The sequence below is a fragment of the Saccopteryx leptura genome, chromosome 8, assembly GCF_036850995.1.
Source record: "Saccopteryx leptura isolate mSacLep1 chromosome 8, mSacLep1_pri_phased_curated, whole genome shotgun sequence".
In the NCBI taxonomy this organism is placed as follows: Eukaryota; Metazoa; Chordata; class Mammalia; order Chiroptera; family Emballonuridae; genus Saccopteryx; species Saccopteryx leptura.
This window is the reverse complement of record NC_089510.1, coordinates 83,123,741-83,195,829: the sequence shown is the minus strand read 5'-3', so window position 1 is coordinate 83,195,829 and position 72,089 is coordinate 83,123,741. Positions and strand designations below refer to the sequence as shown.

Here is a 72,089-nt window from a genome sequence, read left to right as displayed (position 1 = left end):
AAAACGGTTCTTATACCTCCAGAGAGGCTACAGCATAACTACTGAAGTTACCCCTGCCTTCTACACTCTGGCATTTGTGGTGGCGTGCCTAGTACTCACTGAGGACACATATTTGGTACAAGACCCTTATTATTCTCTGTCTGAAACCCTGGTTACGTATGGTCCAGATGTAAACCATTCCCCTTCACTTTTGCTTTTTCCAAATAGAGTATGGGAAGTCATTTAGTTTCTCCCACTTTTAAAGCACTTGGGGCTTAGAGGAAAATAAGTGAACCTCGCCACCTGGTGGCAGCTAAGGTTTGTGATAATAAGGTGGCCACCTGGTCTCAAAGAGAGAAGAGAGTAAGTATTGCCTTCCACTTTGCTACTCAAGACTGTGAAGGCATTTCTCAAACAGCTGAGCTGGCCTCTTCTCAAGGGTCATTGTCTAAAAATCCCCTGACTCTGTCCAAATCCATTCTAGTGAAACTGAATTAGCAGGGGTTTTTTTTCTCTATTCTTCAAGTGAGGAGGTTTCACGGGACAGTGGAACAATGATGAGCCTGAACTCCCCAGATCTTATTTAATTTTTGAAAAGATCCAATATTCAGTACTCATGCCCTTTAGCAAGAAATTAACAATTGGCGACAAAATTGTCTTTCTAAAATGGTCACTTCATGGTTGCCTCTTGTATCTTGAGCTTCTCCTCTAAGTATAGAAAGGAAACCATAGGCATCCCTTGTTTTAAACAAATCATGCAATTAAAATGTGCATGTGAATTGTAATTTTAAATTTCTGACCATAATGATGACCTGGTACATTGTTTTCTCAAGGAATTAATTTATAAATCACAGTTTTTGAAATGTAGTTTACTCAACTCTAGAAAGGGTCTATTCATGATTTTCAGTTGCCTGTTGGTGGTTACGTGACCAGCTGGCTGAATCGCAATCACTTGGGGAAATTACAGCACAAACACAGAAAGATTCCTGGGACCCTCTCCAAAGAGTCTGATTCCATAGTGAAGCAAGGCACCAGCATTTCTAAATGTTCCCTAGGAAATACCAGTAAGCAGTGAGCTTAGGGATTGCTGTACCTGCACCGCCTTTGCTGACCATAATAAAGAATGGTGGTGGATCACATACAAATTAAATACTGTTTTCACTCATCCCATTGGCAAACAAGAAGAAAAGTAGTAAAAATCTGTGTCTAGTGATGATACGGGATACTGAACTGCTGAAAAAAGTTATTTTTAGCATCTCAAATGTTAAATTGGCCAAGCAATCCCAATTTAGTACCTGAAATTTTAATCAGAGAAGTTTATTGTAGTATTATGTGTAGGTACAAATGAGTGGGAACAAACTGATGGCAGAATAAATTAGGATCTAGTAAATAAGGTGTTTTGCAGTATTTAAAAAGAATCAATTAGATTTGAATGTTTTCACCTGGAAAGGGGTCTATACACTATGCTATTAATGAGTTGCTCAGTTTTATGCACGTATACACACACGTGTGTGTTATATACATGTACACATGTATATATAGACATGTATATATGTAATATATAATATGTATAAGTATGATTATAATATATATTCCAACTTATAAAATATAGAAAGAAAAGTTAGTAAAGCATTGGTTCTGTATGGTTATATATGCTGTTGTGAGATGGGACAGCACCAGCATTTTCATCCTAGGGCACCAGAGGAGAAGAGAGAGGGCAAGGGATTGAACACCTCTCTGAAATAGTAATGATGGAAAACTTTCCTAACCTGGCAAAGGAATCAACATAAAAGCCCAGAAAGCACAGAGAGTCCCAAACAGAATAAATCGAAACAGGCTCACACCAAGACACATAATTAAAATGCCAAAGATTAAAGGCAAAGAGAATCTTAAAAGCAGCAAGAGACAGTTATCTACAAGGCAGCTCCACAGACTGTCAGGTGATTTCTCAACAGAAGTTTTGCAGGCCAGAAGGGATTGGCATGAAATCCACAATATTCAAAGTGCTAAAAGCAAGGACATATAACCAAAATTATTCTACAAGCAAAACTATCATTTAGAACTGAAGGACAGATAATAAGTTTCCCAGACAAGATAAAACTTAAGAAGTTTATCTCTCCCAAACCAGTATTACAAGAAATGTTAAAGGGACTTCTTTAAGAAGATGAAGAAAAAAAGATAAAAAATATGAATAATAAAACAGGAATAACTACATATCTATCCACAATTACTTTAAATGCAAAAGATTAAATATCAGTCAAAAGACATATGGTGGTGCCCTGACTGGTTAGCTCAGTTGGTTAGAGCAGGGGTAGTCAACCTTTTTATACCTACCGCCCACTTTTGTATCTCTGTTAGTAGTAAAATTTTCTTTTTTTTTTTACTTTAAAAAAAATTTTTTTTAATTTTTTTTATAATTTTATTTTTTTTAATGGTGTGACATCAATAAATCAGGATACATATATTCAAAGATAACCTGTCCAGGTTATCTTGTCGTTCAATTATGTTCCATACCCATCACCCAAAGTCAGATTGTCCTCTGTCACCTTCTATCTAGTTTTCTTTGTGCCCTTCCCCCTCCCCCTTTCCCTCTCCCTCTCCCCCCTTCCCCCGTAACCACGACACTCTTATCAATGTCTCTTAGTCTCACTTTTATGTCCCACCTACGTATGGAATAATGCAGTTCCTGGTTTTTTCTGATTTACTTATTTCACTCCGTATCATGTTATCAAGATCCCACCATTTTGCTGTAAATGATCCGATGTCATCATTTCTTATGGCTGAGTAGTATTCCATAGTGTATATGTGCCACATCTTCTTTATCCAGTCATCTATTGACGGGCTTTTTGGTTGTTTCCATGTCCTGGCCACTGTGAACAATGCTGCAATGAACGTGGGGCTGCATGTGTCCTTGCGTATCAATGTTTCTGAGTTTTTGGGGTATATACCCAGTAGAGGGATTGCTGGGTCATAAGGTAGTTCTATTTTCAGTTTTTTGAGGAACCACCATACTTTCTTCCATAATGGTTGTACTATTGATACTTTACATTCCCACCAACAGTGAATGAGGGTTCCTTTTTCTCCACAGCCTCTCCAACATTTGCTATTACCTGTCTTGTTAATAATAGCTAATCTAACAGGTGTGAGGTGGTATCTCATTGCAGTTTTTTTTTTAAAGTCATTTTTTTATAAATAAATTTTTGTTTTAATGGGGTGACATCAATAAATCAGGGTACATACATTCAAAGAAAACATTTCCAGGTTATCTTGTCATTTAGTTCTGTTGCATACCCATCACCCGAAGAGAGATCGTCCTCCGCCACTCTCCATCCAGTTCTCTCTGTACCCCTCCCCCTCCCCCTCTCCCTCCTTCCCTCCCCCCACTCCCCCGTAACCACCACACTCCTGTCCTTGCCTCTTAGTCTCGCTTTTATGTCCCACCAATGTATGGAATCCTGCAGTTCCTGTTTTTTTCTGATTCGCTTATTTCACCCCGCACAATGCTACCAAGATTCCACCATTCTGCTGTAAGTGATTCGATGTCATCATTTCTCCTAGCTGAATAGTATACCATGGTGTATATGTGCCCCATCTTCTTCATCCAGTCCTCTATCTTTTTTTTACAGTGATTAAAAGCCTTTAAGCAAACTCTTGGCCAATACAGCAAGAATCCATAAAAGAGTAGTGTCCTTAACATGTTCACCAAGTCCAAGTTGGCCCCATCACCATGCCAAATCCCTGAAAAGTGCAACCCAACCACAGTTCAGTCTGTTAGGAGCTGTCATAGGGAGCAGGAGTCCAGGAAAAGTCCACATCCAGGAAAAGTCCTCATGGCACTGGAATTGTTGTCACCATTCTATACTTGCAGCTCATGTCCAAGTCCCAATGACCGCTGCTTCTAGCTGGTAATGATTCAGGTAGACTGGAAAAAGCCATTTGCAGCATGTGTGGATATGGAGCTTCTGTTCTCCTCTGCTTGGAGAGTTGAGACCAAGTTGCTTTTCCCTGGAGCTCTGTGACTATGGCATGGTAAAGAGAACCTTGGGATACACTAAACTGGGTGGCAAAGGTAAATTCATAATACAAGTTGGCAAAAGGAGAAAAGAGAGCTCTAAATTAGGAGTAGGTCCCAGCCTGAAATATGAGTGGGGCATTGAGGTAGGAGGGATAAAGGAAACACTATATATTAAGCAAAGCAGCAGAAAATAGGACTATCAACACCCACAACAGAGATCTTTGAGGGAAGAATAAAAACCCTGACTATTCAGGCAAATGAGATCAGTTTACCTGCTTCTTGGAAGAAATACCCTAGGCTTGTCCACAGTGTCGTAGATGGGGCTGACGGCCCTGGGCACCTTCAGCCTTCAGTGGCAAACCCCAGCTTTCTGGGCAAGGTTAGGTCATAGGTGGCTGGAGCAGGCCTGGAAGAGACTGAACCCTCCCTTAGAGGAGCGAGGGGGAAGCCTACCTTCCAGTGTCCCTGTTTCCTCACAGCAGAGGCGTGTAAGCCTGGCAGGCTTTAGCTCAACTCATTGCAGTTTTGATTTGCATTTCTCTAATAACTAAAGAAGATGAGCATCTTTTCATATATCTGTTGGCCATTTGTATTTCTTCCTGGGAGAAGTGTCTGTTCATGTCCTCTTCCCATTTTTTTATTGGATTGTTTGTTTGTTGTTGAGCTTTATGAGTTCTTTGTATATTTTGGATATTAGGCCCTTATCTGAGCTGTTGTTTGAAAATATCATTTCCCATTTAGTTGGCTGTCTGTTTATTTTGTTATCAGTTTCTCTTGCTGAGCAAAAACTTCTTAGTCTGATGTAGTCCCATTCATTAATTTTTGCCTTCACTTCTCTTGCCTTTGGAGTCAAATTCATAAAATGCTCTTTAAATCCCAGGTCCATGAGTTTAGTACCTATGTCTTCTTCTATGTACTTAATTGTTTCAGGTCTTATGTTTAGATCTTTGATCCATTTTGAGTTAATTTTAGTACAGGGGGACAAACTGTAGTCCAGTTTCATTCTTCTGCATGTGGCTTTCCAGTTTTCCCAGCACCATTTATTGAAGAGGCTTTCTTTTCTCCACTGTATGTTCTTGGCCCCTTTATCAGAAATTATTTGACTATATATATGTGGTTTTATTTCTGGGTTTTCTATTCTGTTCCATTGGTCTGAGTGTCTATTTTTCTGCCAATACCATGTTGTTTTGATTGTCATGGCCCTATAATATAGTTTGAAGTCAGGTATTGTAATGCCCCCAGCTTCATTCTTTTTCTTTAGGATTGCTTTGGCTATTTGGGGTTTTTTATAGTTCCATATAAATCTGATGATTTTTTGCTCCATTTCTTTAAAAAATGTCATTGGAATTTTGATGGGAATTGCATTAAATTTGTATATTGCTTTAGGTAATATGGCCATCTTGATTATATTTATTCTTCCTAACCAAGAACAAGGAATATTCTTCCATCTCATTATATCTTTTTCGATTTCCCTTAACAATGGTTTATAGTTTCCATTATATAAGTCCTTTACATTCTTTGTTATCTTTATTCCTAGGTATTTTATTTTTTTTTGTTGCAATCGTGAAGGGGATTATTCTTTTGAGTTCATTCTCAAATGTTTCATTGTTGGCATATAGAAAGGCTATGGACTTTTGTATGTTAATTTTGTATCCTGCGACCTTACTGTATTGGCTTATTGCTTCCAGTAGTCTTTTTGTGGATTCTTTGGGGTTTTCAGTGTACAGGATCATATCATCAGCAAAAAGTGATACCTTTACTTCTTCTTTTCCGATATGGATGCCTTTTATTTCTTTGTCTTGTTTGATTGCTCTGGCTAGAACTTCTAGTACCACATTAAATAAGAGTGGAGAGAGTGGACAACCCTGTCTTGTTCCTGATTTAAGGGGGAAAGCCTTCAGTTTTGTGCCATTTAATATGATGTTAGCTGGTGGTTTATCATATATGGCCTTTATCATGTTGAGATATTTTCCTTATATACCCATTTTGTTGAGACTCTTAAACATAAAATTGTGTTGTATTTTATCGAAAGACTTTTCTGCATCTATTGATAAGATCATGTGGTTTTTATTCTTTGTTTTGTTGATATGGTGTATTACGTTAACCGTTTTACGTATGTTGAACCATCCTTGAGTTTCTGGGATGAATCCCACTTGATCATGATGTATTATTTTTTAATATGTTGATGTATTCGATTTGCTAGTATTTTGTTTAGTATTTTAGCATCTGTATTCATTAGAGATATTGGTCTGTAGTTTTCTTTCTTTGTGCCATCCTTGCCTGGTTTTGGTATGAGGGTTATGTTGGCCTCATAAAATGTGTTTGGAAGTATTGCTTCTTCTTCAATTTTTTCGAAGACATTCAGTAGAATAGGAACCAAGTCTTCTTTGAATGTTTGATAGAATTCGCTGGTATAGCCATCTGGGCCTGGACTTTTATTTTTGGGGAGGTTTTTAATGGTTTTTTCTATTTCTTCTCTACTAATAGGTCTGTTTAGGCTTTCTGCTTCTTCTTGACTCAGTCTAGGAAGGTTGTATTGTTCTAGGAATTTATCCATTTCTTCTAGGTTGTTGAATTTAGTGGCATAAAGTTTTTCATAGTATTCTACAATAATTCTTTGTATATCTACGGTGTCCGTGGTGATTTCTCCTCTTTCATTTTGGATTTTGTTTATATGAGTTCTTTCTCTTTTTTCCTTGGTTAGTCTTGTCAAGGGTTTGTCAATTTTGTTGATTTTTTTCAAAGAACCAGCTCCTTGTTCTATTAATTTTTTCTATAGTTTTTCTGTTCTCTATTTCATTTATTTCTGCTCTGATTTTTATTATCTTCTTTCTTCGGCTGGTTTTGGGTTGTCTTTGTTCTTCTTTTTCTAGTTCCTTAAGGTGTGAAGTTAAGTGGTTCACTTGGGCTCTCTCTTGTTTGTTCATATATGCCTGAAGTGTTATGAACTTCCCTCTTATCACTGCTTTTGCTGCATCCCATAGATTCTGATATATCGTATTGTCATTTTTATTTGTCTGTATATATCTTTTGATCTCTGCACTTATTTCCTTTTTGACCCATTCATTTTTTAAAAGTATGTTGTTTAGTTTCCACATTTTTGTGGGATTTTTTCCCTCTTTTTTTCAGTTGAATTCTACTTTCAAGGCTTTATGATTAGAAAATATGCTTGGTACAATTTCAATTTTTCTGAATTTGCTGATGTTGTTTTTGTGGCCCAACATATGGTCAATTCTTGAGAATGATCCATGTACACTGGAGAAAAATGTATACTCAGTCACGTTGGGATGAAATGTCCTATAGATGTCTATCATATCTAGGTGCTCTAGTGTTTTGTTTAAGGCCACTATATCTTTGTTGATTCTCTGTTTGGATGACCAATTTAGAGCTGTCAGTGGTGTATTGAGGTCTCCAAGTATGATTGTATTTTTGTCAGTTTTTGTTTTAAGGTCAATAAGTATCTGTCTTATATATTTTGGTGCTTCTTGGTTTGGTGCATATATATTAAGAATTGTTATGTCTTCTTGATTCAGTGTCCCCTTAGCCATTATGAAATGGCCATTTTTGTCTCTGAGTACTTTTCCTGTCTTGTAATCAGCATTATCAGATATGAGTATTGCTACGCCTGCTTTTTTTTGGAAGTTATTTGCTTGGAGTATTGTTTTCCAGACTTTCACTTTGAATTTGTTTTTACCCTTGTTACTTAGATGAGTTTCTTGTAGGCAGCAGACAGTTGGATTTTCTTTTTTAATCCATTCTGCTACTCTGTGCCTTTTTATTGGTGAGTTTAATCTGTTTACATTTAGTGTAATTTTTTTTATTTTTATAAATAAATTTTTATTTTAATGGGGTGACATCAATAAATCAGGGTACATATATTCAAAGAAAACATTTCCAGGTTATCTTGTCATTTAGTTCTGTTGCATACCCATCACCCAAAGAGAGATCGTCCTCCGTCACCCTCTATCCAGTTTTCTTTGTACCCCTCCCCCTCCCCCTCTCCCTCCTCCCCTCCCCCCACCCCCTGTACCCACCCCACACCTGTCCATGTCTCTTATTCTCATTTTTATGTCCCACCAATGTATGGAATACTGCAGTTCTTGTTTTTTTCTGATTCACTTATTTCACTCTGCATAATGTTATCAAGATTCCACTGTTCTGCTGTAAGTGATCTGATGTCATCATTTCTTCTAGCTGAATAGTATACCATGGTGTATATGTGCCCCATCTTCTTTATCCAGTCTTCTATTTTTTTTACACTGATTAAAAGCCTTTAAGCAAACTCTTGGCCAATACAGCAAGAATCCATAAAAGAGTAGTGTCCTTAACATGTTCACCAAGTCCAAGTTGGCCCCATCACCATGCCAAATCCCTGAAAAGTGCAACCCAACCACAGTTCAGTCTGTTAGGAGCTGTCACAGGGAGCAGGAGTCCAGGAAAAGTCCACATCCAGGAAAAGTTCTCATGGCACTGGAATTGTTGTCACCATTCTATACTTTGCAGCTCATGTCCAAGTCCCAATGACCACTGCTTCTAGCTGGTAATGATTCAGGTAGACTGGAGAAGCCATTTGCAGCATGCGTGGATATGGAGCTTCTGTTCTCCTCTGCCTGGAGAGATGAGACCAGGTTGCTTTTCCCTGGAGCTCTGTGACTGTTGCGTGGTAAAGAGAACCTTGGGATACCCTAAGCTGGGTGGCAAAGGTAGATTCATAATAGAATTTGGCAAAAGGGGGAAAGAGAGATCTAAATTAGGAGTAGGTCCCAGCCTGAAATATGAGTGGGGCATTGAGGTAGGAGAGATAAAGGAAACACTATATATTAAGCAAAGCAGCAGAAAATAGGACTATTAACACCCACAACAGAGATCTTTGAGGGAAGAATAAAAACCCTGACTATTCAGGCAAGACATTGTTAAGTGGTCCTTGTGCAAATGAGATTAGTTTACCTGCTTCTTGGAAGAAATACCCTAGGCTCGTCCACAGTGTCGTAGATGGGGCCAACGGCCCTGGGCTCCTTCAGCCTTCAGTGGCTAACCGCAGCAATCTGGGCAGGGTTAGGTCATAGGTGGCTGGAGCAGGGCTGGAAGAGACTGAACCCTCCCTTAGAGGAGCGAGGGGGAAGCCTACCTTCCAGTGTTCCTGTTTCCTCACAGCAGAGGCATGTAAGCCTGGCAGGCTTTAGCTCAATGACCTTCCTTTCCACTATTGAAGCAGGACCCAGATGGCATCCTATGAGACCCCTTTGCAGCGTTGGAGCCTTTAATGGTGTATCCTAAAAGCTGGTAGTTCCCCTGATCTCTATTGGGCTTTTTCTGCCTCTAGATATCTTAAAAGCTATGCTCAGAAGATCTTGCTGAGGGGTTTGAGGATCCCCATCTGCCTATATAAATCTTTTCCATATATCTGGAGCTATTTGGAAAAAGACAAAACAGTGTTATTAGCTGGATCTAATAAAGAAAGTAGTAGTTTGCAGGCGAAAAAGATTTGGTGTCTCCTGTTCATCATCGTTCAAAAGAAATGTAAATTTTTTTTTTTTTTGAGTAAGAAGCATGATATAGTAGACCCGTAGGAGTTCCAGGATATGACTACCCCCTTTTAAATATTTTTTTAAATTGACCTTAAAATGTTTGCTGAGTACACTTTAATAATACCTTAACTTTAAAGATTGTAAGCATGACAAGATACAGTAAATGCTTTTGCAGGAGCATTTTCAGTTTAGCCAGTTTAGGAAATCTAATAATAGAACAATGCATACAGACAATGAGCTATAACATGCTTAGCAGCCTCTCCTGTTCTGACAGAGGTTACTATAGATCCGGAATATGTATCCACTGTAATGTGGACATACGACTGTTTGCCAAATGAAGGTATATGAGTAACATCCATCTGCCAAAGTTGTCCTGGTAGGGGTCCTTGAGGGTTAACTCCAAATGAAGGGGCAGTATAGGACCCCTTGGACAGGATTTCCCAATCTGCCGTGCTGCTTCCTGAGAAAGTTGAAACTGTTTACACCGGGCTGCAGCGTTCTGGTGATGAATAGTATGAGACTGACTTGCTCGGTCTGTCATGGTTGCTCCATATAATTTTCTTTTGGTAGCTTGATCAACAAGGGCATTCCTAGGCCCTGGCCGGTTGGCTAAGTGGTAGAGCATTGGCCTGGTGTGCAGGATTCCCCGGTTCGATTCCTAGTCAGAGCACACAGAAGAAGCGCCCATCTCCTTCTCCACCCCTCCCCCTCTCCTTCCTCTCTGTCTCTCTCTTCCCTTCCTGCAGCCAAGGCTCCACCAGAGCAAAGCCACCCCGGGCACTAAGAATGGCCCCATGGCCTCTGCCTCAGGCGTTAGAATGGCTCTGGTTGCAACAGAGCAACACCCCAGATGGGCAGAGCATTCCCCCCCAGTAGGCATGCCAGGCGTATCTCGGTCAGGCGCATGCGGGAGTCTGTCTGACTGCCTCCCCATTTCCATCTTCAGAAAAATACAAAAAATAAATAAATAAAAGAAAAAATACAACAACAACAACAACAAAAAAAGGGAATTCCCTTGTGCTAAAGCTCCAAGGAGCATGGAGTGAGCTTGAGTATGTCCTATGAAATATGGAACTCTATGTTGACATATAAGTCTTTGAAGAAGGAGGAACTGCTGAAATGGTTCATCAACATTTGTCCCTAAGACAGCAGTCATTATAGTGGAAACACCATAAGTAAATATTTGCTGTCTGTCTATAGAGTAAGGGGGGAATATGGCAAATGCTGAAAAGCCATGCTCTTTGTGCCCCTACCCTCACCCAACCCCCTCCCTCTCCTACCCCCACCCTGTAAACCCATCACTGTTGTCCATGTCTCTGAGTCTCATCTTTATGTCCCACCTATGTATGGAATCATATAGTTCTTAGTTTTTTCTGATTTACTTCTTTCGCTCAGTATAATGTTATCAAGGCCCATCCATGTTGTTGTAAAAGATCCTATGTCATCATTTCTTATGGCTGAGTAGTATTCCATAGTATATATATACCAAAGCTTTTTAATCCACTCGTCCTCTGATGGACACTTGGGCTGTTTCCAGATCTTTGCTATTGTGAACAATGCTGCCATAAACATGGGGGTGCATTTCTTCTTTTCAAACAGTGCTATGGTGTTCTTGGGGTATATTCCTAACAGTGGTATAGCTGGGTTAAAAGGCAGTTCGATTTTTAATTTCTTGAGGAATCTCCATACTGTTTTCCACAGTGGCTGCACCAGTCTGCATTCCCACCAGCAGTGCAGGAGGGTTCCTTTTTCTCCACATCCTCACCAGCACTTATTCTGTGTTGATTTATTGCTGAGCACCATTCTGACTGGTGTGAGGTGATATCTCATTGTGGTTTTATTTTGCATTTCTCTAATCATTAGTGATGTTGAACATTTTTTCATATGCCTATTGGCCATCTGTGTGTCCTCTTTGGAGAAGTGTCTATTCATTTCTTTTGTCCATTTTTGGATTGGATTGTTTGTCTTTCTGGTATTAAGTTTTACAAGTTCTTTATAAATTTTGGTTATTAACCCCTTATCAGATGCAATGTCAAATATATTCTCCCATTGTGTAGTTTGTTTTTTTATTCTGTTCTTATTGTCTTTAGCTGTGCAGAAGCTTTTTAGTTTGATAAAGTCCCATTTGTTTATCCTGTCTTTTATTTCACTTGCCTGTGGAGACAAATCAGCAAATATATTGCTGCGAGAGATGTCAGAGAGCTTACCGCCGATGTTTTCTTCTAAGATGCTTATGGTTTCACGGCTTACATTTAAGTCTTTTATCCATTTTAATTTTATTTTTGTGAGAGGTGTAAGTTGGTGGTCTAGTTTCATTTTTTTGCCGGTAGCTGTCCAATTTTCCCAACACTATTTGTTGAAGAGGCTGTCTTTACTCCATTGTATTTTCTTACCTCCTTTGTCAAATATCAGTTGTCCATAGAGCTGTGGGTTTATTTCTGGGTTCTCTGTTCTGTTCCATTGATCTATGTGCCTGTTCTTATGCCAGTACCATGCTGTTTTGAGTATAATATAACTTGATATCTGGAAGTGTGATACCTCCCGCTTTATTCTTCCTTTTCAAGATTGCTGAGGCTATTCGTGTTCTCTTTTGGTTCCGTATAAATTTTTGAAATATGTGTTCTATATCTTTGAAGTAAGTCATTGGTATTTTAATCGGTATTGCATTGAATTTATAAATCGCTTTGGGTAATATAGACATTTTAATGATGTTTTTCTTTCTAACCATGAGCAAGATATGTGCCTCCACTTGTTTGTATCTTCCCTGATTTCTTTTATCAATGTTTTATAATTTTCCGAGTACAAGTCTTTAATCTCCTTGGTTAGATTTATTCCCAGGTACTTAATTTTTTTGGTTGCAATGGTAAAGGGGATTGATTCCTTGATTTCTCTTTCTGACAGTTCATTATTAGTGTATAAAAATGCCTCTGATTTCTGAGTATTGATTTTATATCCTGCCACCTTGCCGAATTCATTTATTGAGGATTTTTGCATCTAAGTTCATCAGGGATATTGGCCTATAATTTTCTCTTTTTGTGTTGTCTTTGCCTGGTTTTGGAATCAGAATTATGCTTGCCTCATAAAAGGAGTTTGGAAGTCTTCCTTCCTCTTGAATTTTTGAAATAGCTTGAGAAGGATAGGAGTTAGTTCTTTTTTGAATATTTGTTAGAATTCACTTGTGAAGCCATCAGGCCCAGGACTTTTCTTTGTTGGGAGTTTTTTGATAGCTGTTTCAATCTCATTTGTTGTAATTGGTCTGTTTAGGTTTTCTGATTTTTCCAGATTGATTTTTGGAAGATTATATGATTCAAGGAATTTGTCCATTTCATCTAGGTTGTCTAGTTTTTTGGCGTACAGTTCTTCATAGTATTTTCTTACAATATTTTGTATTTCTGGTGTGTCAGTTGTTATTTCTCCACTCTCGTTTCTAATTTTATTTATTTGAGTCCTCTCTCTTTTTTTCTTGGTGAGTCTCGTTAAACGTTAATCAATCTTGTTTACCTTTTCAAAGAACCAGCTCCTGGGTTCATTGATCCTCTGTATTGTTTCTTTAGCCTCTGTGTTATTTATTTCTGCTCTGATCTTTATTATTTCCTTCCTTCTACTAGCTCTGGGCTTTACTTGCTGTTCTTTTTCTAGTTCTTTTAGATGCAGGGTCAAGTTGTTTATTTGAGCTTTTTCTAGCTTTTTGAGGTATGCCTGTAATGCCATAAACTTCCCTCTCAGGACTGCTTTTGCTGTGTCCCATAAATTTTGAGTTGATGTATGCTCATTATCGTTTGTTTCTAGGAATTTTTTAATTTCTTCTTTGATCTCAATGTTAACTCATTTGTTATTTAATAACGTGCTATTTAGTTTCCAAGTGTTTGAATGTTTTTCAATTTTTTTATTGTGGTTGATTTCTAGTTTAATGCCATTGTGATCAGAGAAAGTGCTCGATATGATTTCAATCTTATTAAATTTGTTGAGACCGCTTTTGTGCCCTAACATGTGGTCTATTCTAGAGAATGTACCATGAGCACTTGAAAAGAATGTATATTCTGCTGTTTTAGGGTGAAAGGTTCTGAAGATATCTATTAAATTGAGTTGATCTAATATGTCCTTTAAGTCTGCTGTTTCTTTGTTAATTTTCTTTCTTGAGGATCTATCTAATGATGTTAATGGGGTATTGAAATTCTCTACTATTATAATATTGCTGTTGATCTCGCCCTTTAAGTCCATCAAAGTCTGCTTTATATATTTAGGTGCTCCTATATTAGGTGCGTATATATTTATAATGGTTATATCTTCCTTTTGGATTGCTCCCTTTATCATTATGTAGTGACCTTCTTTATCTCTTACTATATCCTTTGTTTTAAAGTCTATTTTGTCTGATATAAGTATTGCTACCCCAGCTTTTTTTTTCATTTCCATTTGCGTGAAATAATTTTTTCCATCCTTTTATCTTCAATCTATGTGCATCTTTTGATTTAAAGTGTGTCTCTTGTAGACAATATATGTATGGGTCCTGTTTTCTTATTCACGTAGCTAACCTATGTCTTTTGATTGGATCATTTAATCCATTTACATTTAAGGTTATTATTGGTATGTCATTGTTTATTGCCATTTTATTCTTTAAAACTGTATTCCTCTTTTGCTATATTCTTTTTCTCCTTTGATCTGTTTACAACAGGTCCCTTAGCATTTCTTGCAGCCTTGGTTTGGTTGCAGTGAATTCCTTGAGTTTTTTTTTGTCTGTAAAGCTTTTTATTTCTCTTTCCATTTTAAATGATAGCATTGCTGGATAAAGTAGTCTTGGTTGTAGGTTCTTGTTCTGCATTACTTTGAATATTTCTTGCCATTCCCTTCTGGCCTCAAGTGTTCCTGTTGAGAAGACAGAAATCATCCTTATGGTGCTCCTTTGTAGGTGATAGTCTTTTTTTCTCTAGCAGCTTTTAATATTTTCTCTTTATCATTTAGCTTTGGTATTTTAATTATGATGTGTCTTGGTGTTGGTTTCTTTGGGTTTCTCCTTAATGGAGTTCTCTGTGCTTCCTGAACATGTGAAATGTTTTCCTGCCTTAATTGGGGGAAGTTTTTCACTATAATATGTTTGAACAAAGTCTCTATTTCTTGTTCTTTCTCTTCTTTTTCAGGAACCCCTATGATGCGGATGTTATTTCTCTTCATGTTGTCACAGAGCTCTCTTAGAGTTTCCTCAGACTTTTTGAGTCTTTTTTCTTTTTTCTGCTCTGCTTCTGTGCCTTTATTTATCATGTCCTCTAACTCTCACTGATTCAATTCTCTGCTTCATCCATCCTGCTTTTAATTCCTTCCATTGTATTCTTTATTTCAGATATTGTATTTGTCATTTCTGACTGATTCTTTTTTAATATTTCAATGTCCTTTTTTATATTTGTTATCTCTTTATTTAGGTTTTCGTAATGGCCATCTATGGCTGTTCTAATATCTTTGAGCATCCTAACAATCGTTATTTTAAACTCTGCATCTGGTAATTTGGTTATATCTGATTCACTTAGGTCCTTTTCTGGGGATTTCTCTTGGTTTATTTGTGTTGTATTTTTCTGCCTCCTCATTTTCTCTTCACAGAGTGGCTGTGATCATGTACTAGGGTGCAGAAGCGTTGGTGGCCTTGCCCTTTGCCCCGCCCCCGTGTTTGACGTTATGCTTGGTCCTGAGGGCACTGGCGTAGCACCTTTGCTCAGCTGCGGGTTTCCGGGCTTTCGCCCTGCCCTTGCAGGAGGAGCCCACTCGAGGAACGGCTGCTAGCCTTGGCTCTATGGCTGGGCAGGACTGCATGCCCAAGCTCAGCTCAGTAGTGGAACTCCTCTTCTTCTGGGCTTTTGGCTCCACCCCCGCAGGAGGAGCCGGCTACCATGTCAGACCGCCAGCCTGGGTTGCACAGGCAGGGGTAGGCTGTGCTCCTCTGCCCTTGCTCAGGGGCTGGTCTCCACCCTTTCTGGGGTTCCTGCCCTTCTCCCACAGGCTGAATTACAGGCTGCCGGCAGCTGAACTTGACCGCTTTTGTATGCCCTTTCTCCCCAGCTGGGCAAGATTGAGCTCACACCTGAGCCGAGTGGTGACCAGCTGGCTTCCTCCCCTGCCAGGAGAACCGCGCTTTTGTCTCCCGCTGCTGCCCGCCCTTCAGTGCGCCCTCAGCCGCGTGGGTGGGGGTGTTGCAGCTCGGACCCTAAGACTCACTACTGTAGACCCGAAAGCTCCCTCCTTCTATGTGACTCTGCTCTGAATGCCGCGGGGGAGTTTGTTTGGCTGCTCTCCTGCTTCCCTTTGCTGGTATTGCTGTTTCCGGGGGAAATATTCACTTCAGCTTTGGTGAGTGACTCGTCCCAGAAGTAAGGGTGGCTATCTCCCAAAATGTTTCTGCCTGTGCCTCCTAAAATACACTCTCTTCCTGTTACTCTGGTCCTCTCCTCTTTCCCCCTGCCCCCGGGAGCCCCAGGTGAGTGGTTGTGAGAGAGATGTTCTGTGTGGTCCCTTTAAGAAGGATCCTGGGTCTGAGAAATCAGACTCTTTCACAAACAGTATCCTGACTTGTTTCCAGCTAAATACTGTCCATATGCCTCTTCTGGGCTCTGAGGCTGCAGGCTGGGGCTTTGTTCCTGGGGCTCAGGACCCTTTCCCCTCTGCTAAACTCACTTCCCACCACGTGAGTCTTTCTCTGCTACCGTTCGCTCCAGGGAGCTGGGCAGCCCTTTTCCCATTTCCGCTCTTCCTACCAGTCTCGGTGTGGCTTCTTCAGTGTTCCTTGGTTGAAGAGTCCTCTTAGTTTAGTCCAAAGTTGGTTTTTCCAGATGATAGTTCATAAAATTAGTTTGTAATCCACTTTGGTTCTGGGAGGTAGATGTTGGTACGTTCGCCTACTCCAGTGCCATCTTGTCTCCCAAAGTGACTTTTTTTCTTTAGTGTAATTATTGACACTTGTGAGTTCCCTATTGCCATTTTATAGATTGCTTTCTGTTAGTTTTGTGTCTTGTTTGATTCTTCTCTTTCATTTTTCTATCTTTTGTTTTTATTTGGTTGTATTCCATACATCTTTCCTCTGTTGCTATCTTTTTTAATTCATGTGCTTCTGTGGTGATTTTTTCAATGGTGGTTACCTTTAAGTAATGAAAAGGGTTCCTACCCTGTTCATTGTAGTGCACTATTTTGTGAGTACTTTTGCACTCCATCGTCCTTTGCTACTGTTAATCTCCATCCTCTCCTCCCCCTTTCTTTTTGTTGTTGTCACAGTTTAAATTTGGTTTTATTGTGTTCTTCTTGGAGCTTTTACTTGTGGCTTTGTTTTTTTTTTTTTGTTCTTTGTATCTGATTGGAGAACCCCCTTTAGTAATTCCTGGAGTGGGGGTTTTCTGATGATAAATTCCCTCATCTTTTCTGTATCTGTGAATGTTTTTATTTCTCCTTCATATTTGAAGGATAGCTTTGATGGATATAGTATTCGTGGCTGAAAGTTCCTCTCTTTCAGGACTTTGAATATTGGAGTCCACTCTCTTCTAGCTTGTAGAGTTTCTGTTGAGAAATCTGATGATAATCTAATGGGCCTTCCTTTATATGTTGTATTCTTCTTTTCCCTGGCTGCCTTGAGAATTTTTTCTTTGCCATTGCTTTGTGCCAATTTCATTATGATGTGCCTTGGAGTAGGTTTGTTGGGGTTAAGAAAACTCGGAGTTCTGTTTGCTTCATGAATTTGAGGCTTTAGTTCTTTCCACAGGCTTGGGAAGTTCTCATCTATTATTTGTTTGAGTATGTTCTCCATTCCATTTTCTCTCTCTTCTCCCTCTGATATACCTATTATTCTTATGTTATTCTTTTTGATGGAGTCAGATAATTCCTGTAGGGTTATCTCATTTTTTTAAATTTTTGAGTCTCTTTCTTCTTCTCTCTGTTATGCCTCAAGTTGCTTGTCTTCTATTTCACTAATCCTACCTTCTATCTGGCCTGTTCTATTAGCTAAGCTTGTTACCTCGTTTTTCAGCTCATGAATTGAGTTTTTCATCTCTGTTTGATTTGTTTTTATAGTTTTAATTTCCTTGGAAATATATTCTTTGTGTTCATTGAGTTGTTTTCTGAGCTCCCTAAATTGCCTTTCTGTGTTTTCTTGTATATCTCTGAGTATTTTTAGGATTTCTATTTTAAATTCTCTGTCGTTTAACTCCAAGGTTTCCAATATATTAAATTTTTTCTCCATAGATTTTTCCTCATCTATCTGTGTTACCTCTCTTTCTTTTGTATCCATGATATTTGATGTTCTCTTCCTTAATGGCATCTGAGGGTGGTTTTGTTGATAGTATTAATAAGATTTAATAAAGAATAAAATGTTAAAAAAATAAAAAAAATCGAAAAGAGTTGTTTTTTAAAAAAAATTAATAATTAAATAAAGAAAAATAAAATAAAAATTTTAAAAAAGGAAATTATTCCCCCCCCTCCTTTTTTCCTCTCCTCTCTTCTTCCCTCTTTCTTGAGAAAATCTTGTGGTGAACTGTGAATTATATTGTACTAAATAGAACAAACAATGCCTGTAATGGAGGGCCTGAATTGGGGAGAAGTAATAAAGGGGCAAAAAAAAAAAAAAAAAAACAACCCAGAAAAAAAGGGGGTATGGACCCACAAAAAGCAAATAAGGAAAAAATTTGGGTCAAGAATAAAATGATTTGCTTTTAGGTGTTGGTTGACTAAGAGTTATGATGAGGGAAATAAGAGGGTAACAGGAAAATGGGGGGACAAATTAAAAAATTACTATTGTATTTAGTGGAACAAGAACTAGATAAAATGGAGAGCCAGGGATGGGAGCACTGCTAGTGAGTTAAAAAGGTGAAGTAAAAACACCCAAAATGCCACAAACATAAGTTTGAGTCCCAGATAAGATAATTTGTTCGTTATTGAGGTTTGAATGAGAGGAGATGTAAAGGAGAAAGGAAGAAATTAATATAGAGGGAGAAAAGAAAGAGAGAGAGAGAAAAAAGAGGGAACTACTAAAAGAAGAAAAAAGAGGGGAGAGAAAGAGAGAGAGAGGGTTTTGGAGTGCCACCCTCATAGGGAGAAAGGAAGATGAAAGAAAAGATAATGGGAGATGTAACAGTTATGGGTAGTGTAGTTCAAGGAGAGGAGAGATTAAGACTGGCAGAGAGTTAAACGACCAAATTGGAGGAGGAAAAAAAAAATCAAGAACGAAGATAAGAGAAACAAACGAACAAATATAATAAAATGGGATAGGTTATAAAGTCTGCGGATTATTCTTGGTTTTGAGAGGTTATCTTCTTGCTTTTTCTTTTCTCTCCCTCTTCCTGGTCGGTGACTCTGTACCCCGGGTTCTGCCTCTTTGGCACGCTCAGGTAGAGGTTTGCAGTTGATAAATCTCTATGACGATGTCATGTATTGGGCTTCAGTCTCGTTGGCAGTCGAGGCTCATTAGCATTTATAGGCTCCGACAGTGAGAGAGTCCGTGTTCCTGGAGCCTCTCTCCTAGTCTTTCCTTCCTCAATTAGTAGCCTGATAATCCAGCTATGGGGTTGCTACTTCCTCTGCCTGGATAGTAAGGGGCTCAAAGAGCTGGCAACTCCCCACTCTATTCCCACTCAGCACAGGGCTCTGGGTAAGGTTCAGTCAGTCAGAGCTGCTAGCATAATCAGGCAGGGCTTCTGCCCACTCAAAGATCTCTGGCTCTGCCAATCTGTCCGGTAACACGGGCGGGCATCCACTCCCGGGGCGCTTGGAGGAAACTCTCACTCACTATCTGCATGTGCAGACCAGGATATCAGGCCGGAAGTCTCACACTCTGAGTGAAACCCCCGCCCGCACAGAAAAGTTCCAGCGTTGGAATTGGCTCTCGCTCCCTGCCAGTGCGCGGCTTTTTCAGGGCGCTGGGCAGCCCGAGATTTCGCTTTTGGCCCACACAAAGTCCTCTGATTCTGCCCCTCTGTGGGGTAACACGGGTGCCCACTCCTGAGGTGCTGGGAGGAATCTCTTGCCCTCTCTCCGTGCGCGCAGACCAGGATATCAGGCTGGCCGCCTCACCCTCTGAGTGAAACCCCCACCCACATGGAAAAGTTGCAGCGTTGGAATTGGCTCTCACTCCCTCCCTGTGTGTGGCTTTTTCAGGGCCCTGGGGCGGCCCGGAGATTCCACTTTTGGCCCACACAAAGGGCCCTGGCTCTGCCCCTCTGTGGGTTAACACGGGTGCGCTCTGCCGAGGCAGTCGGAGGAATCTCTCGCCCACTATCTGCACACGCCGACCAGGAGATCGAGGAAAATGGCTGCCCTACTTGTCTTTCTTTGTCTGGGTTTGGCGCGAGTGTTAGCTTGTATTGACTGGGTTGCCACAGGCACAGTTTTTTCTCGGCTTGGATCTCCGTGCCACAGCCTGGTTCGGCCGTTTGTGCCATGGCCTGGATCTATTCACCCCCTTTACCCGCCTCAGTTTCTATATTCTCAGTTCCCAGTAAAAGCAGTCCTATTTAGGTTAGTGAGGAAGGCGGAGCATTTCTTACTCCCTATTTCCTTCGGGGTTTGATTATATATTTAGCCAATTTTTCGCTCGACCATACCTTGGAGTGTATTGCAAAACATCTGGAGGCTCTAAGGATAGGTTTTTCTGTTTCTGGTTGAAGATCTTGTTGAGTTTTGGGGGAGATTTATTGGTATGGCTTCCTACCGCGCCATTACTCTGACGTCATCTGAGTAGTAAAATTTTCTAACCGCCCATTGGTTCCACAGTAATGGTGATTTATAAAGTAGGGAAGTAACTTTACTTTATAAAATTTATAAAGCAGAGCTACAGCAAGTTAAAGCATATAATAATAATTACTTACCAAGTACTTGATGTCAGATTTTCGCAAAGTTTGGCAGAATAAATCTTTATAAAACAACTTACTATAGTTAAATCTATCTTTTTATTTATACTTTGGTTGCTCTGCTACCACCGACCATGAAAGCTGGAATGCCCACTAGTGGGTGGTAGGGACCAGGTTGACTACCACTGGGTTTGAGGATTGACCCAAAGAGCAGAGTTTGCCAGTTTGATTGATGTTCCTGACTCTCTCTTTTTCCTTTCCTCTCTCACAAAACTCAAGAAATAAAAATTTTCAAGAAGACATATGATGGCTGAATGGATAACAGAACAAGAACCCTTACATATGCTGCTTACAAGAGACTGACTTTGTATTGAAAGACACATAGAGATTGAAAGTAAAAGGATAGAAAAAAAATTTCATGGAAATGGAAACAAACAAAAAAGCAGGGGTAATAATACTTATACCAGACAAAATAGACTTTAAGATAAATCCTTATTTTTTATTTTTATTTTTTCATGATTTTTTTCTTCCTTTTTCTATTAATGTGGTTATTTTTATATGTTGAACTATTTTTACATCCCAGGGGTAAATCCCACTTGGACATAGTGTATAATTTTTTTACTATGTTATTGAATTTTGTTTGGTAGTGTTTTGTTGAGTACTCTTGCACTTATACTCATGAAAGATATTGGCCCTTAGTTTTATTTTCTTCCAATGTGTTTGTCTGGCTTTAGTATAAAGGTATAAGGGTAAGAATGAGTTTTAAAAACTGTTCTTGTCAAATGTTTTGGAAGAGTTTGATAAGAATTTGTGACAATTCATTTTTAAAATATGGTAGAATTCACCAGTAAAGTCATCTGACCTTAGGCTAGTCTCATTTTTAAAAATTCTATTTTCTTTTTCCTGCTATGGTTGGATGTTTTCTGTTACCTTACCTTCCAAATTGCTGATCTGATTCTCTGCTTCATCCAACCTACTGTTTATTCCTTCTAGTGTATTCGTCATTTCACATATCGTATTCTTCACTTCTGACTGGTGCTTTTTTATAGTTTTTATATCTTTTTTTATGATTGCTATCTTTTTGTTGAAATTCTAAGTTCCTTGAGCATCCTTATTACTGTTTATATTTAAACTTTATATCTGGTAAAGATTATTGCCTCCATTTTGTTTAGCTATTTTTCTAAAGATTTCTCTTGTTCTTTTATTTGAAACATGTTTCTTTGACCCTGCATTTTTGCTGCTTCGTTTTGTTTGTTTGTATGTATTAAGTAGATCTGCTAGGACTTCCAGTCTTGGTAGGGTGGTCTTATGTAGTAGCTGTCTTGTGGGACCCGTTGATGCAGCCTTCTTGATCACCTGAGCTGTGTGCTGCAGGAATGTCCCTTGTTGAGTTATGTGTACCCTCTTGTTGTAACTGAGGCTTGATTTCTATTGGCCTTTTTGTGCATGTGGTCAATCCACTGGCTGGATAACTGTGAGGATTAACCTGTACCTCAGTGTACAAACTACTGTGCAGGAACTAATCTAATGAAGCAGAATTCACCTCAGCAGAGCCTGGTGCCTACTGAGATCTCCCTTTGGGTGTGCTGCTTGTGAAGTTAATTGGATCTTGTTATGATGCTGTCTGAAGCTGACCAATGAGTGTGTTGGTTCTGGGGCCTCTTGGGAGGGACTCTGTTGTAGACCAATGTCAGATGCTGCCTGTGACTTGCCTTGAGGAAACTGTTTGGAGCTACAAGCTATTTACAATTGTGGTTGCCTCTCCTGGGACTGGATATGTGCAGAAAGGACCAAGCTTCTACCAGCACTGGACCCATGGATTGATCTGCAAAAGTCCCAAGGCATCCCAAGATCTGCCATTGCTGCCTTCATTGTTAGGTTGTCTGTTAGGTTCAGTCACTGAAAGAACCACTGGTGGTATGCAAGTTGCATGAGGTAGGTTCTCAGTGAGTCACCAGGTAGGAGTGAGCAGTGCTCACCAGATTGATACAGGTTCAAACTCAGAGCCAGTGCTGGGTCTGAGGCCCTTCAGCAAATGTCTCAGCATATACCATGTCTAGCTGCCACCTGCTGGGTGCTTGCACAATTTTGTGTTGGGCTGGGATCTTCAGGGTGAGGCCAGTAGAGTTTATCAGGCCCCAAAAGATCAAGATTTGGTCATGTGAAGGGAGGGCTCTGCACTGCTTGGGAATATAAGGGGAAAAATGGCCTTTGTCCTATAGCAACAAAACTTAGTCTATCCAAGGTTCTTCCCAGAGCCTGATCTGAACAGGGCTGGGCTGCTGGGAATAGGGAGGATGGAGCTAATGGATCTCTTATGAGAGGAAGGTGCCAGTCAGGCTTGGAGGATGGTGGAAAGAATGGCCCTCATCTCAGAGCCACACAATTCAGAATTTGGTAAGGCAGGGCTAGTAGGAGTTGGGAGGGTAGGGCTGCAGGGAGAGTGCGTTTATTGGATTTCCTGTGATGGGGAGTCATCAGTCAGGTTCATGGGGAAATTATGGAAATAGCCTCTACCCCAAAGCCACACAACTCAGTCACTGACAGGCCCTGAGTCAGCCCATACATGTACACCCTGGCTCAGGCAGCTGATTCTTTAACAGTGCACAGGCTACATAAGGTGGGGCAATTGCTTTCCCCCAGGCTGATGCATACAGAAGGGAATGCTCCATCCAAAAAAGATGGCATCCTCAGTGTGGGAGAGTGACTCTGCACAGGTATCCTGGCAGCTGTCTTTTTAGCTTTCTCCCCAGAGCCACAAACCCCAGTCTCTCCTCATGTGACTCTAGTCTGCTCTGCCCTTCCTTTGCCAGAGCCCAAGGTGGGTGGCTGAAAATGAGATTTTCTATATCTACTCTTTAAGAGGGCCCTTGTGTTTCTAGCAGACTCCTGTCTCTCTCTGGCAAACAGAATCTCCTCTGATTTTCACAGCCACATGTTATGTGGGCACCTTCCTCCTCCCAGCTTTGGGCTCTGGGATGGGATGCCCAATTTGGGGTTGAGACCCCATGTTTCTCTGAGGGGAACCTTTGCGGCTGAAATGTCCCTCTGAAATCTCAGCTGCGACCTTTGGGGGCAGAATCTAGCCCTTTTTGTGTCTCTGCTCTTTTTACTTGTCTCAGTGTGGCATCTTCTATAAATCCTTGCTTATAATACTTCTTTTCAGCTAGTCTTCAGTTGGTTATTCAGGCTGACTGCTCTATATTTTATTTGTAATTCCAGTTTGGTCCTGGGAAAAGCTGAGGGTAACATCCACCTATTTTACCACCATCTTAGATCTCTGGCCGTCAATCCTTGGGTCCTTACCTTGCAGCTATATTACTCCAATCTCTGCCTCTGCTGTCACATGGGAGTTTTCCCTGTGTGTCTGTTTCTGTTTCCAAATTTTCTTCTCTTTAGAGAAACATTAGTCATATTGTATTAAGGCCCCACCTTACCCCACTATGACAGGGGTCAGGAAACTTTTTGGCTGAGAGAGCCATGAACGCCACATATTTTAAAATGTAATTCCGTGAAGCCATACAACGACCCGTGTATGTTACGCATTATCCAATAAAAATTTGGTGTTGTCCCAGAGGACAGCTGTGATTGGCTCCATCAACCTGCAGCCATGAACATGAGTGGTAGGAAATGGACTGTAATACATGAGAATGTTTTATATTTTTAATGTTATTATTTTTTTTTTATTAAAGATTTGTCTGTGACCCAGAAGCAGCCATCAAAAGAGCCACATCTGGCTCATGAGCCATAGGTTCCTGACACCTGCACTATGACCTCAATTAACTAATCACATCTGCAACAACCTTCTTTAGAAAGAAGGTCACATTCTGAGATATTGGGGAGTAGGACTTCAATACATTCTTTTGGTGGGAAAATTCAGACTATAAAAAAAGCATTAACCATAAAGTAAAGAATCAGTATATTTTTATCATATTAAATGAAAGTAAGCAATTTCTTCTGGAAGATGTCAGATAAAAGAGATTAAAAAGAGATTAGAAGTTTTTTTCTCTACTTTTAGTAATGTTGGTACTATAAACAAATGTAAGTGTAAGATAAACAAAAACGACGCACTTTAACATGGAGCTATTTTTATTAAAAAAGTAATAATTTTACATATTTTTAAAATTCAGTACAAAAAATACAAAGTAAAAATTAGTTCACTTTTAGATTCTTAAGTTATTTTTGTCATGATTTTGGAAAATAAAAGTAACTGGTATTTTTCTGAGAGAGGTAAATTATACAACCTCAGTCTATTATATACTAGATACTGACATTTGGCAGTGGATGAAAGGGGGTCGATCTTTTTTATTATTTTAGATTTTATTTATTCATTTTTAAGGAAGGGAGAGAGAGAAAGAGAGAGAGAGAAAAGAGAGGATGGAGCAAGAAGTATCAACTTCCATATATGTGCCTTGACCAGGCAAGCCCAGGGTTTCAAACTAGTGACCTCAAGTGTTCCAGGTCAACACTTTATCCACTGCGCCACCACAGGCCAGGCAGGGGTGGGTCTTTTTATTTGGCTTTTTTTCTGCTGATTTAACTTTGTCGTTTATACCTTCCCATTTCTCCTCCACACATGAAACCATTTTTTCCTTATTTCTGATTAGTTGGTTACTCATTATAGAGACCTTTATCAAAAACATCTTCAGCCCTGGCCAGTGGTGCAATGGAGAGAGTGCATCCTGGAGCACCAACATTGCTGGCTCAATCCTGGGGTAACCAGCTTGACTGCAGAGGCTTGATCTCAAGAGCGCAGCTCAACCTGGAGGGCACTGGCTTACTCCTGAGGTGGTTGGCTCGAGCCCTGGTCTGGGTTTGACCCCAAGGGTGCTTACTTGATCCTGAGAGTGCTGGTTTGAGCCCTGGTCAGGGCATATATGAGAAGCAATCAATAGGTGCACAGCTAAGTGGAATAATGAGTTGATGCTTTTCTTTCTCTCCCTTCCTCTTTCTCTCTCTCTCTCAAAAAAACCCAAAAAACCAAAACAACAACAAAAAAGAACAACAACCTTCAGTGCTTTTGGCCAGCTTGACTTTTGGTAGCACAAGCCATTCATGGAACATAACTTTAATTTTTTTTTAACAATTTGGAATGGAATTTTCTTATTCTTACCAATTCCAGGTGTATGAAATAACTCCTGAACAATCCTATGCAATGCAAACTCCCTTTGCACTTTGCATATGTTGACAAAGGATTACCTCCTAAGATCATGATCTTTTAGGATGCCCCTTTCTCTTCCAGTTTTGCAAATGTCCCTTATTACAACCTGGAAGCTATCAATATGATATACTACTTAAGAGCATTACTCTTTCTTACTTTCTTTTTCTCTTTTGTTTTAAAAAGGGAATACTTTTTTCAAACCCATCAGAGAAATAAACAAGTTGGCTCTGTAACAAAGCATTGTGTTGTAAAGTGTAGGCCAGTTACTGTATATGAGAGTAGACACTGCTATATACAAATTAACTAATCAGATCACAACTTAAAAAAATTTTTTTCTTTTTTCTTTTTTCTTTTTAATTGAGAGGAGGGGAGATAAAGAGATGACAGATTCCCACATGCACCCTGACCGGGATCCACTGGTCAACCCCTTCTTGGGTCGATGCTCAAATCAACCAAGCTATTGTCAGTGCCTGGGGCCAAAGCTCGAACTAACCGAGCCACTGGCTTAGAGAAGGGAAGACAGAGAGAAGGGGGAGAGGGAGGGGAAGAGAAGCAGATGGTTGTTTCCTATGTATGCACTGACTGGGGATCAAATCTGGGTTGTCCACACACCAGGCTGATGCTCTATCCATTGAACCAACTGACTAGGGCCAACTTTTCAAAAATTTTAAAACATTAAAACAATGTTTAAAACAGAATAATACACACCAATCTCTTCACTCTTCTTCTCAAGAGCAGCCAGGTCCTCATGGCCTCAGAAAACCTTCCTTCTTCCATGCCCTCACCCAAATAGTAGTGGACAAAGACGTGCTTAGTATATCAGGTCAAACTTGTAGTCCAGGCGAGCCCAGGCCTCAGCAATATCTGTAGTGTTGCTCAGCATGCACACAGCTCTCTGTACTTGGCCAGGTCTCCACCAGGTACCACAGTGGGAGACTGGTAATTAATGCCAACTTTGAAACCAGTGGGGTACCAGTCCACAAACTAGATGGTACACTTGGTCTTGATGGTAGCAATGACAACATTGCCATCTTTGGGAACCACATCCCCATGGTACAACAGGCAGCAAGCCATGTATTTACCATGGTGAGAGTCACATTTCACTATATGGCTGGCTGGCTCAAAGCATGCATTAATGATCCCTTCTATTACAATCTATCTCATGTATTACAATCCATTCATTTCCTAGGATCAGTGAAAGCTGATCGTGGTTGGCTTTCTCAGCAGAGATTACAGGAACATAGGTGGCCAGAGGAAGTGAATATAAGGATAGGACATCAGGTTGGGCTGGAATTTGTTCAGGTCAACATTCAGGCTCCATCAAATCTGAGGGAAGCAGTGATAAAGGACACAATCTGACCTAAAACCTATTCAGGTTAGTATGGGTTGGGTGCTCAATCTTGAGGTTTTTATGCCAGATGTCACAGATGGCCTCATTGTCAACCATAAAGGCATAATCAGAGTGCTCCAGGGTGGTGTGGTGGTTAGGATGGAACTGTAGGGGTCAACTGTAGCTGTGTAAACATGGGGGGCTGGAAAAATGGAGAACTCCAGCTTAGGCTTTTGCCATTATTGACAGAGAGATGTTCCATCAGCAGGGAGGTAAACCCGGAACCAATTCACCTGCAAAAGCTGTGGGAACCAAGAATCCCTGAAGACGAGTGCACTGGTGTGTTCGTTCCAAATTCAGTCCAAGACAAGGTTGATGACCTCTTTTCTAATGGTGTAGGGCCATGGGCATAGTTATTTATTTATTTTTGTTTGTGTGACAGAGACAGAAAGAGACAGAGGGACAGATGGGGACCGACAGACAGGAAGGGAGAGAGATGAGAAGCATCAATTCTTTGTTACGGGCACCTTAGTTGTTCATTGATTGCTTTCTCATATGTGCCTTGACTGGGGGAGGGGGCTACAGCAGATAGAGTGACCCCTTGCTCAAGCCAGTGACCTTGGGCTCAAGCTGATGAACCTTGCTCCAACCAGATGAGCCCGCGCTCAAGCTGGCGACCTCGGAGTTTCAAACCTGGGTCCTCTGCGTCCCGGTCTGACGCCCTGTCCACTGCACCATCACCTGGTCAGGCAGGCATAGTTATTGACAATATCTTTCTTGCCTATGATGAGCTGATCACGTTGGCAGAGCTGGTTGCAGGTGTCCTTGTGAACTTCATCAATGACTGTGGGTTTCAGGTTCACAAACACTGACCTGGGCACATGTTCGCCAGCGTCTCTCACTGAAGAAGGTGTTGAAGGAGTCCTCTCTCCCATTCCCCATGATATTGTCACTTGGCATCTGCTCATCAGGCTAGATGCCATGTTTCAGGCAGTAGAACTCCCAATAGGCATTACTAATCTGGACCCCAGCCCGGCCAGCATGGAAGGAGATGCACTCATGCATGGTTGCTGCTTTGCACGTGCCGCCGGGCAGCAGATGGTGGAGAGGGAGAGGTCGCTGCTTTCTAGAGTAGGACTCTTAGGTGATAGATATAAGAGAACCTACGATCATTATTCTTTCTTCTGGAATCTTCTCAAGAGTAGATGATAAAGTCAGAAGATGTTAATTACTACACATGTGTTTTGAAAACTGAGAACCTAGATTTCTGTTGATGAACTGATAGCAGATAGAACACCAAAAATCTTTTTGCAATTTCTTCTTTTTTCTTCTAAACAGCTGGTCACTTTCAGAGAGGTTTTAAAAAGCATTTGTTGCAGGTTTTCATTGCATGTGTCCTGCTCAGGCTGCCTTACTTTGTCAGATATGGTGGAATATTTTCATAAGATATCATTCTGAAGTGAAAAGGCACTTTGAGAGCAGTGGTTTTTCTTTTCTTTTTTCTTTTTTTGGCCTTTGCAGATCATCTAGCTAATTAAAAAGGCCCCAAAATAACTGGCTTCTTGGTCCATGTCAAGCAATTTCTCATTAGTTACAGATACAAAAATTCTGTCATCTTCTTTAAGCTCAAATATTCCACCTTGATAGATGGAATAGAGTCCATATTCTGAATCTTTAGACCAACAACTATTCCTAGCACTTTTCATCAGCAGTATGGGGTCAGGATAGAGTGTTGTTTTGTAAATATATTGAACCATTTGTTTGTTTTTCTTCCTGTTCTCTACTGTTGAAATGTTATCATCTTCCTGAAACCGAAAGTACGTTTGGGAATAGATATAGTAAAACCCAGTCTTTTGGATAATTAGCTCTCCAGACCTCAGGTGCAAATTATTCAAGAATGAATGTCCTTTTCTTGATGACTCCCAGGAGGTTATTTTATGGCCCAAAACCTTTTCATTCTTGGAGCCTGGATGAAGGTTAGAGAGAAAGAAATTTTAACAAAAGGGAGTTTGCAGCAAAGCAAGGTGCTTCGGATAGCTGTGGCTAACCCATTTTTGTTTGGTATTGCAAAGGATCTCAATCAAATATAAAACTTCTTGCTCTTCTGATCTTACAAGGATTTTAAATCCCGGTCATATAGAAATCTGAAGGCTTCTGTATTATTTGACCTGTTGGGAATACCTATCTGCCACTCATGCCACATCTGCCACATGTCTCTGAGTAGTAGTGCAGGGGATGGTTCACTCAGATGGCAAACTTGATTCCTTTGCAGAACTTCTGTCTTGAACTCCTGCCTACCTTTCTGTGCTGGTGAGCTCCACTGAACAGTGCATAAGGAAACCAAAAGGAACACGGCTACTCCTTTATGCCTAGAGTTCAGCACAACTGCTGTTCCCTCGATCGCATGGATCCCCTCCTTGTTCTTTTCAGTAGTCAAAGACAGCATCTAAGCAGAGGGCGTCTCTAGTCCACGATAAGATAGAGCACAGTGGCAAAGAGATCCTGGATTTAAAGATCTTTAAATCTTTGGATCTTTAAGCCCTAGAGACTGAATGAAAAAGGGCCATACAAAATATGATATTCCTTTAAATGTTGGGCTCATCTCCATGATGAAAACAATTTTAGTTTTCTAAGAGTTTATAATAACTCTCATAGTTGTTGATGAGTAGTAAATAGTAAATATCACAATAATGATCTCACTCACAAGAAAAACATGTTAATCATCAATAAAATACAAGTTCAGGAATATCAGTAAAGCATCTGCCTAGAAAAAAGAAAAAAGAAAAAAAAATACCCGCCTGCACCTCAATAACCTTTTCATCCATTAACTGATGCATGAAATACCTTTAACTTGGGACAAAAATTTTACAAAAATAGAAGTGACTACTTACCACACACCAGGTATTTTGCATGTGTTAATTCTTACTTATGAGTTAACAATTATCTTTATTTTGTATAAAGGTTATCTCTGCCTTGTATAAGAAACTGTAGCTTGATTTGGTTAACTAACTTGCTCAAAACATATGTGTAGGTCTGGAGGAGCTGGGATTCCAATGTAAGTGTTAAGACTCATGTACTTAACTACAACACTCTACGGACAGCTGCTCTACAGTTAAAAATTAGGGTTAACATATTTGGTTAAACTATACGAAACTGACATTGCTGTAAGTAAAAGATAGTCAAATATTGGTAACTTCTTATGGGTTACCTTAATATAAATGTCACAAGGAGTACTTAGCGACTCATGGTGAAAGTAAATGACTGATTTAGAACTTAAAAGGGGAGGAAGATTTGATAAAAAGTGAGAAAGAAAAATTATTTTAAAGATGAAAAAAAATAAAAATAGGGGCTTGGGAAACTCAAAGACAAGTTTCTCCCACTTAATAATTTCCCTGAGGCCAGTTATGCCAGGGCAGTATCTGAGCTATTTGCCTTGTGATCTTGCTGCTGAAAAGAGTAGGTCTGAGACCTGCTTACTGGTGAGCATTTTGTAGATAGCTACTTATAACAACAGTCAGATACCAATTAAAATAATGATTATTGGAAACAAATTCTTCCATTGTCTTCTTTCAAACCATATATAATTATACTTTCTGTTTCTCTTACTTGGAACCAGGAATGTATGTCTTCTTGGACTGGTCCCTGTTATGTGAGCTGCTACTCTCTGACGTCCTTTTTCTCTTATTAGTGGAGGACTGTCCTGTTGCTTTTCTAAAAGAGAAATGACAAAGAATTATCAGCACTTGTCCAACTACCTCTCAATACATTGCTGTTCACAGCTGTGTCAGTCAGAAACTGTGAGCACACTGGGCTTCCAAAATGGATTACTGTACATGGGTTTTTATAAAAAACATCTTAACATTTTAGCATGGTGATCAACCTGCTTTGATTTATGTATAGTTGAAAAAGTAGTTTGGGTGGTAAGAATAAGCAATAACTTGGGTTATAATTTATCAGTATCTCAGAAGTAATTACGGTAAATATAACAAAGGTAAGATTATGGCCCTTTTCCAAAAATACCCAAACAAGAAAACAAACACACAAAAAGCTGTGGACTTGCAATAATCTTGCTGAGTCATTTAAAGTGCACAATAACCAGATATTGGCAAATTTCCATTTTGAGTTATATATAGAAACAGAATGATACCAATTTCATAAACTCTATTTTTTCCTCTTTGCTAGCCACTAATGATCCTAAAGGAGTAGCAGTGATAATAATTGTCCAAAGATGCTACAAGCTGGTATCCAACAGTCACTCCTTCTGCCTCCCAAAAGGAACATCTATTGAAATACTGATCACAATAATCAGTACGATTATATAAATCACTGGTTCACTGGATTATAACAAACAAATAACTTACTGACTGACCACTATTAAGGTTACTTTGGAATAACCTTAAAAATACAGCTTCAACAAACTACTCTTTTAAAAAATCAGTTCAAACTTCCCAAGTGTGCATACATTGGTTTTTAGATAAATTATATTCTTTCATCAAGCAGATACTGCCCAGGACAAGGCACTGCACTCTGCCTACAGGGGCAGCAAACACTAACCACTGATTAATTAAGTCTACTCAAGGGACTTGAACAGTCTTTCTGAGGCGATATAAATTGGAAAATAAAATTTTACCTATTAGAAATAGAAAGAGAAGGGAAAGATTCCTATTCATGGCAAAGCTGAGGTCTGGGGAAGGTTTGAACCAAGGTTCTTTCACTCATTGACTCCAACAAACCAAAGTGCCCATCACTTCCATGACAGGCACTCTTCCAGAAGCAAGAGGAAAGAATTATAAACAAACAAGTATAAGACATATTATCTGAACAGGATGAGGATGGGCTGGCTTGGGACCCGCCAGGATGGAAGAGGCCAAAAGCAGGATGCACAAAGCATTCCTAAGACACAGGAGAGAGAGGAGCTCAGGTTCAGGTTTGAATAATGAGCTAAAGCACAGAGGATTTGAATGCTAGGCTTAGAGATTTGGATTTTATTGGGTATTAAAAAACTCTGAAAGATTTTGGTCAGGGAAGCGAAGAGATATGTTTTGTGCTTTAGGATAATTTATCTCTCAGAGTAAAGTTTGATAATAGAAGGTAAGAGGCTGGAGACTTGCAAGTTACCAAACTATTACACTAGCACTAAGAACAGTAGCTTTAATCTAAGATAGCAGTAAGGGAACTGAGTGGAGGTGATAAAATTCCATAGGGGAAAAATGAATGAGAAATGAGAATCTCTCTTACTTTTTTTAATATTTAAAACATTTTTATTGATTGATTTTAGAGAGGGAAAAGAAGAGACACAGAGAGATAAATTTGTTGTTCGACTTATTCATGCATTCACTGGTTGATTCTTGTATGTGTTTTGACCTGGGATAGAACCCGCAACTCTGAAGTATGAGGATGATGCTCTAACCAACTGAGCTACACAGCCAAGGCTCATTTCTTCTAATTTTGTATGAATTGTTACTTATTCAAGATGGGTGGACATTTATATGGTACCAAAGACCAAGCATGGCATGGGGACACATAGTCAATTACATCTTATTTTCAAGATGCTCAACTCTCAAGGCTGATGTGTCCCTTTACTTATAACTTTCCTTGTTAAATAATTCATAATGCCTTGCTTGCCCTTAGACTTTAACACTTTGTTTTTAAGTATTCAATAACAAAATCCAGTCATAAATATCTTGCATTGGAAGGCATTGGAAGGATATGGGAAAGCCAAGATTTGAAAGTAAATTCTATAGATAGGAAATTTCTGATGGCTATTGGAGACACCTCCCAGAAAAGAAAGTTGTGAATATGTATATTTGGCTGTCATGGCTACAGCTTGGTATACTGAGAACTACATGATTTCTACACCTTATTGGAATGAATAAAAAAAGAATATTTTTCTTCCAACACTGAAAATAGTACATGCATCTATTGTAGACTATGGATCTGGTGTGCGTCATCAGAAGAGATGAAGTGTCCAACACTCTCACTTCCACTTTTGCCTTCAAGGAAATGATCAGATGCTTGGACCCTGGGACAAGGTCTTGTCCTTTCTGTCAGGTTGGCGCGCCCAAGACTGTAAGTCTCCAGTATATGTACTCAGGCCTATACAGCCATTAGTGTGTGCCAAATGCAAAATAGTAGTAAATTTAACTCAGTAATTTTATTTATGTATTTATTCAATCAAAAAACATGTATGAAGAACTTTCTATGTAGAGAGAGATGGTGTGAGCACAACATTGAAAATGCACTAACTGCCAACAAATTGTGCTCTTTAAATGGTTAATTGTATGTTATGTAAATTTCATCTCAGTTAAAATACAGGCACACAGTCACGCACACTGCAAGTGGGGCAGGTAAGAGTGGGGGATCTACTAGGTTTGAGGCATAGGGTTAAGTGCTAGGACTAGACAGGTGGGAGGAACACAGTTTTCTGTCTTTGTGGGTCTCTAATCAGTGAGAAATCAGACAACACACAGATAAAAATATATACAAATGACAGGAAATGAACAAGCTATGATAGAAATAGCAGGATGTAGGGGACTTACTTAGAGAGGTGGCCAGGGAGGGTCTGACAATTAGCTGATGAGAGTGGAAGATAAGAAGGGGCCAGATATGTGAAAAGCCAGAGATGAAAGAAGCCAGATCGAGGGCCAAAGAAGCCCACCTGGACAGCATGGAAAGGGGCGAGGCTAAAGAGCAGGCTGCTGATCATGAGCAGGAAGGTGGCTGTGGCATGGGGACCACAGGATAGAAAGTGTTGTGGAGGGTAGCAGATTGTTGGCAAAGGGGTGAGGGAGCAAGGGGCTTCCGCGTAAAGAAAGGCATGGAGCCTGGTGGTGAACAGAAGCAGAGAAGATGGGTATAATTTTAGAGCTTTTATTTATCTTGCTTTCAGCCATGTTCTAGAAAGGATTTAGATGGCTTATTTATAACACATTAGAAGATAGAAAATAAATAATTGAAATTGAGGTGAAAGGAAAAGCCATGTCGGAAAAATAAGATTCAGCTGAAAAGTTCTAGCCATAGTGCACCACAGATTGGATTCTGAGCTTTCTGGCTACCGACTCAGAAAGGGAAATAGAACCAGGTAGCTTGAAACATGAAGCAGCGGGTTGGTGTGTGGGGCGTGCGGATGGGAGCAGACAGAGGGTGGAGAGTCATCCATTCTCCGGGAAGTTGATAGTGCAAGTTAAAATAGCAACAATAAAAACATACTACCTGGAACTGTAGAAATGGTTTCCTCATAGGTTCTCAAATTTATCTGCAAATAGTATTGAATAAAGCTTGTTAATTTCCCTAAAAATTTAGAACTGACTATTGAATGTCTATGGCTTTCTTTGCTGATGTCTAACAGGAAAGTTCTACATAAGATATCAGTCTAGAAAACTTGAAGTTGTGCAAGTATGGAATTGTGTGGGGTCTAAAGTGGCAGCTGGTGTCAATACTGACGTGGCCAGCTCTAAGGGGTTACACAGAATGGCCCCCTGGGGAAGTTCTGTTTCTAGAAAATGTCTTTCAAAGTCTGCATCTGGAGCAACAAACGAGGAAGGAGCTGTCTGCCAGGTTAGGTCAGCGTAGTGTTCCCCAGACCTGCTGGTGGCTGTGGCAACCCTGTCACCTCGCTCTCTCTGTGTGGGTGCATGTGTGTGTGTGTGAACGCATGTGTGTGTAAGTGCTCTGTGTAATAGAGTCCAGGGGCATGACATTACTGGACAGACCCAATAAGACACACTTCCTCACTCTCGATGCCCACAGACATACATAGCTCATCAAGGTGTGACCTGGCCACACAATGTCATCCTCTCATTTCTGAGAATGTGGCTGATGCATTCTTCACATAAAAGTTATTTTACCAAATGCTGATATCCTTACTAAAAATCTAGTATCACCCTCTTTGTACTAACCAGTGGAAAAACCAGCAAGAAAGAGTAAAAACCGAGCCTTTCTATTAACTAAGCAGACTGGGCTCATCCACAGTTTCTAAATTCCCCTTGATTCCATCCTGTCACCCAGGAGTTTGCTCATCACTGCCGTTCTTTTCCAACAGTGTTGTTAATTTTGCAACTACTTGCAAGTTTCCTCCACTGTAATTCCCCCCTAAACCAGAAGCTTTCTGTTCCCCCCTCTGCCTCAAGCCCCGACTCCAGATAATAGGGTGACAGCCTGTGGTCCAGTGGGCACTGGGGGGTCTGAGAAGGGAAAGCAAGAGGTGGCCTCAGCATCATCTCTCTCTTATTCTGGGACAGAAAAGGAGGACGAGGAGTAACAGGGAGGAGAGAAGGGTGATTCCTGCAGTGTGGGAGGCAGAATGCAAGAATAGTTACAGTATGGTCAGATGGCCTGCAGGCTTATCTGTCCATTATTAGCTCTGGGAAACTTTCCTCAGGTCACTGAAAAGATATAAACTTTAACTTCTCCATCTATTCAAAAAAGAAGAAGAAGATAATGATTTCTTCCTCACAGAGCTGTTGTGAGAATTAAAGGAGATAATATATGTAATGGGTGTAGGATGTTTACTGGACATAGTCTGCTTAATTAATAGTACCTGGAAAAATGGAATTTTTCCTATACTGTCACTACCTCCCTGTGTGCTTTCCCAGATTCTCTCTGTTCTAGTTAGTGGCAGGACGTGAGAGCGGGAGGGAGCGGGAGAATAACAGGAAGAGAGATGTAAATCCATCCCCACTCCTTCTCTTATCCCCCACTCCCAGCCCCGCCAGCCAGCCTCCTGCTTCCGCCCAAACCTGTGCTTGCCACTCCCGTAACTCCTGGCTCTATGGGTCCCTTTCCTGGGTTCCGCAGGGCCCTTCCGCAGCCCTGGACCTTCCCTGGCCCTTGTACTTGGGGTGAGGTAGTAACAGCTGCCTGCCTGCAGGGTAGCCACCCAGCATAGGTGTTTCCAAGAGTTCCAGCTGTAAGTCTAATTTCATTTCTCATAGAAATAGCATTGTGGGTGATGTCTGGACTCTACAGGATGTTTATAAATCAAACCCCTAACCATCAACAAAATATTATTCCCATGAAAAGCCAGCCCGAGCACCAAACAGTGAACTCGCAATCAGGTCATGAAGACACATCCTCCTCCTAAGCTGGGAATGTCCCCAGTATTTCTTTAAATAATCACGGTGCTTCCTGATTTACAGAGAATTTTCATATCTGTGTTCTCAACTGACTTTTCTGAGCATGCAGAGAAAAGAAGGAAGAGCCTGAGAGAAGAAACTTAACTTGACATGTCACATTGCTGAAAGTAAAATTACACAATCATGTTTAGTGAAATGAACTGTTAGCTATAGCTAACATAATGTTTCTGCCAGAGCTTCTGTTTGAACAAGTCCCATAAACAGTTAACACTGTAATTTGTCATTTACTAACTATAAATTTAGATGTCATCACCTTCAATTCCTCAAAATATCTCTTTCTTCCCTCTTCCTTTCTTCTTCATCTCTATATGCAGAAAAATAAATATATTTTCAGAGATCAACATGTGGAAAGAATATAACACCATTACTTGGCCTCTTTTATCTTCTGAATTAAAAAAAAAACCACACGTCCCTTATTGTTGTGTAACCTTGAACATATGACTCTGTGCCTCAGTTTCCACAATGTAAGATAAAACGCTGGAATAGATGGGAAGGCTGTCTAAAGTAGAGGCATGAACTTTAGACCAGGAGTCAATTAGGACCCGCTGTTTGATGCTGTTCCACCTTTTTCTAGTTCTATGAATTTAAGGATATCACTTAAACACTCCAAGCCTCAATTTCTCCTGTTACAAAATAAGGAGTTTAGATATGATGACCTTGAATATTCCTTCTCTTCCCACCTTCTAAGTTGGCTGGTGAAGTCACCTGATAGTCCGCCTACCTTTCTAATATACTGACGTAGTTGCCACTTTATATGCCAGCAGGGGTCGCTCATGCTCTCATCATCATTGCGGTCCCAAGAGCTGTCATCTTCCTTTAAGAAGCAAGCAATGCCACTTTTGGAGTACTTGTCCTGCATCTAGGATGAGATGGAATATAACACAACATTAATCAAAGTGCTTTTTATATTTGTTTATTTAGAAGTTAAAACTACAGAAACTGATGACAGATTCAGAGCAGTCTTGGCACCTTGGATAAACTCATGGCTTAAAATTAAAGTAAGCATGCCTGACTAGGAGGTGGCGCAGTGGATAGAGCGTCACACTGGGACTTAGAGGACCCAGGTTCGAAACCCGGAGGTCGCTGGCTTCAGCGCAGGCTCACCAGCTTCATTGTGGGATCATAGACATGACCCCATGGTCTCTGGCTTGAGCCCAAAGGTCACTGGCTTGAAGCCCAAGGTTGCTGGTTTGAGCAAGGGATCACTCAGTCTGCAGTAGCTCCCCCCCCCACCCCCCCGTCAAAGCACATATGAGAAATCAATGAACAACTGAGGTGCCACAACAAAGAATTAATGCTTCTCATTTTGCTTCCTACCTGTCTGTCTGTCCCTATCTGTCCCCCTCCCTCTTTGTTCCTGTCACACACACACACACACACACACACACACACACACACACACACAACATTAAAGTAACATGCTGTCCTTTGTCCTTTGAGAAAAAGTAAGCAGTTGCATATGGTGGAAAGGTTACAGGTGTGGACTGGGCGTCTGACTGACAATGCCCTTGATTGTTCCTGCCATTAATCAGCTGTGTGTTTCTTGACTGTTTCTCCTCTGTGTCTGTTCTTCATTTGAGTTTTACCTGGTTCATTGTGGTGATCTTTGAGGTCCCTTCCAATCCGACATACTGTGGATCCCTTTCTAAGCTGGAAACCCACCCAGATACAAATTAACAGTAGAGTCTTTTTAAATTTAAGAATTCTGTTGGTCAAATAAGTTTGTAAATATGGTATATATGTTTGCTCACTTATAGTTTGCTTTGGATGTTGGGGGACAGGCTGTAAGCAGGCAGGATTCTTATAGCCTAAGGCTTAGTTTTAAGACTAAGCCTTTCCCACCCTTTTTGATGTGGAGTGGTACACTTTCACGAGGAATCCCATCATGCCTCAGATAAGTGACTTTGTATCAGAGACTTCCTTGTTTGTATATTAGATTAAAGGTTTTGATTTCTATACTATAAAGTGGGGCAGACAGGGAGCTTGCTCTCTCTCGGTTCCTGAGATTACCATTAGAAAATAAAAAGAGATTAGCATTAGAGAGGAGAGCAGAGAAGGCCACATGAAGCAGCCAAGATGGTGGAGTGCTGAAGGAGAAGCCAGTTTATACAGAGTTTGTGCAGAGAGAAGGAGATGGGGAACTGTGAAGCCAGTATCCACGGCCACCATCAAGCCGCCTGGCCCATGTAGGTTTGCATTGGATTCGGACAGTTGGTAAAGAAACAACGGAGCCAAAAACTGATGGGCCATCATCTTTAATCCTAGCTTGCACCCGGTGGGCAAGTAAAAACACACACTGGGCTCCAAAACCCACTCACATTCAGTGCTCACAAAGCTACTGACTTATCCAAGTTTCCTAGAATCAAAGGTTTCTAGCTCACCAGACTTACTCACCTCTGTTCCCCATCTCCTTCCTTCTCCCTGCACAAACTCTGCACAAACTGGCTTTTCACTCAACACTCCGCCATCTTGGCTACTTCTCCTGACCTCCTCCATGTGGCCTTTCTCTGCTCTCTGCTCTCTAATGCTAATAATCTCAGGAACCGAGAGAGCAAGCTCCTGTTCTGCCCCCATTTTATAGTGCAGAAATCAAAACCTTTAATCCAATATACAAAATAGGGAAGTCTCTAATACAAAGTCACTTATCTGGGGCATGAGGGGATTGCACCACCCCACATCAAAAAGGGTGGGAAAGGCTTAGTCCTAAAACCAAGCCCCAGGCTCCAAGGATCCTGCCTGCCCACAGCCCGCCCCCAACACACATTAATATCACCTGGCGACGGGCTTCCATGTGGGCAGCGCCATCTTTAACAAAGTGAGCATAATATATTGTATCTGCCCAACAGGAACAGAGATGAATAAGGCTGGTGAGCTAGAAACCTTTGATTCTAGGAAACTCGGATAAGTCAGTAGCTTTGTGAGCACTGAATGAATGAGTTTTGGAGCCCAGTGTGTTCTTACTTGCCCGCTGGGTGCAAGCTAGGATTAAAGCTAATGGCCCACCAGTTCTTGGCTCTGTTGTTTTATTACTGTCTGTCCGAATCAAATGCAAACCTGCATGGGCCAGGCAGCTGTGATGGTGGCCCTGGCTACTGGCTTTACAGATTCTAAATAAAAAGTTAGCTAAACTGTTTGAGGTTCTGGTAATCAGAAGCAGATTTAACAGTGGGCACACTGGGCATGTGTCCTGGACCCTGACTTCTGAAGGGCCCTGTAAAACCCCAACTTGACACTTTTTTCTAATGACACTAAATTTGATTTCATTTGTACAATTTTAACATTAATAGCACATAATATTTTTTATTTATTTAAAACTGTGGTTAACATGTATTTTTATTTTCCTTGTCTCTCTCTTTCTTTTAAGGGGCCCAATATTTTCTTCTGCGCCTGGGGTCTCAACCGACCTTAATCCGCCTCTGCTGGTAATGTTCTGGTACTTGATCTGAGCTTTATCTGTCTGAGTAGACTAGTTGTCATGATTTCTGCTTCTTTTGAATGTCGAGTCTGGACCACACTGCCACTGAAAATCTGAATGCTGCCTCACTAAATATCCACACTAGCTAAGGACTTATTTATCTGCAGAGATTTGAAACACCATCTGAAGGTTTGCTACCTCCTCCTGCTTGAGAATAAACATTTATAATGGCCAGATTGTTGTTGTCAACGAAGTCCTTGCTTGGGGTTAAACACACACGCCCTCCCCACACCTCAAATGCATGCACGCCAGCATGTGCACACATGCACGCACATAAAACATCCTAACCATGAAGAGCGCTTCAGGCCGATAACTGGTTAATCTTACAAAGAAAAACAGGAAGTCCAAGCAAGGTCAGAAGCTTTTATTTTATTGTTTTTCCTGATTTCCTTTTTAACAATTGAGATTAAGGAGATGTTATTTCCTTGTACAAATTTACTTCACTATGTTTCTTTGGAGAAATAAATGGAAAAGTGGCTATTTTTTTCCTGCTGTTTGAAGTTTGGAGACTCCAAAGCCTGAAGGAAGGATCAAACTTAAGGATAACTTGCTCATTCCTATAGAAAGAGGGTCTCATTCCAAATCAAAGTAACTTAACTGCTCATGAGAGGCCCAGCCAGAGTCATGCGGTTCTGTCCTCAGCGACAGACACTGTGGACATTTAATCAAGGTCCTTCAAGTGCAAAGGAATTAATTCCTTCCACGTACCCTGGCACAGACCAAGCATTTACTTTTAAATGTTTATTTTCCTTCATTTAATTACAAAAGTAAAATATTTTCCTGGCCGAGGAAATGAAGGTGACAACTGGGGCCGCCTGAATGGAGACAGGACTGGCAGTGGAGTTCGATAGCATTTCTTTGCCCCGGCCCACCTTCTGTTGCACTCATCTGCTAGCATCTGCTGTTTATGCTGCAGCTGGACAGCCTTTTCTGAGGAAACTCAAATGCCGATGGCTTAGAAATATGAAAACTTGTCTAGCAAACCATGGGGGAGGAGCAGAGAGGAAGATCTGGCTTTAAACACAAGGCCTGGGGGTGGTTCCAGGAAAAACAATTTTATTTGGCATTTCCCAACCCAGATAATATGGGTGTGCCTTGGCCAGGCCCTAGTCTAATGAAACTAAAACAACGCGGGCTCACAAACTTCAGAAAACCATTAAAACAAAAAGATATGTGACACAGAAAGGAGAGGGCAGTGGACCTGACTTCCCAGCGCTGAGAGCTGAGAGCAGGAGAGGTGCGGTCACGCAGGAAGAAGCTGAGTCGAGAGCGGCTTGGGCTCAGGAAATACTGTTAGCTGTGGAAGGAAGTGGAGGGGTTTTCCGGGGGTGGCAGCAGGGGCCAGGAGCAGGAGCCCACTGGTGGTTAGTGCCTCTGGCTAGCTTCTGTTTCAGAGGGAAACCTTAAAACCTGAGCACTTAGGTTTACATGGAGGAAGGTTGACACGCTGATGTGACGCTATTGTTACCTCAAATTCAATGAAGCCTAGAAACATTGAGGACACACAGGTAACCTAGAAAGTATAGAAAAGTAAAGAACACTTTTTCTAAAAGGAAAACAAACAAACAAAACTATTAAAACCATTTAATCCCACCTCCCACTAACTTCTGGATGATCTCTCTTGTTTATAGGATTGAGATCAGACTCTGCGGGCAGTTTTGGGAACGGCTGTTTTCTCTAATGACTACAGTATATAAAAGTGTCATGTTCTTTAAATCCATATAAAACTCATGTATAGATAGCATAAATACTTTTATGACATTTGCTGTATAACATTCATAAAGGTAGAAGAATCAAAAGGAAAAGGAAGTACTTGCCATAATCCTAGCAGCTAGAGATCACCAACATCTTGATGTTTCTCTTTTTAGATATTTTTATGCATAAATGCTGATTTTTGAATAGAAACCCGGAAAGAGAGCCCCAGCCACCTCCCCTACCCCCACTTGTTTCTTGCATTATCCTATATGGTGGTCTCTTCTGCAGATCTTGTCCAATGCTGGTAACTGGGCACACGGGGAAGGAGGAGACTGTGGTTATTTCAAAAATGACTAACCACTAAGAATATGATGTGTCTCTCTCTCACTTCCTTTCCACTTTAAAGTTTGAGTTTTAGCTGTCTATCTTAGCCTGGGGCTTTTCTCTAGCTAAACACATTTGTGTGTTGGGGGCAGGGTACATGTCTATTGTTCTTTGTGTGCCTCTGCAGGAAGACTGCTGCTCCAGCTGCCCCTGGTTCTGTGAACGGGATTTCCGTGACTGCTGCTGGTGCCAGTGTCTAGGCCAGGACCGCCCAGTCCTTGACAGGGCTTGAGGTCAGCTGGGAGGACTTCTTTGCTGGTTGGCTCAGAGACTTCAAGGTAGCAGTACTGACCCTCTCTGCTGCCCAGGCATTAGTCTCTGACAATCATTTTCTGTAAACCACAAACAAGCATCAAGAATCATATATGCAGATTGGTAAAGAAAGGTCCTTTTCTCTTTTTTCTCTCCCCATCCATGAGGCCTCAGTGATAGGCTGTCCCCTGTCAGAAAAGTTTCTCAGAAAGACAGGAACTTCAGAGGCTGAGCCCACGTTCATTGTTTGTGCTTGCTGGTCTGCAGTAGGCTGTGTGTGAAGGTCTAGCCCAGTGTTCCTCAGGCCTCCCTGAGCTTCACTCTCATCCTTGCCCACTGTATCTTCTTCAAATTTCCCTTATCCAAAGCAGAGACTGTGTCAACTGACACATGTTGTCTGTGCCTTTTCAAACTCTACACAGATGCCCAAAGAGATTCAGATTCCCTTTCCTCGGCAAAAATTCCTCATGAAGAGAATGACAGCTTCAAGAGACTATTCAATACTAATTATAATGCTTACAGTTTATTGAACACTGGTGTAAAAGCCTAGGTTCAAAATTGAGCTTTAATTTTTCTAGCTTACTTTATAGTTTTGGACAAATCACTTAAATTCCCTGAGCCTCAGTTTGTTTATCTATAAAATGAGTGATTATATTTACTTTACATGGCTATTATGAGAATAAAACAAGGTAGTACTCTGCAAAGCACCTGGAATGTAATACACTGCTCACAAAAATTAGGGGATCAGGGAACATGCAGATACTCCAGTGCTTTCAGCCTTCTGTACAGTGCATTTTCACCATGAAATAAAAGTTGGTTTTACATCTCATTTGCATAATTGAACAACTTTCTTGCTTTCTGATGTTCTTTTTTAATTAAAAAGAATCAAATCCTTTTATTCTTTTATCATTTCACATTCATTTTGAAATATCCCCTAATTTTTGTGAGTAGTATATTTGCTCAATATCAGTTAATTCTCTTCCCTTTCTGGCACTCTCAATAAATTTTTCTACATGTCTATGCATATATGTATACGTATGTACTATGCAATCAAAAGAAATGTACAAGCCCTGGCTGCTAGCTCAATGGATGTCAGCCCAGAGTATGGATGTCCTGGGTTTGATTCCTGGGCAGAGCACACATGAGAAGTGACCATCTGCTTCTCTCTCCCTCCCTCTCACCCTTCTCTCCCTCTTCCCCTCCTGCAGCCTGTGGCTTGATTGGTTCCAGCTTTGGCCCAGGGTGCTGAGGATAGCTCGGTTGGTTCGAATGTGTCACCCTTAGGTGCTAAAAATAGCTCTGTTGATTCGAGCATTGGCCCTAGATGGGGTTGTCAGGTAGATCCTGATTGGGGAGCACTATCTCCCCTCCTCCCACTTAAAAAGAAAGAAAGAAAGAAAGAGAAAAAGAAAAAAGAGAAAGAAAGAGAAAGAGAGAAAGAAAGGAAGAAAAATGTACAAGTAGGGAGATGTTAAGCTTTATTTGAAATTTTCATTTTTATAGTAGAATTCAAAAAACTTGATCATATATAGACAATTGCATGAGTCAGCTCAGTAAAGAACCGGACAACTTGTAATGTGAGCAAATACAAAGACAGGCTTACCCAGTTTATGCTGCAGAGTTAACAGAGATTAGACAGCCAGCTCCCACTGGTAAACACAGCAGTACGTCAGCCTCTTACCCAGACTTAGAACTAAAGGCGTGATTATAGTTACATTGATTTTTTTTTCTTACAAATATAAAGGTTCTTCTAAATGTGTCTTCCAATAAAACTGACTTTACTGATCATCTAATGTTGGCATCATTTTCATAAGTACATAGAAATCAAACAAGAGTCTCCTCATTTCCAATCAATTGAAACAACTAAATTTATATTCCACAGGGTATAAAAACTGCACTTCCTTAATAGATAACCCCACGATGGCTTTTGTACAATTTTTATGTTTCTGAGAACTATAACCTTGCATGCACTTTCCCGCTAGCTGGTAGGCTTTATGTTGCCTTATCATCATTTAGCAGAGTGCAGTATGCATTAGAGGGCGCAAATATGGTAACCCTCCAAACGCCTCACTCTGCAGGGACGAGCGTAGCTTACATGCCTCAAGACTTGGGACCAGTTCTGTTTCCAAAGCCCTGTCTGAGCTTCAATATGTCATTTCTTTGGACGTCTCTAGTCTCCTTATATACAAAATAGGGAGTATTCAAATTTCCTTGCAGCTCACAGTTCTCAGTAATACACAATTGGTGAAAATATATATAAGAAGCCAAGAGACTGACTTGGTTGACTTTCACCAATTTTGCATTCATAGTTCCAAAAGTTTTATATAATTGAGAAATACACAAATTAAAATTGCACCCCTCCCATCAGGTGTACCTGTATTTGTACCTGCACCATGCACAGACATAGAATGGTAGTTTTATTTTTAATTTTTTAATGATGAACAGTAAAATGTGAGTTCCCCTGATAACCACTGTATTACAGACTTTCCCCATTACATGCCTGTGGCCAAGGAATAGACAGAATGCTAGTCCTTTATATTCTCACTATTGTTAGCACACGAATGCCACAGACCTAAAGGCAAAACATAATTCAAAGATCTGCTCTGTTTCCAACCCCTGTCTGGAGGAAAAAAGAGGAGCCTGACAATGTTCCAAGGCTCAGGTATATCATTCTATCTGCTAACTTTTGAAAGTCTGACTTGTCTAGGCAAAATTTTTCCACCTAATAATTTAAGAGCTTTAAAAGAAAGTTGGTAGGAAGAGTCTGGCATTGGTTAACAGCCTGGAAGCCAAAGGATTAGCAAACAGTATGTAAGAGCGCATGTCTGTCTGTGCCAAGCCCATCTGGTGTCCTGTAAATATCTGTCTGAAACACCTGGAACATAAAACAATAGCCTTGTTGTTCGTGTTTTAGAGCCTGGCTTTGAGCTGAGCTCTGACTCTACCTTGCTCACTGTATATGATCACAATTTTTAAGGTTGGTAATTTATTCAACGAGCCTTTAGTGAACACCACAGGGAGCCATGTGGCAGTCTTGTACTGGTGAGCAAAAGCAGACACAGTCCTGTCCTGATGCAGCCTCTCCGACCCCCAGGAAGTAGAGTCAAGACCTAGAAAGCAGTTAGCAGACAGCTTTCAATGAATGGTAGCAACTGTTAATATAAAATACATGCAGTTGGAGACAAAAAACTACCTCAGGAGTTTTGCTGCTTGCATCTGCTAGGGACTGGTGGGACCGGTTCTGCAGCTGCACTTTGTTTACACAGCTTTGCAAAGTTCTCAGAAACTATGCGCATTAGTTAGGGTCCATGGGCAGAGAAAAGGCACATTTTTCCACTGCAGAGTTTTCAAAGAGGAGCAAATAGAGAGGCAAAGGAGTGGCAGTTAACCCAAGGGTGCTGATAGCTGCTGTCCGCCCCGTGTGCATTGTACCGACCTGCTTCAGCTCACTGGTGAAGTACATGTAAATCACAGCCATACAGAAGAACTGCAGGAGCACTGTGAAGATCAGGATCAGCACACTGGTCAGCCTGGAACTGGGGCTCCCGGGGGCCTGCATCTCGGCGCAGCCACAGCAGCAGCTGGTCTGTCAGGATCAGACTGCTGCAGGCTCAGCCATGCAGCCTTTATAGTCAGGAGGCCAACGGTCAGGTGGGCGGAGCTCTTTCTCAGTTTCATTTACTTACCAAACACACACACACACACACACACACACACACACACACACACTGAACTGGAAACTGAAACAATCCTTGTCTCTCTAGTATAACATTCTATTTTTTCTTATCCTTTTTTCTTGTGGGAGAGTCAGAGAGAGTCAGAGAGAGGGACAGATAGGGACAGACAGACAGGGAGAGAGATGAGAAGCATCAATTCTTCGCTGCAGTTTCTTAGCTGTTCATTGATTGCTTTCTCATATGTGCCTTGACTGCGGGCCTTCAGCAGACCGAGTAACCCCTTGCTCGAGCCAGTGACCTTGGGTCCAAGCTGGTGAGATTTGCTCAAACCAGATGAGCCCGCGCTCAAGCTGGCGACCTCGGAGTCTTGAACCTGGGTCCTCCACATCCCAGTCTGATGCTCTATTCACTGCGCCACCACTTGGTCAGACTAGTATAACATTCTTAAACAAAAAACAACACACACACACACTAAACTAACCAGAAAATAACCCTGATGCCACTTTATACACATGTTAATAAATCAATATATTGACGTACACACCTGGAAAGCAAGTGATATTCTCTTAATACCCTCACCTGAAGCCTCTCCTAGAATTGTCACAGACTAAAGAAAGAAAAAAACCCCTCAAGACAAAGGACCTAGCGGAGTGTTCTCTATAGAGCACGCTCATACCTTTTCTCTTCCTTTAAGGATCCCCATGAGACTTGCAATCAGGGGAGCAGCTGGCAGCTGCAGGGAGCTCATCCCGGGCTTACCCCTTGAACCTGTCTCCAAGGACCTCCTTTTCCTCTGACTTTCTAGAGAGCCAAAGCAGCCCCGCTTAGGCTGTTTTTGGTTCTGTTTTTAAATGACAGGAGGGGATAGACTTGTACCCATCCAGCAACCCTGTCTGGGGGCGATGCTTGAATCAAACGAGCTATCCTCAGCGCCTGAAGTTGATGCTCAAACAAATGAGCTATCCTGGCCCACATTTGGACCAACTGAGCTACTGGCTATGGGAGAGGAAGAGGGAGATAAGGGGGAAAGGGAAGGAAGAGAAGCAAATGGTAGCTTCTCATGTGTACCCTGACTGGGAATTGAACCTGGGGTGTCCATATGCCAGGCTGACACTCTATCCACTGAGTCAACCAGCCAGGGTCTAGGCTCTCCTTGTTGCTTTTTTGTCTCCTAAGCCTTTTCTTCATTGCACTGTCCCCAGTTTTAATAAACATATCCTAAAAATCACATGGACTCATGTTGTGAAATCTTCCCAGAGAAAGAACCCACACACTCCCAGCAGGCCAGAAGTAGACCCAATCTGGGCTGAGTCCCCATCCAGTAACAATTCTACAGCAATGTCATATGCCCAGGAGATAAACACACCTCGAAAAAGTCTGTGAGCCCTGGCCAGATAGCTCAGTTGGTTAGAGCATCATCCTAAAATGCACAAGTTGCTGGTTTGATCCCTGGTCAGGGCACGTACAGGAGAAGATCGATGGTCCAGTCTCTCTCCCTCTCTCCCTTTCTCTCTCTCTCTTTAAAATCAATACAATAAACATTAAAAAAGAAAAGAAAAGAAAAAGGAAGTGTTTGAAACTGAAAAGGTCGGTAAGGTTTAAGTCAAACAACTCCTTCTGCAGAGGCGAATTTAACAGTGGGAACACTGGGCATGTGCCCTGGGCCCGACTTCTGAAGGGCCCTGCAAAACCCCAACTTTACACTTTTTCCAAGTTTGGTTTTATATGTGCAATTTTAACATTAATAGTACATAATATTTTGTATTTATTGACAAATATGGTTAATGTGTATTTTTATTTCCCTTGTCTCTCTCTTTTTCTTATGGGGCCAGTATTTCCTCCAGTGCCCGTGGCCTCAGCCGACCTACTCCGCCTCTGCCTCTCTGCCACTCCGGGCCTGTTGGATCCTGCCAGCAACCCAGCAGCCAATCGATACTTAGGTTGTTTCTATGTCTTGTCTAGTGTAACTCATGCTGCAATGAACATGGGCATGCAGATGTCTTTTTGAGATAGGGATTTTATTTTCTTTGGATAAATACCTAGAAGTGGAATTGCTAGACCATATAGTAGTTCTATTTTTAATTTTTTGAAAAACCTTCATACTATTTCCCACAGTGGCTTCACCAATCTGCATTTGCACCAACAGAGCACAAGTGTTCCTTTTCTCCACATCCTCACTGATGCTTGTTGGTTGATTCCTTGATGATAGCCATTCTGACAGTTGTGAGGTGATCTCATTGTGTTTTATTTTCTTTGTGTGTGAGAGAGAAGAGAGATAGAGAGAAACATTAACTTATTGTTGCTCCACTTAGTTGTGCATTGATTGCTTCTCATACGTACCTTGACCAGGGATTGAACCGGCAAGCTTGGGCTCCCAGCTGAGAACCCTGTGCTCAAGCTGGCGACCCCAGGCTCAAGCTGGTGATCTTTGCCTTCTGGGTCAATGCTCTGTCCACTGTGCCACCAACAATCAGGCCCTCATTGTGGTTTTGATTTGCATTTTCCTGATGATTAATGACATTGAGCATCTTTTCATGAACCTGTTGGTCTTTTGATGTTTTCTTTGGAAAATTGTCTATTCAGTTCCTCTGCCCACTTTTAAATTAGATTGTTTGTGGGGGTTTTTAATCCTATTGAGTTGTATTAGTTCTTTATATATTTTGGATATTAGCCTCTTATCAGATATTTTTTCCCATTCCATAAGTTACCTTTGCATTTTGTTGATGTTTCCTTTTGTTGTGCATGAGGTGTGCATGCATATTAGCTGCTCTCCCAGAAACCTTATCATATTATAATAAAAGCAAGGCTCAGACCAGTTTCTCCCACATGAGATATTACTAAACACATTTACTAGCAAACAGAAACAATTTGATCATCTGTCCTTCAGATTAAAGAAGTTCTACTTTTTTGTTCTCTTGAGATGGTTCTCAGTCTTTTCTGCCCATTGAAAAATCACCTGAGGAGATTTTTAAAATTCTGATTCCTTGGTCCTCCCCCAGAGATTCTGACATAACTGGTCTGGGCATGGCAGGTTTTTAATCTTCCCAGATCATTCCAATGAATAACCAAATTTGAGAACAGCTGACCTCTAAAAGGTTTTAGATGCTTAGACTATCACCTTTTTTGAAAGGTTCGTCAAAAGCAGAAGTGACTGTATATTGTCTGGATTCTGTTATCCTTGGCACCAGGCAGTCAGAATTCTTTTTCTTTTTCTTTTTTTTTTTTGTGATATAGACAGAGAATCAGAGAGAGAGACAGATATGGACAGACAGACAGAAAAGGAGAGAGATGAGAAGCGTCAATTCTTCATTACGCCACTTTAGTTGTTCATTGATTGCTTTCTCATATGTGCCTTGATCAGGGGGCTCAGTAGACTGAGTGACCCCTTGCTCGAGCCAGCGACCTTGGGTCCAAGCTGGTGAGCTTTGCACAAACCAGATAAGCCCGCGCTCAAACTGGTGATCTCAGAGTCTGGAACCTGGTCCTCCGTGTCCCAGCCGGACACTCTATCCACTGCACCACCACCTGGTCAGGCAGAAGAATCCTTTTAATTCACAGCGAGACATACAGTGGGTTAGATCCTTTTCCTAAGGTGATGTCCCCGGGGACTTGGTCTAGAACAGCAGCCTGTAATCTACTGCCCATGGACCAAATCTGACTCAGGGCCTCTTTTTGTAGCACCCACAAGTTTGGATTGATTTTTACTTTAATATTATTTTTTACATTTTTTAAATGGCTGAAAAAATCCAAAAGAAGAATAACCTCTTATGACACATGACATTGACATAAGCCCAAATAACCATGTTTATGTGTTTACATATTGTTGATGGCTCTTTTTGTGATATGAGAACTTGGGTTATTATGCAAATTGGTGGGACTTTTTGCAACAAAGACTGTATATGCTTTTCTTATCTCCTTCCTTTTCCCCTCCCCCACCACGCCACTACCCCCCTTCACCAAGGCAATACACGCACATGTACACACACACACACACACACACACGGACAAAAGTAGGTTTACAGTTGTGCATATGGAAAATAATTTAATAATTAATAAATAATAATACAAGAATAAACTGTTTCATGTACTCACAACTATAAACCTACCTTTGCCTCCACACTGTATATATAACAGTATACACACACTGTTCATCTCACTAGAGAGTATATTTCCCTGTTTCATAAATAGTGGACTTGGTCATGTCAGTTGACCATTGGGATATTGGTGGATCTAATATAAGAAGGCTTAAATTATAATTGCATAGCTGGTCTGTCCCTCTTGACTGCCATCATTTCTGCAAGAAGACAAGCTCTGGGTAGTTCATGGAGGATGAGAGCTATGTAGAACTGAGCTAGATTCAGTCTACATTTTAGAGCTGAGGTCAGCTGAACACAGCCTAGCCTGGCTGATTCTCAGACATGTGAATAAGAATAAATAATTGTTCTAATTCACTGAATTGTTGGGTGTGGGGCATTATTGTTGTAATAACAGCTGATAGAGCCTAGGCTCATTGAGGGTACTTTTAGTTGCAATTAACACAGAATGCTCCTTAAAAAGAATAAAATTTCAATTCAGTCTTTAGTGTCAAGTAACTGAAGCAAATTGAGACAAATGAAACAGAAAAAGAATTTTAGAATCTTGGTGAGAGTTGCTGGGAAGAAATTTGGAGTTATCAAACCAGTAACAACACCAAAATCTATCCACATAGTCATTCTGGTAAAAATATAACTGTTGCCACCACGGGCTACATAACCTGCAGGCATCATCTGTCTACAGGAGACGTTGAGATGTTGGATGCTGTTACTAGAACAAGTGACCTTACTGTTTCTGAAAACTGAACACAGTGGTCACTGGCAAAAACCCGCAGAACATAAATGTTGTCTCTGACATGTGTGTGTGTTTATGCCTTTGTTTGGTGGAGCCTAGATTATATCACACCCTAACTTTAATGGAGACTGGGAAAGTGAGTACTTGATATTTTCAGCTTCTCTGGTGAGAAGTGGGCTGCTCATAAAGTGGGGAACTCCTAACACAGGAAGAGGTTGCATGCTAGCGTGCCAACTGAGCAGCTGTCGGCTCACATATCAGTACATCTGGAAGTTCATTGTCATCTACTCAGGTTCTACTCTTCTTGGCTCTTCCACCAGTTGGCTGTACCCTAAGGTTGCTTCCCTCAAAGTTACTTCTAAGGTCAGAATGTGTATGTCATCGCCCCATTCATGTGTTAGAATCCTAACCCCCATAGAGGATGGTATATGAAGGTAGGGTATTTAGGAGGTAACTAGGTCATGAAGAAAGAGCTTCATAATTAGTGCTCTCATAACAGAGATCCCACAGACCTTCTCAGCCCTTCTACCATGTGAGCCTTTCTACCATGTGAGGACACATGAGAAGGTGCCAGCTTGACTGAACTGGGAAGAGGGCTCTCACCCAAACTTGACAATGCTGGGGATTTGATCTTGGATTTTCCAGCCTACAGAATCATGAGCAATACATTTGTGTTGGTCATAAACTACCCAAGGTGTGGTATTTTGTTATAGCAGCCCACATGGTTAAGAAAGTTATATAATGGACACCAGCAGAAACTAGGGCTATATGTTTTCTAGCTCATTTCTGAAAGTGAGAAAGACATGCTTCTCCTGGCACACTCTCAATCTCTCTCATCTCTTTTTTTAAAGTTTAATATGGATTACATTTTCCTATTTCTTCACACTTCTAGAATTTTTGGTTCTATACCAGACATTGTCAATGATATATTGTATGAATTGTGGATTCTGTAATATAGCGGCCCCTCGTCTGTCGCGGGGGTTGGGCTCCAGAACCCCTGTGACAGGCGAAAATCCGTGAAGTAGCCACCTTATATTTATTTTATTATTTATATCTATTTTAAGGCTTTACAAACTCTCCCCACACTCTTATAAACCTTTCCCACACTGTTATTAACCTTTCCCACAATTATTTTGCTTATTTCACCTCAAAAATAATTAAAATGATAAATATATAAAAATACTTATATACTGCAAATCCCACAATATAGCCAAAAATCTGCAATACAAAATTAGATATATACAATTTTAAAATTCGTGATGCAGTGAGACCGTGCAAAGTGAACCGTAATATGGTGAGGGAGGACTGTATTCCTCTGAGGTGTGTTGAGTTTTTTACCTAGCAGGCAGTTAAATTGCAGATGGATCACCATGATCCTATACAGGCTTGGTTTTAGGCTTTGTAATGGCAAAAACAAAGGGAAAAGGAAGAAAGCTTTGTGTTTTCCATTAGTTCTAGGGCATAGCTCCTAGTCCTGCATTTTGTTCCTGACTCCCAAGACCTGCCCCTTGGGGTTTCAATAAAGATACCAAGGTATTTACTAAACCTTCCAATTTGGCATCATTTGAACTCTAAACTCAGTTTCCTGAGCACTGAGTAGTGGCTAAAATCCTTGCTCATTTCTTTTGGGGCTCCAGAGTTTCCTTCTGCTGGGCTCCCAGGAGTCAGCTAAACATTTGAGGGAAGTTTACATTCAGATTTTGGGACTCACTTGTCTGTGCTCCGTCCTTTCTAGAATTCCTTTTCAACTCCCAGCTCCCCTTGTAATAACCTGAAAACTATCCTCAGGCTCTGAAGCCAGTTAGACTATTGCAGGGAGCCTGGGGGATGAGGATAAACACGTGAACAAAACCAAAATAGTATTAAAAAGAAAAGAAGGCATTTCATGGGAAAGAGAAAAGAGAGGAGGGCCAACCGGTGATTCTCAATCCAAGCTGCACATCCAAATCATCTTTTAAAATGCCAGTTAAGACCCAGTGTCTCCTGGGCCCACTGGGGTCGAGTTGAGCAGCCACAGCTCTGAGGAGCCTGCCCCGTGGTTTGGGGTGACCCTGCCCGTAGGGAGGCTCTGTGCCTGGGCCCTGCGCCTCGCAGACCCTGTTGCTGTGCTGGCAGCTCCACCTGTTTGGGCTCAGGCGGTGACCTCCTGTGACTGGGCTGGCACTGCCCTACCAGGGGTCCTCTGTGGTGACCTCCCACTAGAGAGAGAGCTCTAGTTAGCCTCTTCTATAAAAGTGCTAGTCCCACTCGTGAGGATTCTGCCTTCGTGACCCAACCACCTCCCCACCTGCTAATGCTGTCACACTGAGTGTTAGGCTTCGGCATATGAATTTTGAGGGGACACAGATATTCAGACCATAGTACTACGGACCTTGTTTAAAATGAAAATTCTTGGGCTCACTTCTAGTAATTCAGATTCCATAGATCTAGAACAAAGCCTAGGAAGCAGTTTTATTATTTTATTTTTTATTTTATTTATTTATTTATTTTTGTATTTTTCTGAAGCTGGAAACGGGGAGACAGTCAGACAGACTCCCGCATGCGCCCGACCGGGATCCACCCGGCACGCCCACCAGGGGCGACGCTCTGCCCACCAGGGGGTGATGCTCTGCCCCTCTGGGGCGTCGCTCTATTGCGACCAGAGCCACTCTAGCACCTGAGGCAGAGGCCAAGGAGCCATCCCCAGCGCCCGGGCCATCCTCTGCTCCAATGGAGCCCTGGCTGCGGGAGGGGAAGAGAGAGACAGAGAGGAAGGAGGGAGGGGTGGAGAAGCAAATGGGCACTTCTCCTATGTGCCCTGGCCGGGAATCGAACCCAGGTCCCCCGCACGCCAGGCCGACGCTTTACCGCTGAGCCAACCGGCCAGGGCCAGTTTTATTTTTTTAAAGAAAAAAATTTACCAAGTGGCTCTGAGGCAGAATGTTTTAAATAAGAGGAACTCCTTTTAAACATTCATGACATTTTCTTTGCACACATATGCACCCAAAGACCCTTTGCTACTTTATAACCCTGCAGGGCGTGCAGCCTCCAAGTTGGGTGGAGATAGGCACAGAGGTCCACATGCAACACTAAAGGAACCCACCGGAATATCTGCGTGGGGCATGGATGGTACATATTAGCAACCACATGAAACGGTAGAAGACACTGGTCCACACACACTGAAGGTCCACTGGACGTGAAATTGTCTACAAAGGACAGTCATGGAATACCTAAGAACATCTCTGTACATAATGAATGAGCGTACAGGTCCCTGTAGGACATGGAAGGGCCACACAGGAATGTCCCCATGGGACACTGAAAGGTGAAATGTATCCACAGGGGCTCTGAAGGGACACATGGTTTCTCGTGGGACACTGAGGAGAAAGGCTTGGCAGCCAAAGGGCTGAGAAAATGCCACCATGACACTCATCACCTAAGACTGAAGAAGGGCACCATGAAGAAAAAGACTGAGGTGAGCCATCTAGGACAGGGGTCCCCAAACTTTTTACACAAGGGGCCAGTTCACTGTCCCTCAGACCGTTGGAGGGCCGGACTGTAAAAAAGAAACCTATGAACAAATCCCTATGCACACTGCACATATCTTATTTTAAAGTAAAGTAACAAAACGGGAACAAATACAATATTTAAAATAAAGAACAAGTAAATTTAAATCAACAAACTGACCAGTATTTCAATGGGAACTATGCTCCTCTCACTGACCACCAATGAAAGAGGTGCCCCTTCCGGAAGTGCGGTGGGGGCCGGATAAATGGCCTCAGGGGGCCGCATGCGGCCCGCGGGCCGTAGTTTGGGGACCCCTGATCTAGGATAACACCTGCTCAGAGGCCTCAGTACAAACTAGAGAGAATGTTTCTGTGTTTGAGAAACCTAGAAACGAGGGTCCTTGTTTTATGGATCATTGTATCACTAGGGTCTATCACAGGGCTGGCCCGCCCACAGTGTGTGCTCAGTACATAGAGTGACCAAATAATTCATCTCCCAAACTGGGCTGCTCTTGGTAGTAAGAGAGGGCGCCATTAATAACTACGCTGGGGGGAAAAAGAAATAAAGCAGCACCACTCTGGGCAAACTGGAAAGGACTGTTTCCCAACCAATAAATCTTGATAAATAAGTGGATGGAGGAAGGAGGATATTTCTTTTTGATTGAAAATAATAGCTGCAAATAGCTGAAGATACCACCAACCAAAAGAAAAGCTTCAAAGGTGACAAAGCCGTGGCATTGAGGGTAGAGGTGGGCGCAGCCTTCCACGAGAAGTGGCTGGTGTGGTCTTTGATGAAAGCAGGGGATGGCTGGAGCATTCATCTGATGGATGCAGTTGCATGTCAGACACCATGTTGTCAATGAGATTTGCTTTTCTGTGAGGGTTGGGCTGGGACCGAGGCTGACACCACCCCCATACTAGGTCTTGAGGCCTCATGTGAATAAGGGGTTAGGTCATGGCGTGGTCCTCCCAGGAGCCCTCGTTAGCTATGCTGGGTGGTGTGTGGATGCCCGTCTCCTCTGAGCAAAGCGAGAGTTGAGATGAGCTCAGGAAGGAGAGGACATGAGGGAGCAGGAGGCACAACGATCCTTTCTGAGCACAGCCTCCAGAAGTGGTGCCTTTGCCCTGGTTTTAAAGAAATGTTTTCTTTTCAAAGCTAAAAGTAGTAGCACTGTGAAAATGAAGCCATCAGAGCCTCTGAGAAAGTGGTTCTGAGCTTGACCGTCCGCACCTCAGCAGTGTGCAGCCCCGGCCCTAGACCCACGCGGGCGCTGCTGTCTGCAGGGGGAGCCGGCCGCGCCTGCTTCGCCGGCTGCCGCCCTCCGCGCACCGCCTCCCCCGCCCCCCGTTGGAGGGTCCTCTGTAGCGCAGAGGAGCCGCGGGCTCGGAGAGCAGCAAGAGCGCCAGCAGCCCTGTGAGACTGCAGGTTGGTTTGGTCGAGCATCTCAGTAGGAGGGCTTGTGAGCTGCGTGTCCTCGGGCATGCCAGAAACATCTCTGTTCCAAATTTTCCTTCTGTAAAGCTGGGGTTCTAACAGGTATGTGGCATTTAGAGGAGGCCTGAGGAGGCAAATCAGATGAGAATTTTCCTCTCCTTCCTCCAGGCCTTCGCCATTTGACCCTTAGTCCAGAATACTGTTAGGTTCGGTGAGTTTAACCCTAGGAGAACTATGGATAAGAACCAGGAAGTTGATTTGGTGGAAGAGGGAGAAAGTATTTCATAGAAAACACTTTTCTATAGTTTTCCCCACACTTGTAGAATAGAAACATTACTCACATCCAGAGGCAGATTTAAAGGCGGGCGCGCTGGGCGCGTGCCCTGGGCCCCAACTTCTGAGGGCCCCGCAAAACCCCAACTTTACTCTTTTTTTGAATGACACCAAGTTTGGTTTCATATGTGCAATTTTAACGTTAATAGTACATAATATTTTTTATTTATTGACAAATATGGTTAACATGTATTTTTATTTTCCCTGTTTCTCTCTATTTTTTAAGGGGCCAATATTTTCTTCTGTGCCTGGGGCCTCAACCAACCTTAATCTGCCTCTGCTCACATCTTTGTACCATGACCCTTTACTTAAATTTAAATTTTATTATAGTGGCATTTAAATTTTATTGCATTTAAATTTTATTATAGTTGACCTTTGCATTTAAATTTTATTATAGTTGACCTTTCCTGCTCAACTTCCCTGAATTGGCAAAGCTAGTCTAATGGTTTATTTCTGGAAAGTACTGTGATTTCTGACAAGTAAGCTGTATCTGTTTGGGAAGGAAGGGGTGGGGGAGAGACAGAGAAAGAGACAGAGAGAGACAGGGACGGGCAGGAGCTCCACAAAGTGGCATTGGCTCAGGAAGGGAATGAACAGAAGTGGATGCTGAGAGGGCCTCCGGGAGGTGGCGGTGCCTCGTTGGCAGGTGCCAGCACTGAAGTGCTTCCGTCAGCAATGGGAATGGTGCTGGAGAAGAGAGGAGTTTCTGTAACTGATGTCCCAGGACGGCTCAGCTTCCTCGGGTCCTGGATACCACTACTGGTCAGTGTCCCAGGCAAATCCCGGGGAGGATTAAGGCCAGAAAGTTCACTTTTAACCATCTCCAGGGGGAAAGGAGGCCTGGGGGCTAGCGTGGCTAATGGGAAATTTGTTCCTGACCTACCGTGCTGTCACGAGGGGCAGGACTAAGCCTGAGCACCGACACACAGCCGGGATCCTTGAAGGCAGAAATCTTTTGAGTTGATCTCAGTAGCTCAACATCTCAGTATTAAGCTGGCACTTATTAAATGCTGCTAATGTTTGTCAAGTTCACCAACACTCCTCAGATGTTTGCGTGGGCTCTGCAACCTTCCTCCTTTCTTCTGGAAAGAACACTTTGGTCTTCCTGTGGAGAGCCCCCTTGTCCCAGTTCCCTCTTGTTTTCATAGGACAGTCACAGGTAGAATTTTACATACATATCTATATATAGATATATATCTATCTATATCTATATATAGATATATATATATCTATATATATATATCTGAACTTTAAAAGTAACCAAAACATGAGTTCTTTTTCACTCACAAAGCTACAGAAGCAAAAATTCAAAGTCCATTGTAGAGACAATCCTACCTACAATGAGTTCAGCCTTCATTTTAGAAAATAAACTAATTAATTATTGTCTGAAAGAGGAAATCCCACCCCAAATGCCAGATTCGCTTTTCCTTTTCATTTCCAACTTCAGTTAGATAACCTCCACCTGTCTGCAAAACAGTAGCCTTGGCTGCCGGATATTTTTCCCACAAGGAAATGTGAGAACATCGGAGTTTTTGTAGGGTCATTATATCTAGACACCTTGTTGACTGGTGCCTCAGAAGCTTTTAGGTCACCTCTATTGAACACAGAGGAAAACAGGACAGTGTAATTGGCCAGGAAATAAAGGCTCACGATCTGTTTGCATCTCCATTATCTAACTAATGGAGCTATGTCTGATTGGAGCTAAGGTTAATTGTTCTAACAAGATGCACTTGTTGGAGGCTCCTGCAAATTGTTTTGCTTGTCCCTTGGACGAACTGAATCACTGTTTCTTTTCCTTTGGGTTCTGGAAGCTGATTTATTAATTCCCAGTACATTTCTGCCTTTCCTTTTCCCGTTTCTGGACCCCACTGTGATGCTTTCTATAAGGTTTCTCTACTGCTCTGCATGGGATCAGTTGCCTTTGCTTACCAGAATCACTCAGCAAGCAATGAGCCCAGGGTTTGGAAAGGGAAGCACCTGGAATATGACTACACATTGAAAATGTCTTCATTCTCCAAAGTGAGTTTAATTAAGAAAGTCGGTGAGGAGTATTTATTTATAAGATTTCTAACATTTTTAAGATTTAAAAAACATTTTTTTCAGCAACTTGAGATTTTGGTTATTTCTCAAGGAAGATTTCTGGTACGTAAGTAGGTCGACTGCACTTGACTCACGCCCAGTATCTGCACTGCCAGCAGTTGCGCTTTGTTTTGTTATTGTAAGGCAGAATGCTAGTGAAGTTAGAGGAGTGTTTCATAGCTCAGAAGTCAGCAGTCTGTTGGCTGCCTCCTGATTGGTGTAGCCTGGTACCCGGGTCACTCTGGGTTAGTAACCTATCTACTTTCAATTACTGGAAGGCAATCTGGTGTAATAATGAATGAAGGCCAAGGGCTTGGAGCCAAGAGGGACTGGATTTGATTTTGAGTTCTGTGATCATTTCTCTGGGAATTTTTTTTTCAACTGATTTTAGAAAGAGAGAGAGAAAATAAGAGAAAGAGACAGAGAAAAAGAAACATCAATTTGTCGGTCCACTTATTTATGCATTCATTGATTGATTCTTGTGTGTGCCCTGACTGGGGATCGAACCCGCACCACAACCTTGGTGTATCAGGAGGAACTGCCACCTAGGTGTATGGTGACAGTGCTCTGACCAACTGAGCTAACCGGCCAAGCTTCTCTGGGGCTCCTTCAGGCTGCAGTTCTCTTACCTGTAAAGTGGGAATAACACTCGTATTTTTGTTGTGAAGTTGCATGGGGGTGGAATAAGACATTGCACGTAACTGAGGTAATACCGTGCTTGGCACTGACGGGGCTCAGCAGAAGTCAGCTGCTTCACACACGGCCACCGCAGCCATCGGCACAGCAGGCACCGTCCCGAAGGCCACGGACAGTGCCCATAACTGAGGTAATACCGTGCTTGGCACTGACGGGGCTCAGCAGCAGTCAGCTGCTTCACACACGGCCACCGCAGCCATCGGCACAGCAGGCACCGTCCCGAAGGCCACAGACATTTCAGAGGCCTCAAAACAGGTTTTGATTTCTTTTAGAATCTGAAGAATAATGAATATAATAATAATGAGTATAAAATAATGACTCCAATCTGAGTTATATTTTTATTTCTACCAATATAGTCGTAAAATATAACTGTGATCAGAGGTGGATTTATGGGCAGGCGCACCGGGTGCGTGCCCTGGGCCCCGACTTCTGAGGGCCCCGCAAAACCCCAACTTTACACTTTTTTCTAATGACACCAAGTTTGGTTTCGTATGTGCAATTTTAACATTAATAGTACATAATATTTTTATTTATTTAAAAATATGGTTAACGCCCTGGCCGGTTGGCTCAGCGGTAGAGCGTCGGCCTAGCGTGCAGAGGACCCGGGTTCGATTCCCGGCCAGGGCACACAGGAGAAGCGCCCATTTGCTTCTCCACCCCTCCGCCGCGCTTTCCTCTCTGTCTCTCTCTTCCCCTCCCGCAGCCAAGGCTCCATTGGAGCAAAGATGGCCCGGGCGCTGGGGATGGCTCTGTGGCCTCTGCCCCAGGCGCTAGAGTGGCTCTGGTCGCAACATGGCGACGCCCAGGATGGGCAGAGCATCGCCCCCTGGTGGGCAGAGCGTCGCCCCTGGTGGGCGTGCCGGGTGGATCCCGGTCGGGCGCATGCGGGAGTCTGTCTGACTGTCTCTCCCTGTTTCCAGCTTCAGAAAAATGAAAAAAAAATAAATAAATAAAAAAAATAAAAATATGGTTAACACATATTTTTATTTTCCCTGTCTCTCTTTTTTTAAGGGGTCCAATATATTTTTCTGCACCCAGGACCTTAACTGACCTTAATCCGCCTCTAACTGTGATTACATTTTTATGGAAGAAGGCAAAAGTGACTGGGTCCGTGAAAGTCATGATATAACCTTGGCTATTAGCAGTCATATTTGTGGTAGTAACAGGAGTCCCTGCAGAACTAGTAAAAGTGAAAACAAAATGTCAAGATTGTAACTGAGTCTTATACTGACCTAGTTGTAGCTAATCTTTCAGTGAAAGCAGTTGGAGCAGGTTCTGTGATAGCCCAGTGTGATTTGTACTGCTTTCCAATTTAATAGGTGAATGGGTCACTTTAAAAAGAATTATGTTGATTTTCAATACTATTGGAATATGGTGAACATATTAACCATAAAATCAAATAGTTTCTAGATTTAGTAGTGAAATAGCTCTAGGTATGGAAAAAAATTATTTTGGCAATGTCAAGACTAACTCATCACTGAAGCTTAATCTAATAGAACTGGGGCCTTATAAGAAAAAAAAAAGACACCAGCGATGGCTACACACAGAGAAAAGGTCACATGAGGACGCAGTGAGAAGGTGGCCATCAGCAAGCCAAGGAGGAAAAGCCTCAGGAGAAACCAAACCTGCTAGTACCTTGACATTGGACTTCCAGCCTCCAGAACTGTGAGAAAATACACATCTGTTGTTAAACTGCCCAGTCTGTGGTGTTTAGTTATGGCAGTGTTAGCAAATGAATACAGTATCCATTAAATCTCCTTTTCTGAGGAATCCTGATTGTTCCTTTGGGTGTATTATTGTCTTAATTCTGAAAAAATATTCTGTCTGAAGCCTGCTGTGCCTATGAAACAAAGCAGAAGCACCTTGGCCTGTGTGCCTTTGGCCCTGGTGGCTGCTCCTCCTGGGCGGAGTCCTGGGCCAGACTTCATTCTGAGAGCAGATCCCCTTGTCTAGTGCCGCATGCCCTCGGGGTTCCTCTCCAGAGTGGCGGGGTGCTGTAAAAGCAGGGTCACCCAGACCTGGATGCAGGAGGTTGTTGTTTTTAAAGTCAACACATAACATGTTATTCAGTAAACAAATGTCAAGAATATTTTAGCCAGAATATCATGTAGCCACGGTAGAAAATTGATGTTCATTTGGAAAATATGAACAGAGAAGATGTTCATTATCTTAAAATAAAAATAAAGACTGCATTTTTTTTAAATGCAAAGATCTCTAGATTGTCGTTAGGGGTATTGGCCTGAGGTTATCTTGTGTAACCATAACTGTTTACCCAGTTCAAAGTCTCCATGTAATACTCTCCACTTAATGAGTAAGCATGGTTCAATTTTACTAAATCAGCATTTTGTAAAGTTCAACTCATGGTTATTCTCTGGGTCTTGTGTAAAAAGAAAAAGGGCCTGTGGGTCAAAAAAATAAATAAATAAACAGTTCTTTCTCTCAGCTCTGTAGTCCAAGGCACTTACTTTTATTTACTTGTTATGATTTATTACACATGCCTGGCATTGTGCTAAGTGTTTTTTTATGTATTCAATTACCTTATTCTTGCATTGCAGTTATGAGATATGTGCTAATCAATTGTATATATGTATAAGAAACTTAGGGTCTGAAAAGTTAAGTGATGATGTAACTAATGACTAGTGGCTATGCTAGGACTTAAACACAGATCTTTCAGGGGGCACTTAACCACTGGGCACTGCCACCTCAGTCTTTCATGGCTTTATTTTTAAACAGTGAGTCTCTTAGAGTAGCTTATATCATGCAATGTTCCTCAAGCCATTTAACACAAAATCTTTTACTGTTATATTTTCTTTTATGAGTGGTGGAATATCTTGATAAACTTGTTTCCCACAAAGCACACTCTTGAAAAACTTAAGACTTGGAGAAAAAGACCCAAATATTTCAGTTTTAATTGGTGAAAGGGATATTTTTACCAATGTACAATTAAAATGCCATCTGAGGTGTATCTCATTATAATTTTGATTTCCCTAATAGCTAATGAAGTTGAGCATCTTTTTATATACCTGTTGGCCATTGGTATATCTTCTTGGGGGAAGTGTCTGTTAAGGTCCTCTGTCCATTTTTTAATTGGATTGTTTGCTTTATATTGTTGTTGAGTTGCATGAGTTCTTGTCGAAGATGTTATTTGCATATACCTTCTCCTATTCAATTGGTTGCCATTTTGTTTTGTTGGCAATTTCTTTTGCTATATAGAAGCATTTTAGTTTGATATCGTCCTGTTCATTTATTTTTGCTTTACTTCCCTTGCTTTTGGGGTCCAATTCATAAAATCTTCTCTAAGGTCCATAAGTTTAGTACCTATGTGTTTTTCTATGTAATTTATTATTTCAGATCTTTTATTTATGCCCTTACAGTATAAATTGTATACTTGATCTCCTTTTGGGAACCAAGACATTCAGACCCACAGAGATAAAGTTGCTGGAAGAGAAAGTATAAATTTTCCAAGTGAGTCTGAAAGTGATGTTAAGTGAGGTCCTTCCTACTTCTGCCTCTTGTTTCCCAGATTTGTTTACTCTACCTGTTGTAGCATCACATGCTGGCTGTTGGTCAGAGTTCTATACTGCACCTTGAAGTTTAGTGCCCTATCATTGTGGGGTGTTATCTCCAAGCTAATGGCTTAGCTACATTTTTAAGAAGCCATTTTACTACTGTGTAGTGGTCAGCATCTGGATGATGCACTCAGTGGATCCCATTGTCATTTCTTTACCTACTCACCTCCTGTACTGCAAAGGAGCCTTTTGGATTAAAGTGATGTTAAGTGGGACCCATGTTGTTAGATGTGCTCTTGGGAGTTAATGCTAACTGAGATATTACAGGCAAGAAAGACAAATTCTTATACAGCCAGGAAGAAATATTCCAGGATCTGAAGTAATATACTTACCACCAAGGGGCTGGTGAACCCTTTGGAGAATGGTGCCATGTTGAAATGCTCAGCATTCATCTTTAAGCTGACGGGGTAGACATCTAGCAGTGGTCAGCTGGATAAAAGACAGCCATGCAGTTGAGTGCATGCTACCTTCACTCCATTTATGAGCCTATTGCACAAGAGCTGGGATGGCTGAGACAGTCCCAGCTGACATTTATTGACTGAGTTATCTGGTCCACTTGTGTGTTTACTGTCTCTTCTGTGGTAAATATTCTATAGTGGGTATTAACTCAGGATACAAAAATCCTCCCCCCTCACAGTGCCGTCCACATGCTAAGTTCTTGACTTTACAGCCTTACTTTTTCTGGGTTTCTAACAACTAGCCAGGTCAGTTGACAGTCCCAGTCAGTCTGTGTATATCCTTAATTCATGCCATCTGTCTCGCCATGAACAAAGTTTATGACCAGGTGTAACGGGACTGCACCAGAAACTGGAGCTCTGCCTATCAGGAAGATGTTCCCTCTTTACTATCTTTCTAATACTCTGATGATCCAGCCTCCACATCCTTATATGTCTTTTTAATACCACATTAAATCAACAATTATTGTCTGACAAAAGAAAAAGCTATGCTCTGTGTTTCATCATCACCGTTTATAATCAATTGCTGATGTTTTGGCTTCCCAAGATCCAACTACCCTTATTATTTGAGAGACTCTCAACAATAGTGAGAGGTCAGACTATTTTTTGTATAAGAAATTATATGGAGATATATTTTTAAATCTAATTTAGATAGATTAATCTGAGTCTAAAGATCATAATACTCTTTGCTTGTCTCCAAAGAGCAATTTCCTCTAAAGCAATTGAAAGCTATAAATATAGCAGTTACTAGATAAGGTCAACTGGCAAAATAAAATGGTTGTGGGGAGATTCCAAGATGGCAATGGAGTAGGCAGACGTTCCAACTCGCACCTCCCAGGACCAAATTGGATTACAACTAAATTTAAGAACAATCATCTTGAAAAACCAACCCTATACTAAATGAAGAGGAGTCTATAACCAAGGATCACAGAAGAAGCCACAACAAGACTAGTAGAAAGGGCAGAGATGCGGAAAGGGCTGCCCCACTCCTAGGAGTGAGGGGTGGTGGAGGGTCCAGAGGGTCTCTCACTGCAAGGAGGATCGCCATAAGAGGTGTGGGTGCTCAGCCCCAGGCCTGGAGCCCCAGCCTAGAGACCCAGAGCCTAGAAGAGGCACCCGGACAGAATTTAGTGGTGAAAAGAGCCGGGTTTCTATCTGCAGGAAAAAGACAGCTTTCTGAGATGCGAAGTCCATCTTAAAGGGCCCACACAGAAAATCTCATTCACATTCACTTACCTGGGGCTCTGGGGGAAGGAGAGCTGAGAGGACTGGAGTTGCAGGAGGAGAGTGTAAAGTTGGAGGCCCAGGGAGAGACACTGTGGGGGACGGCCACCAGAACCCCTGTGCTGAGTCATTCTCCAGTACTGCAGTCACCATTTTCTTGGGTGGAGCAGTCCCCTCTGAGTGACATCAGCCTGGGGAAAAGCAGCTGCTCCACTCTCGGGAGTCTCTACTGGTCCATTCAGGGCGAAGGGTCATACTAAGAGGCCAGGAAGCAGGAGGCACATTAGTGACTCAGTTTTCTGGTGCTGAAGACAGAGCTACCGCCCCCCCCCCCCGACACACACACAATGCTCATGAGTCTAAGACGGTGCTTCCACCTCACAGAAGACTCAATTGAAACAGTGAGGGGCAGACCACACCTCTGGGTCTCAGTGGCCACACCTTCCAGACTCCTAGGGCAACACCCTACTGAGGTCTGTGAAAAAACTCTGGACAGACTGATACCTGGGGCTGAGGGGTGGAACCACACCCAGGACCCTTCCTAATCCCTGAATTGCCACAGGCTCTAGACTCTAGCAGAGGTTTATTCAGCGGCCAAACCAACAAGTAGCCAACAGACAGAGGCTGCAGAAGGATAGACTCAGGGAACCTTGGCCTTTTAAGCAGGCTTTCTTCCAGGCCCAGTGTGGGTAAAAGCCAGCCTAGGTGTGCAGCTAGTATTTCCATGTGCACCTGGGCCCAGCAAAGGCAAGCACAAACTCTGGATTGCTTGTAGCACCAAGAAGGTTGCTGAGGGCCAGTCATAGGCAGTGTCTCCCACTGGTCTGTGCCAGTTTCTTCCAGGGAGGCCCAGGGCTGGCACATTCAGGGGCCAGCTTTGGAGAGCATCAGTTCAGGACCTAACAACTCTTGCTAGAGTGGTATCCTAAGGAAGGACTCTTCCCACCTGACCCAACTGAAGTGAGTTCTGCTCTCTGTGATCAGCACTGGCACAGCGGCTCATGTGCATTGGATAGGATGGAGCTTCACAGTAAGCCGGCCTGGGTACTGGATATCTGACTTTGCTGGGATAGACTCCAAAGGGGGAAAGGAGAGAAGTTTGGAGCATGGGTATTCAAAGTGTGGGTTTTGTGAGCCTAGTGTTGAATATGGTCAAGGGACTTAGCCACTTTCTGAGGAGCCTAGTCAGACCTAGCGGAGGACTCTCTCAGTCTTCCTTTTTGAGACCAGGGACTATCAGCTGTAAGAATTTCTGCAGAGGGATCTGTTGGTCCCACTTGATCTGAACCTGCTTTTTATCTTGTTGAGGAGAAATAAAAGTTAAATATCCAGCAGTGGCTGAGGGATTAGGCTCTGGAGTAGGGGCTACAATCCCTGTACTGAGCTACTATCCAAGAGACCCATGAAGTAGGGGGTCCTACTAATATTGCAATCCCAACCTCAGCTGCCTTAACTCAACAAGCTTGCAACCTGTAGAAGAATTGGTTGGGTGAAGCCAGTTTGGGCCCACACTACAGTCTTACTATGGAAGACTCTGGGAAGATCTGGAAGAGGAAATGAAGCAGCTGAAAGGTGGAGGCAAATCTTATGGAGATTGGGGCTTTTACAGAGCTTCTGTCAGCTCTAAGCAGGAGGAAGCTGATCCTTATCACAGGTTGGCCTGTCCCACACTACCTAGGCACAGAAAATGCAGACACAAACAGCAAAAAGAGCAGTAGCTGCAGACAAGTAGCCCACAGCAGGTTACAAACAACAGCTGAGCACAACCTAAGAAGATCTAGAACTAACACAACTGGTAACTGGTGGCAGACAGCATTAATCAATCCTAGACTCAGCTAGCTACACAAGTAGCATGCCCAAAGGAGGAGTCCATACACAGACAAAATGGGTAGACAGAGAAATGAGATCCAAATGAATCAACAAGAGAAATCCCCAGAAAAAGAACTAAATGATGTGGAAGTAACCAAATTACCAGATGCAGAGGTTAAAAAATGATTTTTAGGATGCTCAAGGATCTTAGAGCAACAATGGATGAACATAATGAGCACCTAAATAAAGCATCAAAAAGGAATTGAAATCATAGAAAAGAACCAGTCAGAAATGACAAATACAATAATGAGCACCTAAATAAAGCATCAAAAAGGAATTGAAATCATAGAAAAGAACCAGTCAGAAATGACAAATACAATATCAGAAATGAACACTGCACTAGAAGGAATCAACAGCAGGCTGGATGAAGCAGAGGATCGAATCAGCAATTTAAAAGACAAAATAAACATAAGCACAGAAGTAGAGTAGCAAAATGAAAAGAGGCTCAAAAAGACTAAAGAAACTCTAAGAGACCACTGTGTCAACATGAAGAGAAACATCAGCATCATAGGGGTTCCTGAAGGAGAAGGGAATGAACAAGGGATAGAGAACCTGTTTGAAGAAATCATAGTTGAAAATTTCCCTAAATTGATGAAGGAAAAAGTCACACAACAGGAAGCACAGAGTACCATTAGAGAGGAACCCAAGAAAGGCTACACCAAGACACATCATAATTAAAATGCCAAAGTTAAGAGACAAAGAAAGAATACTAAAAGCTGCAAGAGAAAAGCAGTTAATTACCTACAGAGGAGCCCCCATAAGGATGACATCTGACTTGGGGCCAGAAGGAATTGGCAAGAAATATTCAAAGTGATACAAAACAAGAACCTACAATCAAGACTACTTTATCCAGCAAGACTATCATTTAAAATTGAAGGAGAGATAAAAAAGTTTCCCAGACAAAAAATGGAACTTATTACAACCAAACAAGTTCTGCAAGAAATGTTAAGAGCCTACTTAACAAGAGCAAAAGAAAAAAAGAGCAAAATAAAAAAAAAGAAATCTTGAAAAAGAGAAATGTAAATTTAAAGAATAAAATGGCAATAAATAAGTACATGTCAGTAATAAATGTAAATAGATTAAATTCTCCAATCAAAAGGCATAGGGTATCTGCATGGATAAGAAAACAGGACCTGCACATATGCTGTCTACAAGAGACCCACCTCAGAAAAAAAGATACACATAGACTGAAAGTGAAGGGATGAAAAAAAGTTTTTCAAGTAAATGGAAATGAAAAAAAAGCTGGGGTAGCAATATTTATATCTGACAAAATAAACTTCAAAACAAAGGCTAGAGTAAGAAATAAAGAAAATCACTACCTAAAGATAAAGGGAGCAATCCAACAGGATGATATAACCATTGTAAATATTTATGTACCTAATATAGGAGCACCTAAATATATAAAGCGATTTTGATGGACATAAAAGGCGAGATCAACGGCAATACTATAATAGTGGGGGATTTTAATACCCCACTAACCTCAACGGATAGATCTTCCAGAACAAAAATTAACAAAGAAACAGCAGCCATAAATGACACACTAAATCAACTGGATTTAATTGATATCTTCAGAACCTTTCACCCAAAAGCAGCAGAATATACATTCTATTCAAGTGCTCATGTACGTTCTCTAGGATAGACCACATGTTAGAAAATTTAAGAAGATTGAAATTATATCAAGTATCTTCTCTGATCACAGGAGCATAACACTAGAAATCAACTACAATAGAAAAACTGAAAAACATTCAAACACTTGGAGATTAAATAGCATGTTACTAAATAATTAATGGGTTAACAACAAGATTAAGAAAAAAATAAAAAATTTTCTTGAAACAAATAAAAAAGAATATACAACAACTTGAAATTTATGCACAGCAAAAGCAGTCCAGAGAGGGAAGTTACATTACAGGCATACCTTAAGAAGCAAGAAAAAGCTCAAATAAACTACTTAACCCTGCATCTAAAAGAACTAGATAAAGAATGACAAATAAAGCCTACAGGAAGTAGAAGGAAGAAAATAATAAAGATCAGAGTGGAAGTAAATGACATAGAGGGTAAAAAAACAATGCAAAAGATCAATGAAATGAAAATCTGGTCCTTTGAAAAGGTAAACAAGATTGATGAACCTTTAAAAAGAAGGAGAAAAATCACATGATAATATCAATAAATGCAGAAAAAGCATTTGAAAAAATCCAGCACCCATTTATGACCAAAACTCTCAGCAAAGTGGGAATACAAGGAACATAACTCAACATAATAAAGGCCATCTATGACAAACCAACAGCCAACATCATACTCAATGGGCAAAAATTAAAAACAATCCCCTTAAGATCAGGAACAAGGCAGAAGTGCCCTCTTTCACCACTCTTATTCAACATAGTTCTGGAAGTCCTAGCCACAGTCATCAGACCAGAAGAAGAAATAAAAGGCACTCAAATTGGAAAAGAAGTAAAATTATCATTATTTGCAATGATATGATACTGTACATAGAAAACCTTAAAATCTCAGTCAAAAAACTACTAGACTTGATAAATGAATTTGGCAAGGACACCATTAACAAAATAAAAGGATAACATACACAAGAGGAGAATATATTCGCCAATACATCTGATAAGGAGTTAATAACCAAAATTTATAAAGAACTTCTAAAACTCAAAACCAGGTCTGTAAATAATCCAATTTAAAAATGGGCAAAAGAACTGAACAGACACTTCTCCAAAGAGGACATACAAATGGCCAATAGGCATATAAAAAAATGTCCAACATCACTAATCATCAGAGAAATGCAAATGAAAACAATGAGATACCTCACACCAGTCAGAATGGCACTTATTAACAAATCAACACATAATAAGCGCTGGCAAGAGTGTGGAGAAAAGGGAACCCTCCTGCACTGCTGGTGGGAATGCAGCCTTGTGCAGCTACTGTGCAAAACAGTATTGTATTTCCTCAAAAAATTAAGAATGCAACTGCCTTTTGACCCAGCTATCCCACTTTTAGGAATATATCCTAAGAGTACCAAATCACTGATTCAAAAGAAGATATGCAACCCCATGTTTGTGGCAGCATTGTTTACCATAGCCAAGATCTGGAAACAGCCCAAGTGTCTGTCAGTTGACAAGTGGATTAAAAAACAGTGGTGCATATACACCATGAAATACTTTGCAGCCATGAAAAAGAAGGAAAATCTTACCTTTTGCGATGGCATGGATGGACCTGGAAACTATTATGCTAAGTGAAATGAGCCACACAGAGAAAGAAAAATATTATATGACCTCAGTTTTATGTGGAATCTGAGAGACAAGGTGAACTGAGGAACAAAACAGAGACAGAGGTGAGGTCACAGGGACCTGAGGGACAACTGTCAGAGGGAAGGGGTATGAGGGGGTGAGATAGAAGAAGGTGAAGGGATTAGTGAAATTATATATACATAACACAGAGATACAAATAACAGGACAGCAAATCCCGAGGGAAGGGGGCAGGAGTTAAGGGGAGGGGAACAAGGGGGTGTAATGGGGGACATTGGGGTGGGGGTGAGGGTGTTATATTGAGTGGTACACTTGAATCCATGTTAACACAATAAATTAAAATTAATTTTAAAAAACAAAAAACAAACAACAACAAAAAAACACGGTTGGGGCTGATATATGATTTGTATAGAAAAAAATTTCAGAAAGCTCAGCAATTGGCAACAAAAGTACATTAACCCAGACATCATTGGAAAGAGAAATTGCTTTTCTTGTTTTTATTTACAAAGCTGTTGATTCAAAATTGTCTGGATGTCCATATGTAAAAATGTTTTGGATAGCTCTTAATTTAAAATTTTGGGGAACCATCTTCAAATTTTTGCCCATTTTGAAAACTTAGGTTCTCTTCTTTTTTAAAAACCCCAATACTATATATAACTTTAACTCTAATTGGAAACCCTAATCCAAAACCAAAACTTTAATACTAATCCTAAACCTAAACCTGTACAAAATCCTAATCTTAATGTTAACCCAAATTCTACACTGAAACTTTTTTTCTTATTTCTTTGCACCTTTTTAAACCGTTCTTCAACAGCCCCCCCCCCCAGCTCTGATGGTTATCAGTTTGTTTTGTTTCTATGAGTCTTTCATGTTTTTTTGTTTCATTTGTTTTGTTTTACATTTCACATATGAGTGACATCATACAGTATTTTTTTGTGTGTGTGTGTGTGTGTGTGTTTTTCTGAAGCTGGAAAAGGGGAGGCAGTCAGACAGACTCTGCATGCGCCCGACCACCAGGGGGCAATGCTCTGCCCATCTGGGGCGTTGCTCTGTTGCGACCAGAGCCAGTCTAGCACCTGAGGAAGAGGCCACAAAGCCGTCCCCAGTGCTCGGGCCATCTTTGCTCCAATGGAGCCTCGCCTGTGAGAGGGGAAGAGAGGGACAGAGAGGAAGGAGAGGGGGAGGAGTGGAGAAGCAGATGGGCGCTTCTACTGTGTGCCCTGGCCGGGAATCGAACCCGGGACCTCCGCACGCCAGGCCGATGCTCTACCACTGAGCAAACCGGCCAGAGCCATCATACAGTATTTTATCTTTCTTTGTCTAACTTATTTTATTTAGCATAGGTCCATCTATGTTGTCAAAAATGGTAAGATTCCATTCTTTTTTATTGCTGAGTAATTTTCCATTGTGTGTGTATGTGTGTGTATACATAAATATATACACATATCATAATTTCTTTATCTGTTCATCTGTCAATGGATACTTCAGTTGCTTCTATATCTTGACTGTTGTAAATAATGCTGCAGTGAACATAAGGATGCTCTTCTAATTATTGTTTTTATATTTTTGGATAAATACCTAGAAGTAGAATTGCTGGGTCATGTATACTTTTATTTTTAACTTTTTGAGGAATCTCCAAACTGTTTTCCACAGTGGCTGCACAGGTAAGTCTGCATTCCCACCAACAGGACATGAGGGTTCCCTTTTCTCTATATCCTCATCAACACTTGTTATTTGTTGACCTTTTGATAATAGCCATTCTGACCTGTGTGAGCTTGTATCTCATTGCAGTGTTGATTTTCAATTCTCTAATAATTAGTGATGTTGACCATCATTTCATGTGTTTGTTGGTCATCTGTACGTCACTTTCAAGAAATGTCTACTCATGTCGTCTGCCCATTTTTTAATCAAAATCTTTTTGATGTTGAGTTGTGAGTTCTTTATATATCTTGGATATTAACTCCTTATCAGAAATATTATTTGCAAATATCTTTTTCCATTCCTTAGTTTGCCTTTTTGTTTTGTTGATGCTTTATTTCACTGTGCAGAAGCTTTTTTGTTTGATATAGTCCCATTTGTTCATTTTTGCTTTTGTATCCCTTGTTCAAAGAAACAAATCTAGAAAGATATTACTAACACCAATATCAAAGAGTTTACAACCTATTTTTTCTTCTAGGAGTTATATGGTTTCAGGTTTTACATTAATCCATTTTGAGTTTATTTTTATATATGGTGTAAGAGAGTGTGGTTTTACTGTTTTTACATGTATCTGTTCATTTTTTCTCTTTTCATTAAGCTTATTGAGGGGACATTGGTTAATAAGAACATATATGTTTCAAGTGTACACTTCTATGATACATGATCTGTATATTGCATTGTGTGCCCATCACCCAAAAGCATATCATCTTTCATAACTATATATTTGATCCCTTTTACTCTTTACTACCCTCCACCCCCTTCCTTCTGGTAACCACCCTATTGTGTTGTCTCTATCAGTTTTAGTTTTATATCTCACATAGGAGTAAAATCATATGGTTCTTAGCTTTTTCTAACTGATGTATTTTGCTTAGCATAATGTTCTCAAGGTCCAACACCACTTATCAAAGAGACTGTCATTTCTCCATTATACATATTTTTGCCTCCTTTGTCATAGATTAATTTACTATGTAAGCAAAGGTTTATTTCTGAGCTCTCTACTCTTTTCCATTGACCTATGTGTCTGGTTTGTGCCAGTACCATCAGTACCACCAGTACCACACTATTTTGATTATTATAGTTTTATAGTATAATTTGAAATCAAGGAGTGTGATACTCAAAACTTTGTTCTTATTTCTCCAGATTACTTTGGCTTGGATAACAGTTCTCAAGGCAAGTGCAACCATGTCCCTAAAGTCTGTTCCATAATTTCAAAATTGCAAAGAGATCTTAAAGTAAGACTCCTTCAGACACAGGTTTTGTCACCCAAGTTTTTACCTACTGTGGCTAGTCCACACTTAAAAATTTTTGTTTTAGAACTTAGTATTTTAAAGAGAATACATCTATCTTTAAAGATAATCAATTGTTCTCTGTAGAATGAACTTCGGATTCCCTAGTATACACTCATATATACATATATATATGAGAATGCAGGTCCACACTATGTTCTTCGTCACTTTCCTTCAATGAATCACCATTTTCCAACTAAAACAACCAAGAAACAAATGAAAATAGTAGCTTCTGCGTCTCTGGTGCAGTACACTTGATAATCATAAGTTAAGCATTGGACACGGTGTTTAAAATCAAACCTGGTAATACAGTTTAAAGGAAGTGACTTGAGTGAAAGGCAAGGCAGTCTTTCCAATTACTTAACTAGGCTCTTATGAACTAAAAAGCTGGGTGACTGGATTTGAGTAACACACCTATCTTAACTAAGCATTAATAATATTTAATGA

General features: G+C 41.2%; 1 protein-coding gene across 1 annotated transcript; it reads right to left on the bottom strand.

Moving 5' to 3' along the window:
* Positions 1-25,861: 25,861 nt before the first annotated feature.
* On the bottom strand, positions 25,862-45,375 carry TNFSF10 (TNF superfamily member 10). The gene is made up of 5 exons (XM_066346997.1): positions 45,201-45,375; positions 36,680-36,817; positions 34,037-34,079; positions 30,431-30,535; positions 25,862-28,790 (listed from the first exon to the last, which is right to left on the bottom strand). The coding sequence occupies exons 1-5, from the start codon at positions 45,321-45,323 to the stop codon at positions 28,351-28,353; spliced, it is 849 nt and encodes a 282-aa protein (XP_066203094.1). The 5' UTR covers positions 45,324-45,375; the 3' UTR covers positions 25,862-28,350.
* Positions 45,376-72,089: the final 26,714 nt, after the last annotated feature.

Coding starts and splice junctions, on each gene's coding strand:
- TNFSF10 (XM_066346997.1), bottom strand. CDS start 45,323: ATGCAGGCCCCCGGGAGCCCCAGTTCCAGGCTGACCAGTGTGCTGATC. Junction 30,536..34,036: donor AACCATTTCTACAGTTCCAG/GTAGTATGTTTT, acceptor TTTCTCTTTTAG/AAAAGCAACAGGACAGTCCT. Junction 28,791..30,430: donor ACATACATTCCTGGTTCCAA/GTAAGAGAAACA, acceptor ACCTTCATCCAG/GCTCCAAGAATGAAAAGGTT.